The 72,089-nt window shown below is 44.2% G+C and overlaps 1 protein-coding gene and 2 long non-coding RNA genes across 3 annotated transcripts; all 3 read right to left on the minus strand.

Moving 5' to 3' along the window:
* Positions 1-21,468: 21,468 nt before the first annotated feature.
* On the minus strand, positions 21,469-23,163 carry LOC131395272 (uncharacterized). Its single transcript, XR_009216346.1, has 3 exons — positions 23,101-23,163; positions 22,046-22,167; positions 21,469-21,720 (listed from the first exon to the last, which is right to left on the minus strand). It is a non-coding gene; the product is annotated as an uncharacterized LOC131395272 (long non-coding RNA).
* Positions 23,164-29,166: 6,003 nt separating this feature from the next.
* On the minus strand, positions 29,167-32,231 carry LOC131395271 (uncharacterized). The gene is made up of 4 exons (XR_009216345.1): positions 32,025-32,231; positions 31,786-31,881; positions 30,694-31,200; positions 29,167-29,426 (listed from the first exon to the last, which is right to left on the minus strand). It is a non-coding gene; the product is annotated as an uncharacterized LOC131395271 (long non-coding RNA).
* A 38,690-nt stretch (positions 32,232-70,921) lies between these two features.
* On the minus strand, positions 70,922-71,649 carry LOC131395265 (ral guanine nucleotide dissociation stimulator-like). The gene is made up of 2 exons (XM_058527211.1): positions 71,522-71,649; positions 70,922-71,378 (listed from the first exon to the last, which is right to left on the minus strand). Exons 1-2 carry the CDS (start codon positions 71,631-71,633, stop codon positions 70,924-70,926), a joined length of 567 nt encoding a protein of 188 aa, XP_058383194.1. The 5' UTR covers positions 71,634-71,649; the 3' UTR covers positions 70,922-70,923.
* Between the last annotated feature and the right edge of the window lie 440 nt (positions 71,650-72,089).

Raw genomic sequence — 72,089 nt, forward strand, 5'->3', positions numbered from 1 at the left:
TTATTGGCTGCGTGCTGCCCCCATGGTGGTGGGAAGATGTATAAGAACTCCCCTTTGGCTGAGGCCAATTTTCTGGAGAAGGGGACAGCTGGCCCAAAAAGGGGACTAGGGAGAGCCACCAACAATATTGACTATTTTGCCCCATCCTTGTGACCACCAAATATGAAAAAGTCAGTTGTATCAATAATTCAGATACTTGCTTGAAGCTCATTGTAATGAGATTTCGAACTGCATTAAAACAACTTGTTTCAAGTGATGCTGCAAACATCTTAGGCCTTCCAGTAAAACCTTCCTCTTACTAAAGATCTTAAAGATTATTTACTGTTACCATTTGGCTTTATTGAGTCTAGAATGCAATGGTTTTTATATTTCCAAATATACCTCTAATAAAGTACTTCCATCTTTAAAAAATATGAAAAGTGTCAGAAAGTGACATTTCTAATTCTTATCTTGGGAGGGGGCATACCTTCTATTTGAAATCCTGTAATGTACAACACCCAATAGTACTTGCCATTACTCCCTGAACATTACATCGCTTTATTATCGACATTTAATCTTTAGTACGTCCCACTTCTGTGACCCTACTTCATGGGTAATTCCCAGCTTTAATAAAAGTATCCACTTTATGTGCATTTTGAAACTCTCAAGCTGCGTCTGCCAGTGCTACAGATATGGGCTGGCTCAATTTGCCTGGCTAGCTTTTGACCATGGGATCTCAGACTGTCTTCCTTCCTCTTCCCTATTTCTCATAAAAATCCCTCTTTGGGAGTTTGTGGGTTTTGCTGAAGTAGCATCTGGTCTCTGCTCCCCATCTTCCTCTTCTCTGACATCCTTGTCAAAGTCCCTCATATGCCTTCCCCAAGTTTCTGCCCAGCTCAGCACAGTGATATTTGCTTGTGACCAGGTCAAGCCCAGAGTGCCGAGAGTCATCCTGACCTGTGCTGGAAGAAGCAGGTTCTCTCCCCAGCTTGGGGCTGCCATTGTCTCCCGAGCTTGAAAGCAGCTGCCCTTGGGCATGGAATCACTTCTGACTCATAAACACCATGGCACCATCTCTCATTCTATCCCTTCACTTAAGGGGCCACCAAATAGCCACTTAGGTCTGCTGGACACATGGACATTCTCCACCCTTCTGTCTTCTCTCTCTTTTCCTTCCAGTGGAATCTTCTCAAAACCTCCATGCATATCGACTCATGCAGGTAGGTGTTTTGGAGGCGTTATAAGGGTGTATCTCAATCGTTTACCAGAAGCATCTAAATTCTACCTCTTGTCCAGCCCAAACACCCTGTGACAAACAGAGGAGAAACCCAGGAGGCTTGGAGATGTTAAGGAATCGTCCCGATGTCATTTATTCATCCTGTGAATATTTATGAAGTATCTATTGTCTAGAAACTGGGGCTGTGATACTAAACAAGACATACATCGTCTTTCCTTTCATGGAACTTACATTCTAATGGTGGGGGGAGACCCAATAAACAAGTAAATAGATATTAAAGTGAGCTGGATGTCTTCCACTGACCCCTCCAAATCCATCCAGTTGGATGCTGGAATGCTGACACCTTTGGAGTATGACAATGGACTTTCTTGACCTCTGCCTTTCAGTTGGTTTTGGCCAGTGGGAAACACCAACAGGATATCAGAAAAATGGAGGAGAGAGAGGTCAGAGTATTTATTCTCTTAGCTCCTTCCCTGTGAGTCACCATGAGCTGTCTGTCCCTTGAATGAAGACCACAGCTCCAAGATGTGGTGCACCAAATCTTATCAATTACAATTTCTTATCCTTGTCCATTCTGATATTTTCTCAATAGCATTACATGCAGTTCCTAAACATCTTCAGCCTATCCTGTGATTTTATTTCCACATAGAATAAAAAGAAAATTTAGAAAGCTTCAGTTAGGACATTTGCACAATTAACATCCATACTTTTTGTATGAATTACATCATGTCGTGCTCTCCCCACTAGCATTTTGCATGATCACCACAGAGATAAAAAAAAAAAAGCCAATGTTGTCTGGATTTTATGAAAAATAATGTTCATCAAAATCCCTGGGTAACGGATATGATTTTGCCAAAACCCAAACTGATTAACTAGGTTCCCTGTTTAAACCCGTGTGGGACCAGTAATTTATTTATTTTTTAATAAAAGTCACATAACATAAAATTCACCATTTTAGCCATTTTAAATTAATATCCAGTGGCTTTTAGAACACACAAAATGTTGTGCAACCATCACCCTGTGGGGCCATGTTTTAAAGCATCTCCGGTACCAAGCACACTTGGCATGAGAGGTTTGTTTGAAACAAAAGTGACAGTATATCCTAAGGGCAAGATTCAGTTGATTTCCAGTGAGCCGGGTGAGAAAGAACGTTTGTATGAGCCACTAACCAGGACCACTTTGGCATCAAGTCTAGGCTGCCGTTCTGATGGGGCAGAAATACTGGGCTCTACTTGATACTTGTGTCCTGTTCTTTGCAGGGCAGAACACCTTCACCTTATTTCCAGCCAATCCTCCTAACCAAATATCTCTGCTTCAAGGCGTGGGAAGTTTGCTGAGAAATAATTGTGTTCAAACGATAGGCAAAGGAGGAAGTGGCTTTTGTGTTTTGTGCTTCAAGCTCATATATTGGCAAAGGGTGACGTTTCTTTCTTTTCTTGAAATGTGGCTTCCTCTTCTGTGACAGTGAATAAGAAAGATTTGGCTTCTGGTTAGAATGTGTAGAGCCCGTATAGTGCCAGGGTGTATGTTAGTTGGCAACTTGTCGAGAAGCAGCTGCCCAGTCAAACGGATTAAATGAAGAGGGTTTAATGAAGATACTATTTATATAAGTGTGAGCAGGTAGAACAGGTTCTGAATCCAATGCCACAGCATGAGGTGGGGGGGTTTCCCCACACATTCAAGCAATTCTCTGACACCATCTGTGTGTTCTACAATGCATCTCAATTGTGACACCATCTACCCAGAGATAGCGTCAGATCCCATAGGTTAATGGCTCAGTCCCACAAGACTGCCTCCCCTCCTACTTCAGAAGCCAGTCGAAAGCCTAGATTGTCACTTGTGCTTCTGACTGACCGGCTATAGATTGGAGGTTCCCATGACCCCCTCCTCAAGTCCCATTGATTTGCTAGAGTGGCTCATGGAACTCAGAGAAACATTTTACTTACTAGAGTACTGGTTTATTATGAAAGGATGTAACTCAGGAATAGCCAGATGGAAGAGATGCATAGGGCAAGGTACGGAGACGGGGCTTGGAGCTTCCATGCCCTCTCCAGGTGTGCCACTCTTCCCAAATTTCCAGGTCTTCACCAACCTGGAAGCTCTCCGAACCCACCTTTTTGTATTTTTCTAGAGGCTTCCTTGCATAAGCATTGATTGATTGGATTGATTAAATTATTTGCCATTGGTGATTGAACTCAATCTCCATCTCCTCTCCCCTCCCTGGATATCAGGGGGTGGGACTGAAAATTCCAAATCTCTAATCTCTTGGCTGGCTCCACTGGCAACCAGCCCCCTTAGGTGCTCTCCAAAAGTCACCTCATTAGCATAAACCCACTTATGCTGGAATGGGGCTTGTTATGAATAACAGGTCACCCATTTCACCTTTATGGCTCAGGAACTGAGGAGGAGAGACCAAATACAACAAAAGATGCTCCCATGGCTCCTATTGCTCAGGAAATTCCAAGGGTCTTAGGATCTTTGTGCCAGAAACAGGATGAAGACCAAATATACATTTTTTATTATAAATCACAACATCACAGCAGGGCTAAGAGAAACCAACAGAGGATGGTGGGACACCCTGGGAGTAGCAATATGAGGGATCGCTTATCATTCCTTGGATTAAAGGAGATACCCTTTGATCCAAGGGGATGGAGCAGTTACAGGAACCTGGAAAGGGGCTTAGCCTGTGACAGAAGAATTGAACCACTGCCCAAATGTGCAGTCTCTGCAGGGAAGGGGGAGTTTCTTCATCTCTCTCTTCTCTAGCCCTCTTCTCTCCTTCCACGGCTACCATTTTCAAACTCATTTGGAAGAAAGAGCACAAGAGTGGGCTGATAATACAATCCATACAGGACAACCTACCAGTGCACAGAGCAGAGTAGAGAGGGATGGAGAGCAGATTCTTTCCCAGTTGCCCAAAGTGAATTGTTATAAACTTGTTAAAATTTGAGAGGCAGCCACACCCCATTGAATTTTTTTCCTCCTCCTTCCTCCCATTGAGATAAAATGAGTGCATGAGGAAGGGCTGTCTGCTCTGGCTGAAGCAGAGGCAACTCCTTCTGTTTATACCAGGAACACGACTGTCTCTTCCAGGCCGAATTTTTCCCACCACGAGTCCATTGTTTAAGGAAACCAACATTCCCTCTCTTTCATGGGTCTGGTTTCCCCAAGAACACAGTGAACCATCCCCTCTCCCTGTGCTGCATCACCATAAACCCACAGCCAGAACATAAGCACCAGGTTAAAATACCACCAGATCCTGAATTCAGTCACTGCTGAGACTCTCCCATCAATGTTGTCATTCAATGGTGATTCCTGAGGACACCTTTCCACTGAGACCCACTCCCAGCCTGTCCTCAGCTTCTTACAGTAACACTAAGATTTCCTCAGAGTCCTCCCAACTTGGGCAAGAAACATTCTGAAATGTTCTCTGTATTAATTTTCAGGGACTGGGGACATTGGTAGATGTAATTTGAGTGTGTATGTGCAGTAGTTTCTACGCAGGTATTCTATATTTTAGACACAGATAAAATAGTGTGGCTACTCAATGCACCAAGAAAATGGAGAACTGATCAAATTTTTTCATGATGTGAAGTCTTTAGAGAGTAAATGTCATGGTTAAGAGCACAGACTATGGAGCTAACTCCTCACGTCCAAATTCCAGCTCAATCCCTTCCTAGATATTTGTATTGACCGAGTTATTTACCTGATTGGTCCCTCAGTTTCTTCATCACTCAGTTGGCAATAATGATGAGCATACCTACTTTGTAGGTTTATGGAGAGTATTAAAGGAGTTCATGTTTGAAAAATGCTTGGAACACCCAGTGTATTGCCAGTGCTGTACCTATATATTAGAAATAAAATTTAGAAATTCTTCTGACACTGCCTGTGAGCCCCAGAGGGTGAGACTGTTGCCTGGATGTATGTAGAAAGCACTCCATGACATACGATGAATAAATGAGTGAACAACATTGGCGAATGCATTACCAATGTCACCTATGTCACCCTACAGGCATTCCCCAGCCGAACCACGCGCAGACATTCCTGCTCTGTCCTGCATCACATTCCCTGGAGGAATCACTGGGGCTTCTTGGACCCTGGTAACCATGCCCACTAAAGGTTCTTTTCTGTCAGCAACCCCAGTCTTTGTCGAAGTGCTTCAGCTCACAGGGTCTGCGCTCTGATCCTTGTCTTCACTCGAGGGAGAAGTGACATCCCCAGAGCTGGGCACACGCAGAGCCTGAGGCTTGGAGAAAATGATTCCCTGGCCCTGAGGCAGGTAGAAGAGCGCAGGGACATAGTGGGATTCGGGGAAAAACCTCCAGGTGTTGTCAGAAGGGATGGAGGCAGGGGATGTGTCAGCAACGACTGGTCAGGGTGGTGGGCCTTGGTGGTTAAATAGTAGAGGGGCTGGGAAGTTTCATAGGTTCTAGCATAATACAATCAATATGACGGTCATGAAATCAGAATCAGCCTAATTTAGGCCAAATTAACCCAATGTCAGCTGTTCCCTGTCTCTCTAATCCAGTAGTGACTTATAATAAGGGTATTCGTGTTCTATCATCTCCTTTTCATTGATTGGCTAGAGTAATTATTCTTTACATAGCCTGTCTATTTTTACATAGTAAAGAAAAAGTGAGTTTTAAAACAACCCTCCTTGGAAAAGTCTCCCTAACATATTGGATTAATAACAGAAGCCACGACAGGAAATTCACCACATATCTTGAGCTTTAATCTCTGGTTTTGGATCTTCCTAACTGGTAAATTACCTTGACTTTTGCCTTCTTTCTTGAGATTAGTCCACTTAGGACTAAGTAGGAGTGCAACCTCATGCCATGTGAGAAGTGGTGGGATGCTAGGAAGAGGTTTGTTTCATTCTGTCAGTGTGTGTGTGTGTGTGTGTGTGTGTGTGTGTGTGTGTATGACAGTTTTTATTGCATCTTGCAGTGTGGGCCAGTGTAGACTCCTTTTCTAGGGAAAAAATTTCCCTAACCACTTTCTCTGGACTTTATTTTCACTGATGGCTTCCTCAGCACTGTCCAATAGTAACATTAAGCATTCTATATTATAGAATTTAATTTTTTTCTAGTAGCCACATTTTAAAAAATGAAAGCAAACAGGTGAAACTAATTTTAATAGTATATTTAACCCACTATAACCAAGAGATCATCAATGTGGGTGCAGTCTATACAAAACTTAATAATGAGAGAGTTTACATTTTTTTCCTGTGTTTCATAAATCCAGTGTGTATTTCCCACTTACAGTACAATCTCCATTTATAAGTTGAGTTTTTTTAGACCTACATTCTCTGTACTGAGATTTAATGTTCACAGTTGTGAAATAAGAGTCACTAGGAGTGGGGTGGATGATAATTTCACTACTGATTTAAGCTCTAATGGAGCTATGAACACCAACTGGTCAATGGGTTAATCAAATGAATAATCATATAGTACAGAAGAATGGTACGATTTGGGATTTAGAAAAAGACTGGGGACCGTGTGTCCTGACAGGGAGCACCAGGGATTTTGTTGTTGAGAGTGACAAGGACAAAAAGAGAATAAAGTCATACTCATAAGTGTCTAACAACATGGGGGAGAAGAAATGACCTGCCGTAGTCCTGAGTTTTGACCTTGAGCTCTCTGTTCTTGACCCACATCTCTTTGATGATGTCACAGGACACAGGTCAGATTAATCCCCACAGGGAGGGTGGGAGGGTAGAAGCACAAGGCATCTGACATAATTGTCCTGGGAAGGCAGGCTTCATTTTATCACTCTGATTCACATTCACAATTTATTTTTATAGGGTAAGAGGAAAAGAAGTATGATGGTCAAATCATCACAGAGGAAGCAACATGATTGTGGAAACCAATACAAACCAAAGCCTGGTTTGAGCATCTCCATCCCTTTGAGGATGTCCAGTTACATATTCAAGAGGCCAGTTACTAGAATCACATCCTATCCTGGCAATGACATCAGATGCCATCAATGGAAGGAAACCTTGGAGCAGCCCCAACAACTCTGCTGGCAGAAGAGACTGCAAGGTCTCCAGGCCAGCAGAGTAAAGGAAACCTGTTAAGCCCTTTGGACCTTGCCAAAGCCCTGCTGAATCTTGCACCTAGTTGCACAGGTGCATCCCTGCCAGGTGTGGTCACAGGTGGTCTGAACTCCAGTCCCATGCCCATCCCTGCCTGGTCTTCAGATTCAGCAGAGACGATCCCAGGAGCTGGTCTGTACATCCCACAGCTCCTTTGCAAACAACTTCTGGTGACTGAGGAGGATATCAGGAAACAGGAAGGGGAAGTGAAGACGGCAAGAGAGAGACTGGCGGTAGCAGTGATGCAGACAGACTCGCTAGCGAGGCAGGGAGAGTGAGGGGCCAAGAAGGACGTCCCGACAAACACGATGAAGAAAAGACAAGACGGGGCAGATGACATGGAGCTCACACTACATTAATGCCTCTGCAGGCGTCCTGATGTCTTCTTCCTTTGAGCTCTTGAAACTTTAATATATACCAATAGTTTTCTTTTCTTTGATTCCTTTGCATGACAGAGAAGATACAGACAGTGATCCTTCTGAGGTGAGAGATTGGATTTCAGGTGAGGAGAGAAAGGAGATCTTTCCTTCTCATTTTGTTCTCTCATTTTCCTTTCCTGAGTGTTATGCATTTGTATTTTAAGATCAACAGAGCGGTATCACAGTCAGGGGATTCTTTAGAGTTCTGCCCTCACAGTCACAGAGAAAACCTACCTAGTCCAAATGGATTGTCCTTTTTGTGTAATATTCCAATAGATTCCAACATAATATTTCACTAAAGAGCTGTTACATCTGTCTTCTCAAAAAAGACACCTACTTCTGGGTCTCTATTTTTCTGGTATTTGTTGCATGTTGAATCACAGTTGCATATAATGAAATACTGGATTTTCCCTTCTTTTAGATTTGTATGCGTTGGAAATTTGATTCATGAAAATTGATGTCCCATTGCCGTATCATGCTGTCAGGAGAATGACCGTTTTCAGCATCACAAGTCTCAAAATCAGCCAGTGTGTTGGGATTTGTCTATTTGCTTGGTTGAATATGTTGCACTCTTCAAATCCTCTTTATCATTACTTACTTTTGTCCCACAGATTTATCAGTTTCTGAGAGCAATGTGTTAAACAATAATAGAGTATCTTAGTATTTATATCTTCCCTAAAAAATGAGTTATTTTTTAGCTAAATCTTCTCTCCTCTATTCTTCCATGTGGTAATCATCTGGAATTTTGGTTCGAATGTGTTTTTAATGTCTTGTTTTAAAACTAATACTAAATTAGACAGACTGTTTTTTCCTTTCCTCGTGACTCCTGTTTTGTTTTCCTGGGTTCACATTTCTTCTTCCTGATGCACATTCTTTACTGGTTCTTTCACTGCAGGCCTGTGGGAGGTCAACTTTGAGTCTGTTTGTAGGTCCGATAACGTCTTTCTTTCTTTGACACATAGTTTGAATAGGTGTTTAATTTAGCTTTGGAGTAATTTTTTTCCTTCTTTGTCAAGTTACTTAATATTTCTGAGCCTCCATATCTTTAGCTTAAAATGGGAATAAAACCCTAAAAATGGTGACTGTAACTGAGATAATACACGCAGAGCTTGCCAGTCATGTTGCTTAGCAGAAATTAAAGTCAATAATGATAACTATTATTAATCATTATCATATTATTATAATAATGTAATATATCATAATATATTAATGTATAATAATTATACATTAATTTATAATTATAATGTACAGTGTATAATGTATGATGTATGCAATGTATAATAATAATATATTAATATTATTAATCATTAGAATCTTCAGAGTGTGCATTCTCAGAGAATCACAGCTTAAGATTGAGAATGTGAAGCTCACACACAAGAAGTCTGAGAGAGTGTCATGACTGTGACTTTAATTCTCAGCCCTTGGGTGTCTTCAGCTGTGGTCGTTGCACAGTGTGTACAGATAATGTAATCTGTTCCCACAGACCCACTGCAGAACAGCACAGCCTGCCTCATGCCCGGGATGCTCTGGGCTGCTTGTTGGGGAGCCTCAGCTGTGAGGCTAGTTGGACTCTGTACAGAGAAAGATGAAAAAAGACTCTTTCTTTTCCCTCAGATTCCCCCCGCCCCGAGTTTTATTCACTTTTACATCCAGAGCAGATACTCTATTCCCAGAGCCTTGGTGTTACTCTGGGATTCAGGGTCTCCAGACACCTAGTCATTTCACCTCCCAAGGCCCAAGGTGACTGCAGAGTCATGTCTCACCCACTCCTCTCATCTTGGCCTGTTTCCCGTCATGGAGGACCCATGAATGGGGAGAGGAGACATCGAGGGAGATTGATCTGGAAGTCCTGGTGAATCTGAGCTTCAGAGAATGAAGCAGAAAAGGGGAACATGAGACTGCCAGTGCTTCAGTGGGGGAGGAATATGGAGAAACCGAGAGGGGTGTGATGGCTGCACAGAGTCAAGGGGAGGGATGTTCCAAAGTTTCCTAAGAAGGGAAACCTTGCAATGAAGTGGGGATTCGATTTTACATGATGGCAATGTCTGTGCTGGTTTCACCAATTCTGGTGTCCCTGAGGGATGAACTGGTGTGACACCACAGGACAGAAGTTACAGTCACTTTCAGGACTTAAGGAAGTTGAAACCTTTCAGCTTAGTCCCCTGTGAGCCAGTCAGGGGCCAAGTCTAGAAAGGCTTGGAGCCTGTGTTTGTCCAATGTGGTTTCGTTCTGTTCCAGCCAAGCTTCTCTGGACCCCAGCTATGAAAAAGGGACCTCAGATCTAGTCAGATCTAGTCATCGCAGCTTCCGTAGGTCGCCAGGAGGCAGGTAATAGACCAGGCACTGACACTGGACCTCATAGTTGCCCTCCTTCTTCCGTCGGCAGACAAGTGACTTGTGAGGTGAGGAGAGCGCATCAGAATGGTCCAGTCAGCTGCCCAGTATGGGAGACTCCAGGGGAAGGAGATGCCAAAGCCACAGAGACCCGATGCCTCCTGTGTCTCCCTCTTCCTTTTGTCCACTTAATTTTCACCCTGAGTCCTTCTTTTCCTTCCATTTTCCCTCTTTTGGGTCTCTCTCCCTCTCTTTCCCCTGCATGTTCTAGCTTAATTGAGGTATTAACGACATACAGTAAACTGCATACATTTAAAGTAAACAATTTGATACATTTTGATTATAACTTATTGAACCATCATCACAATCAAGAAAAGAAATGCCCATCCTCCCCAAATTTCCTCATGCTCATTTTAATTCCTCCTTCCCTGCCATTTGCAAACACATTCTCATTCCCAGGCAACCAGTGTTCCGGTGTATGTCCCTATAGATTTTCCTGTATTTTCCAAGAATTTTTATAAATGGGATCATATACTACTCATTTTTTACTGTCTTCTTTCACTCAGCATTATTATTTTGAGATTCATGCTTGTCATTGCACGTACTATGAAGTCATTCCTATCCCCAACCCTTCCCTGGCAGCACTGTGCACACACCCGAGCGCTTCCCAGGTTGGCGTGAGAGCCTATAGTACTGCTGCATCCCCAAAAGTAGGAATGTGCCTTGGTGCAACACTGGGAGGGGTTGGCAGCAGCCCTGGACCCGCACATGAATGCTTTCCTGGATGGCTGGAGAGCCCACCGTGCCACTGGAGTCCCAATGATCGGCCAATGCTCAGACCCGTGAAGAAGCCCCACCCACCAAGCACAGAGGCTGCCATGAGCATGAGAAAAGGCAGCAGCAGATATACGCGCACATGCAGATGCTGTCCCAGATGCACAAACACCCATAGTAGTGCTGCGCTCTCACAACTGGGTACTTGCCTCCGTGTGGCGGGAGCTCTGAGCCCAGTGTGAATGCTTTTCCACAGGGTTGGAACACCCACTGTACCCACACAACGTCCAGCATATGGGGTGGGATCAGAAACACAGCTCATGCTTCCCCCACAGCAGTAGCAGGTGGAATCTGCGACCTGATACTACCACAAATACGCAGGCAAAAGATTAGTTCATCAAACACCATAAGAAACTACAGTAACAATTCAGAGCAGAAGGAAATGACAAATCTCCAGAAACCAACCTTGAAGTCACAGAAATTTACAATCTAAATGACAGAGAATTCAAAATAACTGTCATGAAACTCACCAAGTTACAAGAATGTTCAGACAGTTCAATGAACTCAGGAATAAAATTAATGAGGAAAAGGAATACTTCATCAAAGAGACTGAAACTATTAAAAAAAAAACAAGCAGAAATTCTGGATATGAAGAACATAATTAATGAGATAAAAAAGAATCTAGAATCTTTAAAAAATAGGGCTGATATTATGGATGAAAGAATTAGTGATTTAGAGGATAGAAATATAGAAATGCTTCCAGTGGACGAGGAGAGAGAACTCAGATTTTTAAAAAATGAAGGAATTCTTGGAGAAATATATGACTCAATTATAAAAGCAACCTAAGAATGATAGGTGTTCCAGAGGGAGAAAAGAGGGAGAAAGGAGCAGAGAGCTTGTTCAAAGAAATAAGAGCTGAGAACTTCCCAAACCTGGGGAAGAACCGGAGTTATAAATACATGAAGCCAACAGAACGCCTAATTACATCAATGCTAAAAGACCTTCTCCAAGGCATATAATAGTAAAAATGGCAAAAGCCAATGACAAAGAAAAAATATTAAGGGCAGCAAGACAGAAGAAAATAACCCCTATCAGGCTTTCAGCATATTTCTTGGCAGAAACTTTACAGGCAAGGAAACAATGGAATGATATATTAAAAATACTGAAAGACAAAAACTTTCAGCCAAGAATACTCTATCCAGTGAAACGATCCTTATGATACAATGGAGAAATAAAAGTTTTCCCAGATAAACAAAGGCTGAGGGAGTTCATCACCACTAGATCTCCCATACAAGCAATGATCAAGAACGCCCTCATACCTGAAACAAAAAGAAGGCAAATGTCTACAAATCTTTGAGCAAAGAGATAAATAGACAGACAAAATCAAAAAGCTACAGCTCTGTTTCACAACAGGGTAGAAAATACTTAATTATAACTTCAAAGAAGAAGGGAAGGAAAGCATCAAAAGTAACTATAAACACTTCAAGTTAGTCACAAACGCACAACACAAAAATGAATAACTTGTGACAACAATAACTCAGAAGGAGAAGAGGAAAGGGATGGAACCTGCTTAGATTAATGGAGATAAGAGGCTATCAGAAGATGGACTATCTCATCTATGAGATCTTCATACAAACCTCACAGTAACCAGCAAACAAAAAATCAGAGCAGAGCCATATATCATAAAAAAAGAGAAACATCCACAGAAAAACCCCAAAATGAAATGGTAGTCAGAAACACAAAGGAAGAGGAATAATGGAAATATAGATTAGGTGGGATTAAGCACTCATGTATCAATAATCACTCTAAATGTAAATCGATTGAATTCTCCAAGGAACAGACACAGAGTGGTGGGGTGGATTAGAAAACAAGACCCAACAATATGCTGCCTCCAGGAAACACATCTCAGCTCTAAAAACAAACAGGCTCAGAATGAAGGGATGAGAGACAATACTCCAAGCAAATGGCAAATAAAAGAAAGTAGGTGTTGCCATACTTATATCAGACAAAGCAGACTTCAAGATAAAAAAGACTATGAGAGACAAAGAGTGGCAGTATATAATGATAAAGGGGACTTTCCACCAAGAGGACATAACACTTATAAAGATATATGCACCTAACACAGTAGCACAAAGGAATATAAAGCAACTATTAATAGACCTAAAGGGAAAAATTAACAGCAACACAATAATAGCAGGGGACCTGACCACCCCACTTACATCCATGGATAGATCATGCAGAGAAAGGCAACAAGTAAATAGTGGAATTAAATGAAACATATGATCAGATGAACTTAATCGATATATGTAGAGCATACCCTCCCAAAACAGCAGAATACACATTCTTCTTGAGTGCACATGGAACATTCTCAAAGATATACCATATGTTGTGAAACAAGGCAAGCCTGAATAAATTTAAGATTGAAATCATATCATGCTTCTTTTCTGACCACAATGCTATGACACTAGAAATCAACTACAAGAAAAGGGATGGGGTAGTCACAAATATGTGGAGACTAAAGAACACACGACTGAAGAACCATTGGATCAATGAACAAATCAAAGGAGAAATCAAAAAATACCTGAAGACAAATGACAATGAAAAGACAACAAAACAACTCTTATGGGATGCAGTTCTAAGAAGGAAATTCATAGCAATACAAACGCAACTCAACAAACAAGAAAAATGCCAAATAAGTAACCTTAAACTACACCTAATAGAACCAGAAAATGAAGAACAAATGAAGCCCAAAGTCAGCAGAATGAGGGAAATAATAAAAATTAGAGCAGAAATAAATGAAATAGAGACTAAAAAAACAGTAGAAAGGATCAATGAAACAAAGAGCTGGTTCTTTGAGAAGACTGAAACAAAATTGACAGACCCTTAGCCAGACTCACTAACAAAAAAAGGGGGAAGGCTAAAAGACATAAAATTAGAAATGAAAGAGGAGAAATTACAACAGATATCACAGAAATCAAAAGGACAATCAGAGAATACACTGAACAACTTACATGCCACCAAATAGGATAACCTAAAAGAAATAGATAAATTCTTAGATTCCTACAACCTCCCAAAGCTGAATCAAGAAGAAATAGAGTAAATGAACAGACCAATCACAAGTAAAGAGATCAAAATGCTCATCAAAAACCTCCCAAAAAACAAAAGTCCAGGACCAGATGGCTTCTCTGGAGAATTCTACCAAATATTCAAACAAGATTTAATACCCATGCTTCTCAAACTATTCTAAAGAGTTGAAGAAGATAGAACACTTCCTAATTCATTCTATGAGGCTAACATCACCCTGACAGCAAAAGCAGATAAGGATAGCACAAAGAAGGAATATTACAGGCCAATATCACTGATGAACACAGATGCAAAAATTCTCAACTAAATATCAGCAAATCGAACACAGCAATATATTAAAAGGATCATATACCACGATCAAGTGGAATTTATACCAGGGATGCCGGGATGGTTAAACATCCGCAAATCAATCAATGTGATGCACCACATTTACAAAATGAGGAATAAAAGTCACATGATCCTCTCCACAGATGCAGAGAAAGGATTTGACAAGATCCAACATCCATTTATGATAATAATTCTCAATACAATGGGTATAGAAGGAAAGTACCTCAACACAATAAAGGCCATATATCACAAACCCACAGCCAACATCATACTTAATGGTGAAAAACTTAAAGCCACTCCTCTGAGAACAGGAAGAAGACAAATGTGCCCATTATCGCCACTCCCATTCAACATAGTACTGGATATTTTGGCCAGAGCAATTAGGCCGGAAAAAGAAATAAAAGGAATCCAAATTGGAAAGGAAGAAATGAAACTCTTGCTGTTTGCAGATGACATGATTGTAAATATAGAAAACCCTAAAGAATCCATCAGAAAACTATTAGAAATAATCAACAACTACAGCAAAGTTGCAGCGTACAAAATCAACTTACCAAATCAGTTGCAATTCTATACTCTAATAATGAACTAACAGAAAGAGAACTCAAGAATACAATCCCATTTACAATTGCAACAAAAAGAAAAAAGTGTCTAGGGATAAATTTAACCAAAGAGGTTAAAGACCTATACAATGAAAACTAGAAGACATTATTGAAAGAAATCAATGATGACCTGAAGTAATGGGAAGATATTCCATGCACATGGATTGGAAGAATAAACACAGTTAAAATGTCCATTGAATCTGTAGATTACGTAAAGTAATCTACAGATTCAATGCAATCCCAATCAGAATCCCAAGGACCTTCTTCATAGAAATAGAACACAGAATCCTAAAATATGTATGGAATAACAAAAGACCTCGAACAGCCAAAGCAATCCTGAGAAGAAAGAACAAAGCTGGAGGCATCGCAATCCTAACTTGAAAATATATTACATAGCTATAGTAATCAAAATGGCATGGTACTGGCACACAAGCAGACTCATAGATCAATGGAGCAGAACTGAAAGCCCAGAAAGAAAACCACACATCTGTGGTCAGTTAATCTCTGACGAAGGAGCCAAGATCATACAATGAAGAAAGGAAAGTCTCTTCAATAAATGCTGTTGGGAAAACTGGACAGCCACATGCAAAAGAATGAAAGTAGATCGTTATCTTCCACCATACACAAAAATTAACTCGAAATGGATAAAAGACTTGAATCTAACACTTGAAACCATAAAACTCCTAGAAGAAAATATACGCAGTACAGTCTTTGACATCAGTCTTAGCAGCACCCTTCCCAATACCATGTCTACTCAGGCAAGGGAAAGAAAAGAAAAAATATACAAATGGGACTACATGAGACTAAAAGGCTTCTGCAAGGCAAAGGAAACGATGAACAAAACGAAAAGACAGGGCCGGCCCCATGGCTTAGTGGTTAAGTGTGTGCGCTCCGCTATTGGCGGCCCAGGTTCGGATCCTGGACACGCATAGATGCACTGCTTGTCCGGCCATGCGGAGGCTGCGTCCCACATACAGCAACTAGAAGGATCTGCAATTATGACATACACCCATCAACTAGGACTTTGGGGGAAAAAAAGGAGGGGGATTGGCAATAGATGTTAGCTCAGAGCCGGTCTTCCTCAGAAAAAAAGAGGAGGATTAGGACGGATGTTAGCTCAGGGCTGATCTTCCTCACAAAAAAAAAAAAGGGAAAAGAAAACCCACCAACTGGGAGAAAATATTTGCAAATCACATATCTGACAAGAGATTAATCTCCAAAATATATAAACAACTCATACAACACAACAACAAACAAACAATCCAATCTAAAAATGGGCAGAGGATATGAACAGACATTTTTCCAAAGAAGATATACAGAAGGCCAACAGACACATGAAAAGATGTATAACATCACTAATTATTAGGGATATTCAAATCAAAACTACAATGAGAGATCACCTTACACCTGTCAGAATGGCTATAATTCCCAAGACAAAAAATTACAAATGTTGGAGAGGATAAGGAGAAAAGGGCACCCTCACACACTGCTGGTGGGAATGCAAACTGGTGCAGCCACCAGGGAAAACAGTATGGAGATTTCTCAAAAAATTAAAAATAAAAATACCATACTTTTCAGCTATCCCACTACTGGGTATTTATCCAAAGAAATTGAAATCAACAATTCAAAGAGATTTATGCACCCCTGTGTTCACTGAGGCATTATTCACAATAGTCGACATGGAAGCAACCCAAGTGCCCTGCTACAGATGAATGGATAAAGAAGATGTGGTATGTGTTATATACAATGGAATACTACTCAGCCAGAAACAAAAGACAAGATCGTCCTGTTTGCAACAACCTGGATGGACCTGGAGGGTAAGATGTTAAATGAAATAAGCCAGACAAAGACAAATATGCATTATTTCACTCATATGTACAAGATAAACATACACAGGGATAAAGAGAACAGATTAGTGGTTACCAGAGGGGATAGGGGCTGGGGGTTCAGTGAAAGAGTTAAAGGGGCACATATGCATGGTGATGGATAAAAGTTAGACTACTGTTGGTGAGCACCACGCAGTCTATACAGAAATTCACAAATAATAATGAACACCCAAAATTACACAATGTTAAAACCCTTTATAATTTCAATAAAATAATTAAAAAAGAAAAAAATAATTCATTCTTTTTTATGGTTATATAGTATTCCACTGTGGGGAAATACCACACTTTGTGTATCCGTTCACCAGTAGATGGACATTTGGGTTGTTTTCCGTTTTTGTATACTATAAATAGGTTGTTATCAACATGTGTGTACAAGTCTGTGTATAGACATATGGGTTTATTTCCCTTGGATGGATTCCTAGGGGAGGAATTGCTGGGTAGACGTATGTAATTATTAAATACGCATTCAAGCTATTTTTCACCAGCACTCGATGAGAGTTTCAGTGACTTGACATCTTCAACAACACTTGCTATAATCAGTCTTTTTAATTTTAGCCATTCTCAAGTGTGGTGGAATCTCACGATGACTGTCACTTTCATTTACCCAATGACTCATGTTGTGAAGGAGAAGGCGAGCCACACACAGACTGGGAGAAAACATCTGCAAAACATATCCCTAGAAAAGGACGTGTATTTATAATATATAAAGAGCTCTTACAACCCAATAGTAAGAAGACAAGCAACACGTCATGGCTTACCAGGAGACAGCAGATCAGGCCTGTGATGAGCACCAGGATTCCCGGGAGGCAGATGAGGATGAGGGCCCAGAAGGGGAGGTCTGGGGAGACAAGTGCTGGGGTGAGCCACCTCCTGTCATCGCCCCAGGGCTCCTGCTGACCCCACTGTGCCTCAACCGTCCTTGACAAGGGTTGGCCAACTTTCCTTATCATCCAAGACCCTGTGTACATGGTTCTCTTCGATGAGGCACAGCATCAAGATTCTCGCCACCTTCCGTGGGCTGGGGCTTCCTGCAGGTTTACCAGGCTTCTCAGTCAAGGTGTCCTCTCTGTTGGGAGAATATTCTGGAAGTGAATCAAATGGAGAATGCATGTGAGTGTGGTTCACTCTTTTTAATAGAACTTTTAGACACAGAAAAATAAAGGGAACAGTCTCATAAATATCCATCATCTAATTTAACCATGTATATTCCATCCAATTAAAACAATATTTTATCAATGTATAAATTATTAACACTTGCCAACCTTGATTCATCCCATGTTTTCAATGAAATATTAAAGTCAAGTAGACATCATTATGTTTCACCCCATTTTAGTTTCCATCTCTAAAACGTGACCACACATTCCTACAAAATCTAAGGCCATTATCACAGAACAAAAGTTTAATAAATTAAACCAAATTCATACCTCTGGGCACAGAGGATTGAATTTGAGCTGGACTTTCTTATGACAGCTGCGGGGAAAATGGGTCATCACAGTTGGCAAGCCTATGGGATCTCTCTAAATTTGTAAATTCCCACTCAAAAGTGTTCTTCCCTGCCTAGAAACACATTCATCCCCTTCTCCTTTATCTATTTGCTTAATATTCATTTTCTAGGATTAACCTACAATGTAATATCCTGCAGGAAGTCTTCTCTGATTTCCGCCTGCAAGTATGAGCTTGTTCACATCAATTAATTGAGAAGTTTCAATTCTCTATTCTTGTTATTGCAGCTACAACATAAACTCCAGGAGGGTAGGACACACAGCACCCAGTGGGCTTGGTGGGAGGGTGCATGTCCCCCTTCTTGTACCTCTATCCAGACAACCTCTTACAGGTGTGCTGTCTGATATGGAGCAGCAACAAGTCTCTTTTTGAATTAAAATTAATTTTAGTTAAATGAAATAAAAATTCTGGTACCTCAGTAACATTAAAACTCAGTAACAATAAAGACCAGTCCCAATACCATCCTTCAAGCACTCAACAGCCACATGCGGCTATGCACTGTTCAGCACAGATATAGAACATTCCACCACTGCAGAAAGTTCTAGCGCATTGGTGCTCATCTAGAGCGGGACTTGGCAAACTATAGCCTGTGGATCAGAAACCACATGACGCCCAAACCTGTTAAGTCTGCTTCACACACAGCTGGAGGCCCTCACTGACCATCTGGCCCAGTGGGTTTCAGTGCAGAGATGAGGAAACAAAAGTCCAGAGAGGGGAGGTGACTAGTATGAGGTCACAGACTGTCTAGGAGAAGGTGAGGGCCTCCTACATTACACTGGTGTCCTTTTCTCTCTCTCAAGGGTGGGTAAAGACTGGGGGACTATGCCACCTCCTGCCAGCCTGAGAAAGTTCAATGCTCTCTCAGCCCCAGGCATCCAGAGTCCCCAGAAAGGCCTCACTTCCTTTCCCAATGACCAGGGAGCCTTACCATCCCCAAGGACACTCTTCCTGTCCAGGGTCAAGTTCTGCAGCTGGGTACCATTCTGGGTCAGCCGCAGGAATTCCTCATAGATGGCAACTCTGTCCAGTCTCTGTGCCAAAGCGGCAAGGTACACAGTGAGTCCACTCCAGTGTGGTTACTGTGGGGGACAGACCTGGAAGGGCACAAATATGAACAAGGGTGTCTAGAATTCTACCCTGATTCTAGATTCCCTGCTTCTGGGTCCTGTCCAAGAGAACTTTCTGCAATAATGTAAACATTTGCCTGCACTACCAAATACACTCATTATTAGCCCCATGTTGTTATCAAGCACTTAAAATGTGGCTAGTGTGTGTGAGTGAGAAACTGAATTTCCCATGTAATTTCATTTCAAGTAATTAATTTATAAATAAATAACCATAGGGAGAACATTTTTGAAACTTTGGAGTAAGGACTTCTGCAAATGCATAAAAACAATGAGAACACTGGTAAAAATGGTCGAAATCAACTTTTCAGAAGTCTAGAAATTAATCAAAGGCTTGTAAGAATCTGAGGAGGGTTTAGAGAAGACACACGGTGGAATCTTGATACAGGGAGCAAACTTTGTGGCACTATAACTTGCACTATTCCCATCCTGCTCTCACAATATCCTCCATAACTGTGAAAACCGTCAGTCTCAGCACCATGGTGGCTGAGACAACCCGCAGCACAGCAGCCATAATGGGTGTGGAGCTCTGAAAAGACCCCTCCCCACCCAACTGCAACTAGCTGACCTGCCTGGCAGCTCCCCGAAAACGCCCCATGTTCAGGGCTTGTCGTTACTAGACTCAGAGCTTGCCCAAGGTGGAAAGTCTGTCCCCAAGGCACTTGCTAAAAACAATCAGCGCTAATTGTTTTCTATTGTAGTTGCCGGAGGGAGTGATACCAGCTGAGGCAGGCAAGAGGTGAGCCAACAACTTAGAAGAAAAATTGGGGGAATGAGATCTCCTCAGGGGGCTTTGAAAAGCTCCAGGGTATTTGCGGGCATATAGAAGGCCACAAGGGCTCAGGGATGTGGCACGCCCAGGAAAGACTTGAGAACGTCTGAATCTCTCACCTCTAGTTGGAGTGGTGGCTTAATATCTGAAAACTTGATTATGTAATACAGCATATTAATAGAATAACGGCCAATACCACAAAATCTCGACCATATACATAGAAAAGAATTTCACAAAATACAACGCCCTTCATGTCTAAAAAAGAAAACACTCAACAAATTAGGAATAGAAAAAACTTTCCCAACCTATAAATAGCTTCAATGAAAAACCCACAGCTAACACCATATTCAATGCTGAAAGACTGAAAATTTCCCCCTAAGACCAGGGACAAGGCTATGATGTCTTCCCTCATCTGATACGTTAATCACAGGTACTAGAGTTTCTAATGAGGGCAATTAGGCAAGAAAAAGGAATAAAAGAAACCCAGATTGGAACAGAAGAGGTAAAACTATTTGTTTTGCAGAGAAGATATTGTATATAGAAAAACCTAAAAGATACAGCCTCCACACACACACAATATGTGAATCGTATCCCACCAGGTGTATAAAAAATTTAAATTGCCCCATGTGGTTAGTGGCTCCACTATTGGAGAGCACAGTTAGACTGCTGATATTTGTTGAAAGTCTCCAGAAGAGGAGGAGGAGGATGATGCTGGAGGTTGGTGGCCCCAAATGTTAATGCTTTTCTCAACCCCCGAAAAACCTATGGAAGGAGATGGTAAGATTAGCTGATAGGGATGTGGGGGAGAATGGGCACCATGTCAGTGACTTCCAGATCAAGGATGTGTCACGGGAGCTCAGAGCCATCAGTCACCAGCTCAGCCAATGCTTCCAATCTCCTCAACCTACAACAAGTCGGTGACCAGGCAGGAGTGGAATATGTCTCACAGCTGGCTGCCTCTGTAGAGCTTGGTGACCTAGAACAAACGCGAGGGAGAGTGGGAGAGATGGAGGTCTCCTGGGGATGCGGGGCCCCACTGGAGCCAGTGAAAGATCACAGACTTTGGGGCAAGGGAGACCTGACTTCAAATCCTGGCTCTGCCCCTAACTCATTGTGTGACCTTAGACACAATACTCCCCTTTCTGAGCTTCAGTTTACCCACGTGAGAAATGGGGAAGGCAGCTAGGACATCACCTCTGGAAACTGAGAGAACCCAGACACGCAGGGAATGTGAAGGATTGAAACAACCAGGTAACAGATGTAAGTCAGGCAGAGGAATGAGGGTGCCTTCAGGGCAAGGAGAGACGGGACAGGGGAGACCCCACCTGGTCCTGGGTGACCCTCAGCAGGGCGGTGTACTCCGAGGATGTGGGCTCCGGGTTGCTGAGGTTCCAGCTGATGCTGCGGAAATGCAGCTGGTGTTCTCTCTGCATGCATAAACTCCAGGGTGCAGAGCCTGGAGCCACCGAGAGGAAGAGCAGACACGTGGAGACTGTCAGCTCCCAGCACAGAGGCATGGTGGCCCACGGGGTCACGGTGGTGGGTGCAGACAGCGTCCACACAGGTGGCTCCCCCATCCTTCACAGGCCTGGGGAGAGAGGTACATGGGGAATCTAGAGAGAGGTCCTGAAACCTCTGGGGTGGGGGCCAGAACAGGAAGGAGGAAATGGGAGGTCAGAGGGGAGACTGAGAGAGGGGTGGTAACAAAAGTGGTCATTAGGGGCAAATGCTCAGGGGAGGGTCTTACCTGAGGGAGACCGGTCTGAAACGTGTAGAAGGGGCCCCGGCTGCTCTCCTTGAACAAGGATCCAGCTGGGGAGGAAGGAGGAGGAGGATGAGCAGGAGGGACAGGGATTGGGGTAGGGGCTGGGTGGGATTTAACCCAACAGGAGCTGCTGGGACCAGGGTCTCACCAGGCTCTGCAGGACCCTCTCAGTGGAGTTGAACGTGGCTGAGCCGTTGCTCCTGTCTGATGAATACTGGAGGGTGGAGATGGGGAAGGTGACTGTGAGGGTCTTCAGGTTGTGTCCCAAAGCTGCAAGATGAGAAGGAGAGCGATGGCCATCACTGAGAGCTGGCCTGAGACCAGACCAGAGTCCTGCACTTATTATCATCTGTCGTCTTCTCTCCCAGGGGCACCACCACCCACCCGTGTGGTCACCCAAGTCAGAACCAGCACATCTGCTCAGCTCCTCCTCCCTCCCAGTAACACCCATTCATCTTGAACACTGGTCCTCACATACACTCCCTCTCCATCCCTGTCCCAGCTCAGGGGACTTAACTTCCTTCACCCGGACCAACACCCCAGCAGGCTCACTGGATGCTCTGTCTAAAGGATGTTCTACATGGACCACTAGAAGAATCTTTCTGAAATGAATACCTCACTAGGGCCACCACTGCTCTAGTACCACCCATGGCTCCCTATGGCCTTCAGTGTCTAGTTCAACCTTCTTGACCTGGCACTCAAGGCTCTACTCAATCTGGCTCCTGCTGACCCTTCAGTCTCATTTTATCCATGTACCGCGGGTTAAACTTCATGCTTCACGCAACCCAAATTCGTTTCAATTCTCCCCATATAGCATATTGTTTCTGGCGCAAGCCTTTGCTCATGGAATCCTCTCTGCCAGAAAAACTCTTCATCCTCTACCTGCCTGGGTCTCTCCTGCTCATTCTTAAAGACTCTATTCAGGTGCAACTTTCTCTAGCAAGCTCTTCCTCTGCAAACTATGCCAGTGCCTCTTCCCGAAACCTCCCACACAGTGTTATATTGGTGTGTTAATTTCACAAGGCTAGGGGCTCTCTGAGGGCTGGCCTCAGACTGAATCATTGGTATAATCTTTGTGATCAGCACCATTTCCTCAAAACCAGAATCTCACACTGTGGCTGCCCAGCTCCTGGATCACAACTGGCTGGTGGAGGTGTGGGGCTGGAGAGCTTCTCTTGGGAAGGAAAAGGGGCCCCCAGACACCTGTGGTGGCTTCTGGTGGCACAGGTGATGATGAAGTATGCAGGGACGTGGTGGCCGGCTCGGGAGCTGGCCTCGAGGGCTGTCTCAGGGAGGGACAGAGTGGGAGGAGCCCCCAGGCTCACCCGGGCTCCAGCAGTGGCTGTCCCAGGACCACCATTCACAGGTGAAGCATAAATGAGAGTGAGGGGAGGGGTGACTGTGTGAGTAGAGGGATGAGCAAGCCTGTGGATGAGAGGAGCCCAAGAGAGTGAGATAGGTGAACAAGAGAGACTGAACACAGAGGAGAGACACATGGACGGGCAGAACACTGGACAGACATACGGGATACCTGGAAAAGGAGGACCAAGGGCGGGGCTTTAGGAGAATTAAAGTGAAAACCACGTGGGGTCAGAATGTGGTGGAGAACACGTCTGTCACTAAGGCTTTCTCACCCTGGGCTGGAACTCTCCACCAGAACACGGGAGAGAGAGAAGGGATGAGTTAGGGCCCTTCCAGGTCCTTCTCTCACCAAGGACAGCGGGTGCAGGAGAACCACTGCTCCCCAACCCCAAATGGGGATGGAACCCAGGAGATGAGGGCCAGGAATACTCACTGGTGGTAGTCGGGGCTGCGGCTCCATAGGTGTAATCTGTGGAGAGAAGGCGAGAGGAGCTGAGCGAGAGTTGGGGTGAACATAAAGGATTGAGGGAGAGGGAGGATGTAGGGAGCTTTGTGGGGAAGCAGAGGGGAAAGCAGAGGGGAAGAGGGGAGGGGTGTTCAGGGGGGATGAAATGAGATGGAAGGTGGCTGGCCCCAGTCATCACCCGAGAAGACTGCACCCCGACCAGAAGGAGACAGAGATGGATCAGAGCTCACTTTAGAGCAATGGAGGCAACACAGAACTATGATAGGGACAGAGAGCACGGCTGTAGCCCAGCCCCTCAACACTGACATAGAGGCTGTCCCCATCCAGGATGAAGGAGCCCAGGTGGGGGACACCCTGGCTCTCATGGCTCAGCTCCCAGTAGAGTTGCTCTCTGTCCAGCCCAGGACCTGCGGGGGTCAGAGTGGAAGGTACAGACAATGTCCACCCCACTGGCTGCCCACCCTTCTCAAGCCTGAGGGAGGAAGAACATGGGGACGTGGAATATTGAGCAGGGGTCCTTCTGAGGGTGGAAAGCGAGAGAGTGGAGGGGGAGGAGCCTGAGGGAGAGGCCGAAGGGGCTGCCCTGATGCCTGGAGGGGCTCTCCTCGGTGTCTCCCGTCTGAGACAACCCCCTCACAAGTAAGGCCTGACTTCCTTTAAGATGTGGAGGGAGGCCTGTGAGTGGCTAAGTGGGGTGAACACACAGACCTGGGTGAGGGGGCGCCTGCAGGTCTGCACGGACAGCAGCGAGGAGCACAGTCAGTGCCCTGTGCCATCTGACACATCCAGGCAAGAAAGTACCGTTACCTTCTCGCGGTTCTACACTCCAAGGTCTTCTCTTTCTACTTCTTTCCTACTCCACAGCCATCATCCAGGCCTAGGGAACAATCACCTTATTCGTAACCTTCTTCTCAACACCTCCTATCTGCCTCTTAAGTCTACATTCTTAACCAGAAGTCCATTTTAACCCACATGCTTAGACCAAACGCCAATCACATCACCCATCTGCTCGCATCTCTCCAGTGTCTTCCCACTGGTCTTAGAACAGAGTCCAAAGTCACGCCTGACCTGGTCCAGCCTGTTCCCCTCGCTGGTCTGGCTCACACCCCTCCCCCTGTGTTGACTCGGCTCAGCCATCCCTCTTCTCAGTTCATGGACACACCAGGCTCTCTGCTTCAGGGGTGTCCTCATGCGGGTCCCTCTGCCTGAAACGCTCTCTTGAACACACTCCCACACCCTCACTCCAGTCTAACCCTCCAACCACCTAAATCCAGTCCCAACTCTAGCTCTCAAGCTAAATATCAGTCCTTCTCAAGAGCGCTTCCCTGCCCCCTCCGGTTTAGTCCCCTTGTGCCAAACTCCCAAATCACTCTCATCATGAACTGTCTACAATCCAAATTCCCTAACAGAATATAAATCCCATGGAGGTGGGACAAGGTCTGTTTGGTTCTCCAGGTCCCCACGCATCTGGCCCAGAGCCTGGCTCATCAGATGAGGAACCATCCTGGTTTGAACGCTAAATGTCCTGTGTCCTGGAAAACCCCTCTGTTCTGAATAAATGAGGATGGTGGGTCACCATAAATTGTGCACTCAAAGAATATCTACTGCATGACAAGCACACATTCCCTCAAGAACGTCCCAGGAATGCTAGAATGAAAAAGGCACACAGACATACACACACAATTAGGAGAGGCCAACAATTATATATAAAATTACTTAACAAGATTGTCTTCAACATGAATCACCAGACCGTTATTTCAGAAAGGATTCAAGAAGCAAAGTTAATTCCCTTTAGAATGTGAGGTGGAGAGGACAATCTTTTTGGAGACTAGTGCCCTACCCTTCTATCTAAAAGGTGTTGCTTAATATTCCTCCAAATGATTTGAAATCTCATAAACAACAACAATATGCTGAAAATAAATCGGGCTGCTGGTCAATTTAACTTTCCATTTCTGTTACTAACATAAAGAAGTTCAAATCATATTTTTCTCCAGGTGTCTGTAAGATTTTGAATCTTTGTGGAGCATTTATAGGTCTTTAGAAGTCAAATTGAATAGGCCTGAGGAATGTTGCTGAGCATCCCTGCTAATATTTAATGAGATGTCTTGTAATACTACATATACACGTAAAACATTTATATATTTATATTTATATATGGAATCCTGACTTTTGAGAATTCGGAATGCAGGTAAGTCTATGTTACACATATTTACACTTATTTACATATATTTGTTTAATGTGTTCTTCTTTGCAAATAACTGTATTTTCTGAATTATTTACACACACAGAGCCTCACACACCTTACCATCTTTCCCTTGAATATAATCCATCAAACATCAATAATTTTTCTCATGATACCCTCACTCTCAGTGTCCATGTGGTGACAACCTGAGCCCAGGAAAGCCCACTAGCAGGTCTTCTGCACAGCGGAGGCTGCCGGAACCTGTTGGTACCAGGTCCACAGGGTACTCACCTGGTCACACAGAAATCCACGGATCAGCGAGGACAGGTGGACCCCGAGCCTGGTTTCAACTCAAACTTGAGCCCCACAGACACTTTTCTAACAGAAAAAAAAAGCAAAGATTGCTTTTGAGGCCTTTTACAAGGAGTAATACAGGTGATGGAAGGAAAGCCCACCCCACTTACTTTTCTTTTTCGTATTTACTGATTTAACTGTAACTGTTGGCTGAGACTGGATTTTCCCGATTCCTGTCCAGCCACCTGCTCCCCAAGATGGGAGAAGCAGCTCCGCGCTGTGTGCACTTGACTCGCTCAACTCACTTGGCTGGACAGAGACTTTTTGGTGACTCCGGACCCTTTAAACAAGCTTGTCATTTATGGCCCCTGTAAGTGGCTCGCTGACTTGTAAATATTTCCCACACTTCATTCAGGGCTTGGGAGATTTTCAGGCCCTGGAGCAGGTCTCCCAACCTCCGCACCATTGACATCTGGGGCCGGATGATTCTCTGTCGGGCCGTCCTGGGCCCTGGAGGACGCTGAGCAGCATCCCTGCCTCCCCCTCTAGATGTCAGGAGCGCCCCCATTAGTAACAACCCAAACACCGCCTCCAGACGCGGATAAGCGCCCTGGGGACAAAATCACACGGTGACGGTGACGGGGACTCTGAGGAGGGGACGGCGGCGCCCGGAGCCGGGAGGAACAGCAGCCTCGGGCGCCCTGAGCGAACAGCCCGGGGAAACGGGGCTCCGGGGGGACGCGGGGACGCCGGGCCGGGACGGGGCTGCCCGCGGCCCAGGCCCCTCCCTGGACCGCGACCGGAGCCGGGACCGCCCGCTGCTCACCGAGCTCCGCCCCTGAGGCCGAACGTCCACGGGAATGCGGTCCGCGCCGAGAAGACTGGACACACCGGGCAGACGCCCCGCTCCATCCACGGCGCCGCCCGCGCTTCCGCTTCCGGTCTCGGGCGGGCGTTCGGGGAGGACGGACGTTTGGGGGCTCCGGGTTGAGGCGGCGGGCGGGGCGGGGCCGCGCACCCCAGCCTCGGGGGAGGTCTCCAGTGTCTAGAGTGAGTGCGAAGCTGGGACGCGGGCTGGGTCAGCACCAGGGACAGGGACGATATTTAGGGGCGGGAACCAGTTCTAGGGGCGGGCTGTGGGCGGGCACAAGGGTGTGAGTGACACCAGGCCCGGGGGCGGGGGGGACAAGGGTGCGGGCGGGGCAATGAGCCGGGACCAGGCTGCGGGCGGAACCAGGCCAGGAGGTTGTCCGCGGAGACCAGTTCCAGGGGCGGGAAGAGGCGGGGGTGGGGCTGGAATAAGTCTGGCCGACTTCACAGTGGGAGGAAATCAGCTCCAGGGGCGGGGCTGGAGGCGATGCTTTCCGTGCACCCCTAGACTGTACAGGTAGCTGGATGTTGAATAGCTTTTCTTCATTCCTTTCCCTAAACCTGGAGTCATTCTATCTCTGGCCTTTTTTTTAATTCTTTCACTATTTTTTTGTAAAAAGTGATATCTATGACAACATTCATCAAGTAAATAACAAATGGAATGAAACCTATTTCCTTCTCCATCTTTATAATGCAACAATTGTGCTTTTATTTTTTCTGGCACAAAGAATCATCGTAGTAAATTACTCTGGTCTTTTTTATGGGATATAATAAATATTTTTTAAAAGACACTTTTAGATTTTTTTCTTTTTAATTTATAGCCAGATGCATTCTAACAACAAACATAATTTGTAAACATGCTCTCTCCTCCAGCCCATTATTATTTCTGTAATATGTTATTTCATGAATTATCTTACTGGACAGAACATTTAGCAATGTAGAGATAACTTTGGTAATAAGTATATAGGAATTGTTTGCTGTTTTATTTGGTAAGACTGGAATATTGTACTTTAAATATGATGGGATTTTTTTTCATTATTTACCTATTCCAACATCATCCATGATCAGTCTTTTATCATCTCATTCCAGTCATATTAGTCATATTCTGAATGTCTGAATATGCCACATGAAAACATTTTTAAAAAACTTTATTGAGGTATGACTGACATACAGAAAGCTGTACATATTTAATGTATACAACTTAATGTGTTCGGAGATAATATACACCCGTGAAACCATCACTACTCAAGTCCTTAACCTATTCATCACCCCCAAATGTTTCCTCCTGTCCTCTTTATTTTTTTTATTTAACTTCCTTTTTTAAAATACTTTTTTTCTTTTGAGGTAGGAATACTTAACATAAATCTACCCTCCTAGTAAGTTTTTAAGTCTACAGTACAGTATTGTGAACTATCGGCCCATGTTGGACGGTAGGTCTCCAGAACTTATTCATCTTGCATAACTTTTGTTGCTCAAACATCTATTGCCAAGAGGCCCTCTTCATCTTTAACTGAAAAATCCCCCCATATTTTTAAAAGCTCAACTCAAACATAAGCTTTCCATGAAGAATTATCTGATTTATCCAAGTAACACTATCTACTCTTGTTGACTCTGCTAACCTCTAACTACCTTTATTTTGGCACTTTTCAAATTGCCCTGCTATTCTTTTTCACATGTACCTCACTATGATTTCTTGGAAAGCAGAGCCTTTATCTTATCAAGTTTGCATGCTCAGTTCATTGTTTATGTCTTCCACTAGAGTAATAATAATATAATATGTCCATTCATTTATTGAATCTTTAGTTCTGGTTTTTGCACACCTACTATGTGTAAGGCATAGTGCTCGCCACCTTGGGTGTAAAGATATGAATAGGAGGCATGTGCTAAAGACACCCACACTTACTTCCATCATAATTCCATGTGTGTTATTCTGTGATCAAGATGAGTATATGGTGCTACGGAATCTCTAAGTGTTTGCCTAACATATCATGTGGTTTAAGGGTTGTATTCCCTTGAGAAGAGCTGCTTCAGCAGAACCTAACAATGTGAGTATAAGGAAGCCAGATCAAGGTAACTCCCAACATGGAAACGATGTATTGATTTCCTAAATGAATGTATTGAATGAGTGAATGAAATAATAGAAAATAATGAAGAAATGTGATGCTATTGGTTACTCTCAGATCCTTTACATTTTATTTGGAGACAAAGAAAAGGTGAGAGAAAGTGATTGTGTAATTTTGTCAGTTCATACCTGTCTGATTACATATTTCTCTCTCTGGGCACAATACACAGACAAAGCAGCAGGTAGCTCTCTCTTCCTGAGGGATGTTCCTGAATCCTGGCTGACAGAACGTCCTACACCCAGAGTGGGGAGTTTGAAAGAAGAGAATTATTGATGATACTGAACAATACTATATAATTGGATAATATTTTTTTATTTAATAATATTGAATAATTGATAATATTGTTTAAATTATCTCAAAACTTATCTTAGAGATCACCTATAAGGTTTGACATGATTGATGCACCCAGGGAAAGCAAAATAAAATCAAGGTCAATCTGCAGAAAAGAGTTCCCAACACGAAAATACGTACTGATTTAAAAATTTTTCCATCTCAATGACTAGGACACTTGTTTGTTTTATGGAATGGGGCATCTGGCAATAACAAATGTGATTCTGAATATGGTATTCCAGGATTACTTTTTTGAACTATAAGCAGATTTTACCTTAATAAAAAATAATATTTTAATTCATACAATGCATTTATATGAGAATTGTTTGATTAGTACAAATTGTAATTATTGAATTTATTTAGTAATGTATTTAATGTCAGGTAGATTATACACCAAAGACACAGGGACAGGCTTGAATGATATAATATAGCATCTTGAGGGATGGCTTACAAGACTGAGTTCTAAAGGGAAATCTGAAGAAGAGGAAGAATGCAGTTCCTTGGGAGCCAAAAGAATCTTTTTTTCTGATGGTGAATTTTTCTACAAGAATGTATAAAGTTGGGATGAAGAGATGGAAATATAAGGAAAATTAATAAAATATTGAAATATTAAAAAAAAAAACCTCAATGTCAATTCTTTTGATTTTCGTTAAAGAGAATAAAATTTGTTTTCTGGAAGAAAAGCGTATGGCAAAAGACAATTTGAATTGTATCTTTAAATCATCAAAAGTCTAGGTCATCAGCATCTGTTATATCTTCAGGGCACAATGCATGCAGAGCAATAAATTTGCAAGCACGTGAGATTGACACTTTTTCAGCTTAAATGGGAATTCAATCAATTTTTTATCAGCTCATCCTATTAAATTGGTAGCCTCACTGTCCTGCTGTAATGTATAAAGCATTTCAAAATTCAGGAATATCTCTTTAATTGCAAGTGTCCTTTCAATATCTCTTGGACAATAAGAAAAATTATATCAACAAATGAGAATTCTGTTATGAGTTAAATGATTTCACCATTATTTTCATATATGCTCTCTATCTTGTGATGTAGATGATTAATCCAAGATTGACTTGTCTGCAACCTTTTTGAATCCCATGGCCCAGTCTATCAGCTCCTCATGTATGATGAAACCTTGACCACGTGGTTCCTGGGGAACAAACTCCCTTACTTTCACCTGAAGTCCAAGACCTTTAGGAAAATCATATAGTTCAGAATTACATGCTGTGACACAGAGTTTCTTTTCTCATCCAGTGACACGTGAGCTCCAGTGCTTTTTTTAAATTGGGTGTTTCTTAGGAATGGGTGGAGCTAAAAGGGAGACATAATTGGGAAATGAAATGAGCATGGAAATTGAAGGCAGAAAACCCAGATTCGAACTGGTGGGGATACTGAGTTGCCCAGCAATTAGATTTTTTCCCCTCTATATTATTCATCATCTGAATAAGTTCAATTTGGGGAGTGTTTACTATTCTGCACGCTTAAGGAAGCAGGCATTCTTGTCTGCCCTCAGAGAGCACATGGTGATGTTTAAACCATTCCTGAAGATTCCATGTCCAGGGAGTGCTGTGGGGCTAAACCTGAGCTGCACCTTGAGCAAGGAGGTTTGCTTTAAGGGTGCTAGGGAGTTTCCTCGAGCTCAAGAAGAGACAAAGAAAGACAGCCTGCTTCTTCCTACCTTTGAACAAAATATTTTATTAAATGAGAGAGAAGAGATGAAAGCTCCTAGTACAGAATCTTCACGCATTAATTGATATAATTTCTATATAAATGTACAACTGATATTTGTATAATACATAACTATATATATGGTTGTATAGATACATGAACCAATATATATTCGCAATAAATGTGTGTATTTAGATCTGACATGACATTCACTTCCTCGTACCTGAAAGCAAGAGTTTCAAGACATATTATTCATAGGTTTTGGATTTATAAAAGTCTAGGTTCATGTACAAATTCATCTAAGTAGAATTGATAAGGACTTGGGGAATTAAAATATATTTCATAGTATTGGGGTTCTGATCTGTAAAAAGGGGATCAAACTCCTTGCTTCCAAAAGTCATTTTAAATTTCAATGGGGAAATATTTATTTAGCTATCAGTAGCCTTTCTAGAAAAATGCAGGAAGTTCAAATAAATTGTCCTTTCCCCAGAAGCATTTAAGATATCAAGGGATAGGGCCAGAACTAGATTTTGGAAATCCCTGAATTTTTTAATTCCCTGGGATGAATTGTCATTGTTTTCTCTTGAGCACTTACCTCTCACAGTGAAAGTTTTTAATCAATTATTTCCAGTTAAAAGAGTTGACACTGTTGCTAATTAGACCCTACAATCATTAGAGGTTTACTTGCAACCTGTAAGAAAGAACAGTAATTCATTATGCACAAGTCACTGCTGATCTGTGACAATGTGACAATCACAATTCGATACCCAAATAAAATAACTCTCAGATCCTAAAAGAACAATAATGAGAATCCTATTTAAGGGAGAATTTTACCTGCTAAGGGAGAAACATGAGCTGGCCTGCATCCATTATGGACCCCTGTTCTGCTTTTATAAGAAGTATTTCATGGAGGGCTCAGGCCACCACATCCACAGCATCATAGATGTAGTAGCCGGATCCAGACATAGTCGTGTCTAATTTTTCCTTTGGCAGAGACTCCAGGGAGGCATTGAATGGACACTCCAAAATTTTCCACATTCAGTTCCTGCAAATGAGCAGTTGAAAAGTTCAAGCCATCATTTGGTAAAGAAAAAGTCTTCTTGGTATTTAGAGGGGCTAACTGTCCATAGAGAGTGTTTAAATCCAGATATCTCAAAGTTCTGGTGTGCAAAGGAAAGACTCCCATGGTAGGTATGGAAAAAGGGGTGAAGTGGAATAAAAGAAGCATCCCACTGTGGTGTAGTGATCCCCACCTTCTGAGTGGTTAAACAATGGTTTCCTGCAATGCTCACATTTATTAATCTACTTGTGTCACCATAAATGATAAACACATTGGCTTATGAGTCTGTGCTTCTGGCTATGCATGTCCAATCTTTTGAAGTGTACGTCCTCTTGCTCACAGGTATCTTAGTCACAGGCAGGCACCGTTCCTAGTCATCTCTCTTCTAAGTTCCCAGAGGAATTGCTCACCTTTTGTATCAACTGATACTAAGATTCCTACCTAGGTCCAGCCAAAACGTGTCAACAATGAGACCATTCTGAAGACTAGAGATGTGTCCTTGTGAGCTATCTGATAGAGAGAGGAAAACTAGTCCTTACCTTTCAGTACAGGATCAAAATCTCCATAGGTTGTCTGAATCAAAAGAGAAAAAGTGTTCCATATTGAGTTCTCTGGAAGAAAAATAAACAGAATTTCAACAAAATTCATATGATCAGCTAGCTAAACTTACATCCTTGGTGCTAACACTGTGAGTATGAAGCAATATTATCTGATGGTAGAAGTGATTGAGGGGAAGCTTGGCTTTGAAGCCAGACTGCCTGGGTTCAAATCCTGACTCTAATGTGATTAGCTTAACGCACTTGAGAAGGTTAAATAACCTCTATCCATCTTAGTTTCTATATCTCTAAAAAGTCCCATAATAACGTTACCTATTCATTGTCTTATATTAGGATTAAATTTGTGACTATTTGTAAAGCATTTGAAGAGTGTAAAGTGGTTTTAAGTACATGTTTACATATAAAATTTTATTAACTATTCGATAAATAACTAGGGTATGATTATTTCAGAATATCTAGCTTCCACTCCTTTGAGAGAATTTGGGCAACCACTCTTCCAGAAGCTCCTGTGGTCTGCTTTAGACAGTGACGCTAGCCTCTGGCTACTTCATCCCTCTCTCAGATTCACACACCAAAATAATGAATCCACCATTTCAAGAACTATCTGTGGTAGGTTTTTTCCTATTAGAGAGACATGCAAAACCACTTTCTTCTTTTCCACATGAGTGGCCACAGAATTTCACCAAGGAGGAAAACTTCAGTCCCTCCAGATCCATCCCTCCACCATGCTCATACCTGTGGTATTTTGTAGAGCTCCAACAGTGTCCCAATATGGGCAGAGAATGCTGGTGTGGTTCCTGCAGTGACAGCCACATTCTTGTTCTGTGCCTGGCAGGTGTAATTAGGGATCATCTGACCCCATCCCAATAACCACCTCAGGGTGCTCACCAAGGTGCTGACATCACTGTGGAAGGAATTGTAGACATGGAAACCCAGAGACAGGGTGGCAGCTGGGGGCTCCTGTTGATCTCCTCGATGGCAAAAACAAAGTCCAGGACATAACGATAGTTTTTGAAGTTCAACCTGTACCAAGGCCATAGTATTAAAAATAGAGATCAAGTCATGCACTTCAGGCATAACTCATGTGGGGAAAAAAAAGAGTAAAGGGTGGCATTTTGACTTAAGCAACTTGTTCATTCCAGAGCAATGGCTGTCTCTTCATGACTTTGGAATCTGGAGCACACGCACAAGATGTTCCCAAAGCCTTGGAAGATCAAGCCCTACAACTCTGGACTCAAAAGAGATGCATCAATATCCTAAAATGAATTAGTGGAAAGAAGAGGCACAAAGGATGCTTAAGGGGAAAGAACCCATTTGCATGTTTGTTTAAAAGTCAAACACTATTTCATACAGTGGCACCAACATGAGGTTGCTCATGGGCATGTGCAGGTATAGTGAGATGAAGCAAAAGTTTATAATCCATTAAAGAAACTAGGTAGGACAGGGAAGTGCATAAGAAAAACTTGAAGGAAGGGCAAGTCGAGGACAGAATGGTATCATCAAAACTTTTGCAATATACCTTTCTAAAACTGCCTGCCTCACAGACTTAGGAAACACATATTACCAGAAGCAGGGAAATTGCACCATAATAAATAAGGAGATAGTCTTAGGGAGAAAATAAAGAGGAAGAAGCAATTTATGACTCTATGTTTTTCTAAAAGAGTAAAAACAATTCAGAGTCCGAGGAGCAGTGTAAACTTGCAGCTTTTCATCTATTTCTTTACAGATTAGAAAACCATCATAAGCAGTGAGCTTTACAGCTTATCTTTGGGTTGATTCCTCTCTTACACATCTAAGTTCAGTCCAACGTTAATTTTCAAACAATTTAATTGACGAGGTACAATATGCAATTCCAGAAGATTGCACAGCAGAACATAGGCTTTTGGTGCTCTAACATTAAAATATTATTTTCATTGGTGAATACAGCTTTAAAAACCAAAATGTTGGGATGCTGTAATTCTGAGTCACACAGAAACACTCAGATTGGATTACAAATAAGACTTGTATTCATTTCCTATTGCTACTCTGAGAAACTACCACAGATTTAGAGGCCTAAAATAACACAAAATTTATTATCTTATACTTTGGGAGGAGAGAAATCTAAAATGAGTCTCACTGGCTCAAAGAAAGGTGTCAGCAGGAATGCATTCCTTCTGGAGGCTCTAGAGAAGAGTCCATTTCCTTGCATTTTCTAGCTTCTAGAGGCTGCTCACATTCCTAGGTAACAGCCTCATATCACTTCAATCTCTGTTTCCATTGTCATAACTCCTTCTCTGACTCTGACTCTTGACTTATTCTTTCACTTGTAAGGACCCTTGTGATTATATTGGACACATCCAGATAATTCAGGATTATCTCCTCATCTCAAGATCCTTGACTTCTTCACACTTGCAAAGTCTCCTTTCTATGTGAGGTAACATATTCACAGATCCGAAGGATTAGGAATTGGTCACCTTTGGGGGCACATTCCACCTACCACAGGACCCAACTACATGCTTTCCAATACTTGAAGCAAAACACAGAAGAGGTTAAAATAGGTAGAAATGATATTCCATTTAAATATGAACCAAAAGAAAGCATGGGTATCCTTGTTAATATCTGATAAAATCCGAGTTCAAAGCAAAAAGCATGTGAAATATCAAAAGAGGTGACCATATGTCATATGTGACATATGTGGTGACCATATGTGGTGAAAGGAAGAGAAGATCGAGTACCAACAGTCATTATATCTATCCCCCAAAGTGAAAAAAAGCTATTATTTATAGACCCATGTGCATAAGTACATATATGAACAACCAGATTTGGAGATTTAACATATCCTCTTAGAAATGGTCAAATTAAAGACAAAAAAAATATGCAAAGTTATGGAAGACTTAAGCTTAACAGATATTTACATATAAATGTAAATAAGGCTGGTATATTATGAACCCCAAAGAATATACATACATTTGATCATACACTGGGCCATCAAGTAAGCCTTTGAACATTGAAATTATACACAATGCATTCTCTGACCACAGTATCATTAGGCTAGCAATTAATAAAAAGATCTAGAAAATTCCATTTTATATACATATATGTATATATATGTTAAACACTTGATCTTTGATCCAGTACTAGGGATCAAATGTACAACACGACTATAGTTAACACCGCTGTATGATACATATGAATGTTAAGATACTAAATCCTGAGTTCTCATCAAGAGGAAAAAAATATTCTTTTCTTTTTTCGCTTTTTCTGTTTTATTATATTTATATGAGATGATAGATGCTAACTAAATTTATTGTGGTAATCATTTTACCAAATATATAAGTCAAACCATTATGCAGTACACCTTAAATTTATATAGTGATGAGCATCAATAATATCTCAATAAAACTGGAAAAAAAACACATCTTTTTCAGAGAATACACCAAATTATTTTAGACCATAAAGGATACTGAGTAAATGCATTTTGAAGAAAAATAAATATCATCTCAATAAGTAGGTCATTTTTGAATAATCTATACATTATGATGAGACTTTCTCTTAGTACTAACTTCTAGCCAAGGTATGGTTTGCCCAAAGATTCCCTCCCCTCCCACAATATGGGTCAGGAGCAGGGTGGCTTGTGGATCACTGCAGTAGGATCTTGGTGTTTTTTCCCTACAATTTGCATCCTTTAGGCTTTCAGAAAATAATCACTAATGGAGATTATTCCAAGGCAGGGGAAAATAAAAGATGCTTATTTCTGTCTTCTGTTTGGAAGGAAAATATTCCAGAAGGGAAAAAGAAAGGAAGCCACAAATAATTATTGAAGGAAAAGAAAGGAGCTGATGATTCATAGTTTACGGGAGAATCTCAACACAGCTTTTATATTCAACTTTCATAACTGTCAGAGGGATTCACACACACACAGGAACTTACACGCAAAATGTGACATCTTTGCTTGGACAAGTCACAAAGAAATTTCCATTGCATTTCTGAATCCTGGGTCAATGTATAGAAGGGGGAAAACCCACTGACCACCAAGTTCCCTTCCTTGTAGACACTGGGCCTTATGTAATCAAAGCCGCTCGAATAACTCATCAGGCACATGGAATGTGGAAATTTCCCAAAGAGGGGCAGAAGAAGCAGAAAGAACATCTCAGCTGACTTAACAGTTTGAGGCAAGGCCTCTAGTCAGTGGTGACTGAGGGAGCAGAGATGGAAACAGATCTGCAGTGTAGCCTTCTGCAGGGAAATTTTACTCCTGTGCATGGTACACGTGTCTAAAAGTGCTCTGCCATTCAAGACCATGGAAAGAAGATTTGTTATTAATCAGAACTAGGGCATTTTCAAGAGCAATATATACTGGCTCAGATCTTCCCTCAATGTCACTGTGGGTCAGAGTTGCTTCCGGTGTCCTCTTTCTGTCACTCCCCCAGTCCAGGCCTAACTGCTCACTGCTCTCAGTAAGGAGCTCTGGGGTCCTCCCTGCCCTGGGGCTCAGCACCTGGCACGCTGTGCCCTGGTAAAGACAAAGGTGAAAAATACGTTTGGGCAACATCTTCCACTGAAGGTGCCAGAGATTTCATCAGGGATGGGGGTCAGCAAGGCTCTGGGAACTACCCCATTCTGAGATTGGATTTTTTCTTTCCCAGGCAAACATTCTGTTTCTTGCAATTGACTGAGTGGTGTTGCAACCATCAAAACACAACATCAGAAAGGGCTGGTATTGCAATCGGCAAAAATAGCCCAGCATGATTCCTGTGATACCCAAGGATGAGGTCATTGACCGTGCCTTGGGTAAGCCTCAATGGTAATTTACAGCCTATATCACCAACCTCACCCTTAGGTCTATCTGACCAATGTCTGAAGAACTGGTCTCATGCACAGTTCAGGAAATGGATATCCATTATCCAGTTCATATCAGTTTCCCATGAAATGAAGTCTAAATTCACATATATTTACACCTAACCTCTTCCTTAGACCTATGTCCTGTGCTAGGACTCCAGTACTTAGTTACTACATGTTCCAGTACATTCCATTTAAAGTCTGTCTCTCCTAAACCCAAAGTCTCTCTCAACAACTCTTTTGCCATTTCTCTGCTAATCTTCAAGGCAAACATTTGCAACGGTTGTTAGTATTCAAATATTCCTCTTCCTCAATTCCCATTCTTTTCAACCCACTTCAAGCAGGTCTGTCCAAGTATGTCACTCAATCTGTTCTCGTCAAGAACATCAGCAGCTTCTACGAGGCCCAATCCAGTGGTCATTCTTTACTCTTTTTTTTACTTCAGCACGCAGCATCATTTGACCCGGCTGACTGCTCTATCCTTAGGACACTACTTTCTCATAAACTCAAGCTAATTTTGTTTTTGAATATAGTATTACATTCAGATTATTTTCTCAAACTTATCTAGTGATAGAGGTGTACTGAAGTCTTCTACTACGGTTATAGAGAAACAGATTCTTATTTGTTATTCTGTCATTTTTTCGTTATATATTTGGGTGTAATGTAAATAAGTACATACAGGATTAGGTCTTTTCTTGTGAATTGTTCCTTTTCATGAAGGGGTCTTATTTTTTCATAGCGAAGTATTTCACTACATTAATAAATGATCAAACATTTTTTCTGATAGACCAGGCACTCTTCTAAATGCCTTATGAATATTAACTTACAGAGTACTAAATATAAACTTAAGAAGTGTGCAGTACTATCATTCCCACTTCAGATGTGAGAAAACTGGCATGTTACTTGCCTGAGCTCTTTGGCTAGAAAATGGTAGAGCCTGAATTTGAGCCCAGACAGTAGACACTCTTAACAACCAGCATATTCCTTGAGTACATTCTATACGTCTAGCACTTTTGGAGACACTGGTGTCTGTAGCAATGAATGAAATTCCACTTTTGCTATTGGAGCGCTTAGGTTCTAATTAGGGAAAGACAGACTATAGAGAAATCAAGAAAACATGTTATTATAAGTGTCATGTAGAAAATGTAGAAAGCATTTTAAGATAGTTAAGAGGGATTGAGATCTTGCTTATTTGCATAGAATAGGAAGAGATAAACTCTTAGTTAAGGAGCACTTGAACAGATAGCATAACAAGTTGGGACAGTGAGTCATACGAATTTGTGTGACTAAAGCAATATATTCATGCAAAGGTCTGGAAGACAGAGGCCAGTGTGACTGGAGTAGATCAAGTTGGGGACAGTGAGGGAGTGGTAGAAAGTGATGTGGTCAGAGACTTGGTCGGTCCTGATGTTGTTGGGTTTTATGGTTCACTATTAGGTATTTGCCTTCTGCTATCAATGAGTTGACATATCAGTTGGAATCTCAGCAGGAAACAAAGGACACACTGAGACTAGGATGATTCAAGTAGAGTTTTCATAAAGGGGCTTCTCGGAGTTGCGGACAGGATGTAAGAAGACCACAAAAGGTGGTTGGTACCCAGTGAGATGGTAAGTGTAGGGCTCTACTAACACCCCTAAGCCTGAAGGCGTAAGGATAGTGAAAAATTATCAAATTCTAGAAACAAGAGATGAGGTAATGCATTCCAGAAGCTGAAAGGAGGTCAGGGGTAGCATCCAGCCCCAGGTTCTCCTGCAAGAAATAGCCAGGAACAGATGTCACTCTCTTTCATCCTTCTGATTTCATATCTAGGCTCCCCATTGACCAAACCCAGCCAAAAGCCATAAAGCAAGAAAGCCTGCTGACGTAGTTCATCTTCACTAACCTTCCTGGGTGAAGCAAGATAGAGAAGGTGGATCTACTGGGGCAAATGGAAGATATTCTGAACTGTGCAGCCCTTTTTTGCCTGAGAATGTACTCTTGTCAATCACCTGGGTGGGAAGTTCATACCCCTGCCCAGGAATCCCATCAGCTACTGTACTGTCTTAGGTGCAATCCAAGCATTGATACTCCCATGTGTAGTCTAAAATAGTTGCCATTGCAGGTGTTCTTCATGTAAGATGGGTTATGAGGTTCTTGGGAAGAATTGCAAACCATAATTAACCAACAGGTCCTGGTTCACAGAGGTGGACACTTCTACCAGGAGACAAAGTCAGAGTCCCATTGAACTTTACTACTGCTTATGACGCCAACAGAATGAAAGAAGTCACTATGGCCTCTGGCACAAGTAATTCATCCAGAGGACAAGGGGCTTCTGTTATACAGTGAGGGCAAAGAAGACATTTGGCCTTCAAGTAATCCATTGGGATGTCTTTTGATATTCTTTCCCCAATAATTAAGTATAGGAGCTCTATCCTGTGAAGGATGTGGTTATCAGGTGTTCAGATGACTCAGGGATGAGGATCTGGATCCTCTCTCCAGGTAAGCCACCCAGACCAGCAGAGGTGCATGTCAAGGGTGAGGGGAATCTAAATGGGACAGTAGGAGAAGTGGGATTGTAAGTATCAATTGTAGCATGAATAAAAGGTGCAGTCAAGAGCTGTCTGTAATTTGTCCCACTGATCTTCCTGTTCTAAGTTTCCCCAGTCAAGAAGACCAACCAGAATCCTAGTGCACTGACTGTAAGAAGCAAGTGCATCTGAGTGGCATAAGTGGTGGACCATAATGGAGACAGTGGTATATGTTCTAGATTGTTATTTCAGGACTAAGTCACTCGCTCTTGTAGCTGCAGAAATTCTTCTAAGGGCTCATACTGCCAACCTCTCTGGGAATTTCCTTGGGCCAAAGGAAAGTGCCACACCTAAGATTGTGACCACTCCGAATAGCAGCCCGCTTCCAATCACTGGTTCATGGGGGGAGAGGGGTGGATACAAAGGCCCAATTCCTTTGCCTCAATTTGAGAGACTCCAGAAGGGCCACCTCAGCTCCAGTGCTCCCATTGGGATCAACTGTGGTCTCCATTTTTAACTTATCACAGTTCAATTTCTTCTGCCTAATCTCAGTTCTCTTCTTTAGAGATGGTTACCTCAAGCAAGTAACAAACTTTTTATGCCAAAGTTTCTTCATCTGTATAATGAGAACAATGAGATTGACTACTTCACAGACTTGTATTAAGGATTCAATCAGCTAATATATGTAAAACATTTATGAGACTCCCAGTATATAGGAAACATTATATATTTCATCTTTTATTGTGAATTAATTAAAATCCATTGCAGGATTATACTGAGCAAAATGAGCCACACACAAAAAAGAGTAAATATTGTATGATTCTATTTGTATGAATTCCAAGAACAGTCAAAAAATAATCTGTGGTAGGAAAAATAATCAGAACAGTGGTTGCATCTAACCTCAGATTGTGGAGAAGGGGTGAGGCAGGAGCAAGGATTGACTGAGAAAGGACATGGAGGAACTTTATGGGTTGAGGAGAATGTTCTATATCTTGAAAGGAGTATAGGTTATATAGGTGTATGCATTTGTCAAAATGCATTCAGTTCTACACCTAAGATCTATGCTTTGTGCTATGTGTAACATATGCCTCCATTAAAATCAGATTCATTTTCCTAAGTGAAAGAAGCCAGAGATGAAAAGCCATTTATTGTAGATTCCATTGTACGCCATTTGGGGAAAGGCAAAACTGTAGGGAAGGACAAGAAATCAATGGTTTGTGGGGCAAAGAGTAAGAGAGATGTAAGATGTAAGATGACTGTAAGATGACTACAAAGGGACAGCACAAAGGAATTTGGGAGTGATGGAACTGTCCTATCAAGACTGTTCATGTGTGTATCATGTTAGATCATGACTGTGTTGACGGATACACAACTCTATGCATTTGCCAAGACCCATAGAACAGTACATCCTAGAGTGGATATTACTGTAGGTTAAAAAAATTAATGCACCAGCTAGTGAAGGGAACATAAAATGGAAAACAAGCTATAACAAATGAATCTAAATGTATTGCAAATGAATAACATAGCCACAATGAAGGCTATGAAAAGGAAACCAAAATTACTTTGGAAACTTATGTTTTACCAGATGCTGTAAGCCTGGATCAAAAGAACTGACCAGAAATCCTGCAGTCTAGTTCATAAAAAATGTTTCTCAGAAGGATATCAGTTAGCAATTCTGAAACTAATTTATGCATACACTAGACATGAACAACTAAGTAAATATATTGTAGATGATGAGAGCCAGTGTATCACAGTCAAAGAAAGATGTTATAAACAAGGAAAGAGAGAAGGCTGGCTCTTATTCCAATCCAACTTAGGCGTTGGATTGGAATAAGAGCTACCATTATCAGTTCATGCTTTTCACGGATGGATGGGTAGATAGATAGATAGATAGATACATAGATAGATAATAGATAGATAGATAGATAGAGAGATAGATAGTTAATGTGTGTATGTAGAGGACAGTATAGATTCATATTTTTCCAAGGCCTGACAGCTCAGAAGGCCTAGAAGAACGATACACCAGTAATAATGAGAATACCTATCAACCACCCAGAAATTGGTTACTAAGATACTATTCTAAAGAAAAAGGAAGGAACCAGGGCTCTCTTGAGGAATACTGGATTCCAGGGCTATGGTAGAGGAAACACAACCTGACCCTGAAATATCTCTGAAGGATATTCTAGTGTAAAATAAAGATTCACAAAAGGAAACCCCCAAAATCTGACTAAAAATCCCCCTTCAGGTCCTTGAATAACACCTAACTTGTGCATGTGCAGGGAACGAATCTAGGAGACTTAGAAGAGAAAAGCCACTGAAAACGGAATATTGTGCAGAAATTTCGGAGATCACACATGTCAGGAGTGGGAGGTTGGCTTTTGGATTCATCTGGAGTGGAATGACCTTGATAAAAGAAAAAAAAGCCCTAGCTTTCAATTATGACCCTAGAAATGTCACAGCCTGAGAGTCAGTGCCACACACTAAGAGTAAGGACTACATCTTGGGAGTCAGTGCAAAACTGAAATATATATGTCCTTTTAGGGTCTAAAACATAGCCTTCAGAGGCTCAGGGTGATCCATTCGTACTAGAAACCTAATCATTAGAGGAAGGCAACATGATTAAGACCTTCTACGAGGTATTGTTCACAAGATCCAGCACACAATAAAAGCTTAATAGACATGCAGAGCAGCAGGAAAATGCTCTCAATTATGAATATATAAATCAGTAGAAGCAGACCCAGAGACAATCCAGATACCTGAGTTAGCAGACAAGGACTTCAAAATAACTATGAATAAAAGGAAAGAAACATGAACAATTGTAGAAAATGAAAGACAAACTAGAAATCTTTACAGCAACCAAAGAAAAAGGACATGTTTCTTTCAAAAGAGCAATAGTAAGTCTGGAAACTTTTCAAAAGAAACTTTGGAAGCAGAAGACATGAATGACATCTGACAGCTAAAGGGTTGAATGGGAGGGGGGAAAAAGCTGCCAATTTAAAATTCTCTGACTTAAGTAAAATATTCTTCAAAAATGCAGACAAATTAAAGATATTTTTCAAATGGGGTTTAAAAAAAACAAGCTAGAACAATTAAACAGCAGCAGAACTGAAATTCAAGAAACTCTAAAGAGAATTTTCAGGCTGAAGGAAAAGAATTCCACACAAAGACACATAATGTTAGGAATGATCATCAGCAGGAAGGAAATGTATGTAAATATAATGAATATTGACTGAATAAAATAACCCTGTATACTTTTACAACTTTTATGTAAGTTTAAACATTTTCAAAATATAATGCTTTTAAAAACATGTTGAACTGATACCCGAAAAATAGCGATGATGGAAGCACCTCCAAGAAAATCTTCACTCCACCCCGCAAGACTAGAGATTATGAAGCCCCAGCAAATGGTGCTCACAATCTGCATCCAACAGCAGATGTGACAGAAGCCCTAGAGAGACATCACCAGTTCCTTCCAAAATTAGAGGCAACCAGACCTCAGATCACAACTGTCATCCACAAACACAAATGCTGGGGTCTGAGCATCAAGACCTCCATTCCCCCAAAAGTAGAAATTTTGGGACTCCAGCAAGCACCCCCTAGTCACTTCCAATTCTAGAAATGACAGCAGTCCCATAAGTAACACCCTTAGCTGCTCCTCAACACTAGACAATGGGAAGGCCCAGCCCAGTGACCCACCCAGTCTATGCCAACAGTACAGACAAGGGCATACCCGGAAAGCGAGACTTCCGATCTCCCCCAACACTAGAAAAAAGTTCTATAAAGACCCCTCCAGAGCCCCCTGACTAAAGATACATGGAATCTCATGCAATTAACCCAATCCTCTCCCTGAATTAGAGACAATGGCCCTCCATGAAGTGACCCCTCCCTGTCACCCCAACACTTGAAAGGTGGGATCCCCGTACAAGCAGTGGTCCTCCAGTCTCCAAGCACCAGATACAACAGGAACCTCAGTCTCATGCCTCCCAGTTATCCCCAAAATAACGAGGGCTCCATCAAATGATGGAAGCTTCAGCAAGTGCTCCCTCATATTCCTGCAAGATTAGAGATGTTGGAAACCCCAAAAACCAACTTACAACCCCCTATACACCAAGAAGAAAGGAGCCCCAACTAATACCACACCATTTTCACCCAACACAAAGCCCAGCTCGCCTCTTGACTACTAAGACTAGATATGAGTATACCCAGCAAGGAGTAACCCAGTCTCCCCCCAGAAAAGCAATGACCAGAGTCTCACTAGGCAACACACCAGGTTCTCCAGTGTAAGTATCAAACAGATCCTCAGAAAACTCCCTCTCTTCCCATTATCAAAAGGTAAGGGTCTATAGAAGCATCAGCAAGCAGTACTCAACACAAATGAGAGGAGACCACAATGCAAGTCCCTCAAGTCCCTCCCAACAGGAGATGACTGCCCCTGTGGGGAATCCTCCCTAATCCCAAACACAAGGAACATTCTGAGCCCCAGCTGGCAACTCGTCAGCTTCCTCTTGCTGTGTAGATGTCTCTGTCCCCAACTGTAGTGGATAGATAGAACCCCATTCAACCTAAAATCCCCTGCCCTGGGGAATGTTGAGGACCCAGTCTCAGAATAAGAAACACAGCAGTTGTCCTGACACGCCACCAACAACCCCCAAGCTCCCCTTCTACAGAAGGTGACAGGAGCCCAGGAAGCAAACTTTCCCCCAACATTTCCTGCTCCACCAAACCCCTCTTATCTGTTGCACATCCTGCTGACCTTCAGAATAACTTCTACTGCTAAAAGAGTCACTAGGAGCCAAGAAAGGCTGGAGCTGGGGGAGAGGCTGAGAAGGATAGAGAGGGGAGAGGAGTAAGAGTAAAGGGAAAGATGAGACCTTCCATGTTGTCCCAAACACAGCCATGAATTCCAGAGGCCCCAAACAGCTCCAATCAAACCAGGTTCTCAGGGGTGAGCAGGAGCAGAAGAAAAGGAATTCTGGGCTTATGAGGAGAGGCGGCCTGGAGGAAAGGGGTGTGTGTAGGCTAGCAGCCAAGATAGCCACCAATGGTAACTTCCACCTGTGTTTATGCCCTGTGCAGCCCCCTCCTACATTCGATTAGCCGTGAATTGTCATGAACCCAAGTGGTCAATACAGTGCTGCAGAAATGACAGTGTCTGACATCTGAGGCTACATCATAAACCACACTGAAGCTGCCTCCTTGGTCTCTTAGATTGCTCCCTCTCTAGGGGAAGCCATCCACCATGCCATGAGGATGCTCCAGTAGCCCTGTGGAGAGGTCCACGTGGAGAGGAACCAAATTGCCAGCCCCAAGTGCTCACCATTCAGTGAGCCACCTGGGAAGATCTTCCAGCCTCAGCCAAATTTTGAACTTTAATGACTATGTATGCTAACATGTTTAGGAGTGAAGTCTACTGTTGTTTGCAACGTACTTCAAAATGCATTAAACAGAGATGGATTCTTGGGTGATAAATGGATGGAGGTGGCAAAGTAAACATAGTAAATTGTAACTGATGGAATCTAGGTGGTGGACTGTCTTCATTAGGGCTGCTGTACTAAAGTACCACAGACAGGGTGGCTTAAACAGCAGAAATTTATTTTCTCATAATTCTGGAGGCTGGAAGTCCAAGATCAAGGTGCCTGCAGGATTGGTTTCCCCTGAGTCCTCTCTCCTTGGCTTCCAGATTACCATCGTCTAGCTGTCTCTTCACGTTGTCATCCCTCTGTGCATGCGTGCCCCTGGCGTCTCTTGGTCTGTGTGTCCTAATCTCATCTTATAAGGACACTGATCAAATTGGATTAGGGTCCACCCTAATGGCCCTATTTTATCTCAGTTACTTTCTTTTAAGTCACAAACTCCAAATAAAGTTACAATAAGAGGTACTAGGGATTTGGGCTTCAACACATGACTGTTGAGGGGACAGAATTCTGTCCATAACGTGACTGTTCACTGCAAAACTCTTTCAAATTATCTCCCTGCCTGAACATTTTTCCTAATAAAGTGGGTGCAGGTGGTGTGCTAAGGCAGGAAAGAAAAAACGAATTGTTAACAAAAAAATCATGTTGGAACCCCCAGTTGTTCTGTGGAATAGGGATTATCATAGATTTAAAGGTACAGATTAAAGCTGTGACAGTCCTATAAAAAACCAAAGGATAAGTATTTTATATATAATCTCAGAGAAGAGATGGTCTTTTAAAACTATAACAAAACAAGAACCGAAATTAACACGTTTGATTTCCTTTCAAAAAATCTGCATGGCAGCAACAACTAGAGGCAAAGACAAAAAAAGGAAAAGAGGAGGATGTTGGCAACTCATCACAAAAAGCTAATTTTTTAATATTAAGGAACTCTTACCAACCAAAAAAGACCAAGAATCCGTTGGAGAAATGGACAAATGGCGAAGAACAGTTCACAGAAAATAGAGAATGCTCTCAGTATAAGAGATGATTCTCAACTTCGCCCACCAAAGGAAAGATAAGTAAAACACCAAAATTCTTGTTTTTATTTATCAGATTAGGAACACTTACTGTTTGTTTAATATGTTGATCTATTAGGATGTAGAGAAAGTGACACTCCGACAGCACAGTGAAGAAGGGGTGAACTTGAACAACCAGCGAAGCCCGGGACTTGGCGGGGAGAGACGGAAAGAGCCGAACTGTGGCAGTGAAATCGGAGAAAGCCGAAACCAGCCGGAGAGAGACGAACCCGAACCACTGAGCAGAGGAGCGGCGGGGACAGGCGGAGGGAGCCGAAACCAGGCGGAGAGAGACGAAGATAAACGGAAAGAGCCGATGATGTGAAGACACAGCGGAGGCCAGGCGGAAGGGCCCGACGCCTGGTTAGAGGAGCCGAGCCCAGCCGAAAAGCGGCGAGAGGCGGCGGAGAGAGCCGAGCCCCGGGGCCGCTGGGAAGAGCTGACAGATCGTGGGCGGCGGAGAGAGAACAGGCGGTTGGCGCCTCAGAAGGAAGCGGAGGCGAGGCCGGCGACGATGAAGGGGACCGCGCTGCATGGGGCCCTGGATGTAAAGTCCGGAGCCTTCCACGCGCCCGAGCCGCCCCGAGCGCCCCTCCGGAGGGTCGTGGACCCGGTGCCCGCTGCCCTCCTCCCCGCTCCCCCGGCCCCGCCGCTGCCCACGGCGCAGGGCGCTCTGGCCGGACAGCGGCGTGTCCTCCGCCCACGACGAGGACGCGCGTGTCCCCGCGGCTGCATCCTCCGGACGTGATGGCCGCGTGGAGTCTGGCGCCGGTGTCCGCGCAGGGACTGACCCCGGGGGTGCAGCCTCTGAGCCGCGCTGAGCCCGCGGACCCAGCCCGTGGGGAAGCCGCTGGGGGGCAGTGACCACGCCGGCTGACCGGGGGTCTGGGAAGAGGCCCCCATCCTAGACGGAGGCTGGAATGCGAACTGTGGGCCCCTCCTGACCGTCTCCCCACTTCCAACACAAATGCCAAGCTCTCATTCAGGGCTCTTGATTGTGTGAAACAGGATTGTTAGTGATCGCTCACAGAGCCTCTGGGAGGGCCTGGACGGGCTGGAGCCCTGCTGAGGCCGCTTCTATTACCTGTTGTCCAAATCCATCGTCATCAGAGCGTAGGTCCCTCTCCTGGGTCAGAGTCTGCGTGGGTGCGTCTGATCCACAGAACTGTGCCCTGGCTACAGTGGGGAGGCTACAATTGGACGTGTCTGGCATTTTCTGCTGTTAAATCTGGAAGCTGGTGTTATCTCCCCCCAGGATCATAAAGTGAGGGAAGCCCTCAAACATAGGATAGGGGTTCAGTGGCTGAGAAACCAAGAAGGATGACAAATTCTACTAGGAGGCCCTACTTTAAGTTTTTTAAGAGGAACCACTGGAGACCACTTATGTCAGCAACCTTGGGAATTTCCGCTCTAATTATTTATGTTAAAGTTGCAGCAGCCAAAAAGCATGTGTTGGACTTGGCAGTCTTCAACGAGGTGGCCACTACCTGTCCCAACCTCTGCCTTTTAGGGCCCTTGTTATGGGCTCCACCAGTGTTTACATTGACAAGACCTGGTGCCTAAGCAGAGCTGAGCTGACTGGATGGCAGTGAATACGAAGGGTGATGGGAGACATTGATGTTGGGCCACTGAAGGTGAGAGTGGGACCAGCAAAAGCTGGACCAGAGCAACCCAAATATCCATCATCTGATGAATGTATAAACACAATGTGATCCGTGTTTCTGTACATTATATGTTCTTCAGCCATAAAGATATGAAGGACACGTGCTAGACCATGGATGCACCTTGAAGACCTTCTGCGAAGTGAAAGCATCTAGTCAAAGAAGACCACTTATTATATGATTCGATTTACATGGAATGTCAAATACAGGCAAGTAAACTCGTGGTTGTTTAAGGTTGGAGGTGGGAGAAGTGCAGAGGTAATACTCAATTATTTCTATTTGGTTCTTTTTAGTATTTCTATCTCTTTATTGATATTCTGTCTGAATTGAGACATCATTCTCTTTATTTTCCTTGGTCCTTTATCCCTACTTTCCATTAGCCCTTTGAGCATATATAAGAGAGTTGTTTTAAAGTCCTTGTCTCATGAGTGTGATGCCTGGGCTTCCTCAGGAAAAACTTCTGTCAATTTCCTTCTATTCCATATGAACCGGCTATACTTTCCTGTAGCTTCATATCATTTGTAATTTTGTAGTGGTAACTGGACTTTTTCCGTATTACAATGTTGTTGTGAGAATCAGATTCTCCTCGCTCTCCAGGTTTTGCTGTTGTGGCTTTTTATTTTATTTTATTTTTTTTTTTTTAAGATTTTATTTTATTTATTTTTCCCCCCAAAGCCCCAGTAGATAGTTGTATGTCATAGCTGCACATCCTTCCAGTTGCTGTATGTGGGATGCGGCCCCAGCATGGCCGGAGAAGCGGTGCGCGCCCGGGATCCAAACCCGGGCTGCCAGCAGCGGAGCGCGTGCACTTAACCGCTAAGCCACGGGGCCGGCCCTGTTGTGGCTTTTTATGAGCTGCAATCATCCTTTTGTTTAGTGACTTTTCAAACTATTTTTACAAAGACTATGTTTTTTGATGTGTGTGGTCACTGAAATCTCTTTTCAGTTATCTTAACAATCAGCAAGTGAACTGACAGAGATGTCTTTAAATGCAAGTATCCAAAAGAACACATTTTAAAAAAAGAAAAAATTAAAATTTCTCCAGTGTTTGCAGCTGGTCCCCTGTAGCTCTACCTTAGACTTCACCCCCTACCTGCATGGAGCCCACAAATCTGCCAGAGGTGCAACCCCAGGTCTTCTCAGGTCTTATCTGAGCACCCATCCAATCCTGGGCGTGCACATTGCACTCCAGCTTCCCTGGTAGATGCAGTGGCCCTTCTAACCTTTCATTCCCCAAAAAGACTTCCTCCTCAGATGCCTCCTTTCCAGATTTTTATGTCTGTCTCCTCCCCCAGCCATTGACCCAGGCATCTACCAGTAGCATAGATCTTTAAGTCTTTCATCAGACAATGACACCACTTGGAAAGTCCCTCCACCCTGAGGGGGAGAAATACCTGTCAACTTCTGTGCTGGTCCCTCAGGGACCCAAAAGTCAGATCACTACCACCCAGTCACAGAATCACCCTATTTTAAGAAGCAGGTTAGTATTTGTCTCCTGGCATGAGGGAGCCATGCAAGGATTCTGGCTCCCATCTTCACATCCTCCGCGGTACCAGAGAATGTCAGCGGGTAGGCATTAACCAAAAATACCACAGTGCTTTCTTACCCAACTTCAGCCCCCTTTTCCTTCATTAATCACTCCTCTGGATGCTGTAAGTTTTTCATTATATTTCCGATTTCTGAAACACTTCATTCTGTCAAGTTTCGTTCAACGGAATGGTTGCTTCAGTGGAGAGACTGGTTCTGTGAGTACGTTAATTTGCCGATTTTCTTAAGGGAACTAGGGAAATGTTTTGATATGTCACTTTGTCCTTTTTCTCAATCTTGTTTATTTTGTTTGGTGGTTGGTTCTCAATAATTCTTCTTTCATTTTGTAAACTTTCTTTTCCATATGATTTAAGAATCACCATCACGATTTCAAATAATTATGATTTTTAAGTTTATTACATTGAATCAAGTACTTTTGAGGAAAACAACTCCAATATGTTGGTGAACACAACTCCTCTAATATTGTTAATATTCAGATCTGCCTGAGCCAGCTCCCAACCTCAACTTGAGGGTAGATGAGGTAGTCAGTTGAATAATGTCTCCCAAAGATTTAAGTTCACCCAGAACCTTAGAATGTGACCTTATTTGGAAACAGGGCCTTTGCAGATGTGATTAAATATCCGCAGATGAACTCATCCTGGATTTAGGGTGGGCCCTCAATTCAATGACTGGTGTCTTTATAAGAAGAAGAGAGGACACAGAGACATGGAGGGAAGAAGGTTACGTGAAAGACGTAGGCAGAGATTGGAGATCTGCTGCCACCAGACAGGGAAGCAGGAACCCCCAGGAGCTGGAAGAGGTGAGGGAGGATTCTCTGCTGCTGATAAACTCTGAAGCAATTGTAGGGCTCCCCTTTGTTCTCATTCAAACCATCAAAACCTAATGGTACCTTGTCTTAAAAATTCTGATTGTCACGTGGCTCATATGGATGTCCTGAAGATTATGGACCATGCCCGATGCCGTCATTTAAATTTCTCAGGTCTGCAATTATCACATGTGAACACCTTCATTTTTCAATGTAACTCACTGAAATCATGGTCTACATCTACGAATTCGTCAGGAATAATTTAAAGGTATGGGAGCAAAAACCCAACTGACGTTAACCTAAAACAATTTAACAGGATGTACAATGGAAGAAAAGATGCAATGAGGGAAGAAATCAGCTCATGTTAATGAGACTTGAGGAGTAGATTGTGACCAAGCACACAGATGCAGCATACAAATGAGGGGGCAGGTCTTGTCCTGACCATCCCCCTCAGCCACTCTTACTCTGTTCTCCTCCCAGGTGGACTCAGACCCTGTCAGCGGCTCCTACGCTGTGACCTCACTCAGCTCCACTCCCCATAACTCCAGGTCTGGCAGGTAAGAACCCCGTGTACACCCGGATCCTCTTCCTGTCCCATAAAGGGTCCTGTGCCTGGATCCTGTAGGATCAGAGAGGGCCATTTGACACCCCCTCTCCCAGGACATCGGGGGGTTTGGAATATGCAGAGTAGCTCACACTGAGGAATTAGAACTCCCTAGTCCTAGGGAGGAGTCAGCCCCACACCAAGCTGTGGGCTCTGGGACGGAGCCATCACTGTGTTAAATCCAGAGTCCGTTGTCAGGAGGCACAAGGCACAGCTGTGCGCCTCCACTCCCTCTCTGCCCTTCTGTTTCTCAGTCACTCTTTGACCCTCTGAAATAGGCTTCCTTGCCCATGACTGCTAAGACTGCTCTATCAAAGTTCTTCAAGAAAGTCCAGAAAATCCCAGATCCTTCCAAAACCACATCAGTCCTTTTCCCTCCTGACCCAGTAAGAGTCCTACCATCTCACTTCTGTAACTTGACCCTTTTTTCCACCAAATATTGTTCATCACATATTTGTTGAATAATTACGATGTGCCCGACTCTGTGGGCAGGTGGACAAGTTTCGTTGACTCAGGACCTAGTGTCAAGGCGAAGGCAGCAAGCCTGCTGCCAAGAATCTCTCAGTGCTAAATGCTCCCAGACAGCATTTTCCTTGTTAGGAATCTAAGGTGAACTCTATTTTAAAAAATCACCGAGGTAATTTTAGGTAACAGATAAGGCTGTAACAGGTAGTCTAAGGACTACTTAAATTATATAAAAATGTCTTATATTTGGGTTAGCATTTGGGAAAAAAAAGGATAGAACTTATGTTAGAATGAGATATAAAATCAAGCTTAGTAAAGTAAGACTTTTATGGAATCAAATTAATTTAACGTTAAAAAATAAGCTCTTTACAATAGGTATCATCTTTTCCTGAGTACAAGTATTCTAAAAAAATATAACTAAAAACACTAAATGATCCCTTAGGCCAAATTACCTTTAATATAGAAGTGAATAAAAATCATGGTAAGCAGAAATTGCAGTAAACCAGGACAAGTAAAGATCTTCTTTCCTGTCACATGAAACACGATCTCTCACCCACACAACAGTCTACTCTTCACATTTATGTCTCTCAAAAGAGTTTAATAAAGTACAATTATAAAATGACAAAGCATCACAGTCCAGAGCAAGAAGAGAGAGTGACATTAAACGAGGTGAGTGAAACTGGGGGCTGTTCATGGGGAACCACTTCCCCAGGGCCACACTTCTTGGCTTCTTCAGCATGACCTTCTCCTATTTTCCATCAGGTCTCAGAACATCATTCTTGGCTCCTTGCTCTCTCTGCCTCCCTGGCAAAACTGTCTGCCCTCAGGGCCTCAGCCAGTCTCTCCCTTGCTTTTTTCACTTTCTGACTCTGTCTGCGGATGTCTCCATAAGTTACGAGCTGTCTGTAGAGTGGGTGGGGGAGACCGAGACCCACTCCTGGGATCATCTCTGCCCAGTCTGAAGACTGTGTGGCAGTGGGCTTGAGGCTGAGGTCTAGATACCCAGCACCAACACAGCCCAGGGATTCACCTGGACCACCTGGTGCAATTATATTTAAGGTATTTGTGATATCAAAAGTACTTAAAAGTTCTCCTTCACTGCTGCGGGCCTGGAGACCCTGCAGTCTCCTGTATGCACAGATTTGCTGGGGCTTCTGCAAGGTCTGCTCCCGTTGACTGTACCTGACCTCATTGCCAGGGTGGGAAGTCATCCTTGTAACTGGCCTCTTGAAAATGCAGCTGGTGAGTCTTATAGGAAGTGCAGACCTTTCCCAATGTCTCCGCTTGGTCTTGGCTAAATGGACCTGTCTTTTCTTCTCTGCTGTCTGGGGAATCATATTTCTTTTGAGCTTTCCCTTTGAAAACAAAATGAAATGTGAAATTTGAATAAAATGTGGGATGCAGACTGCCAGTCATGAATTTTCTCACCTCATTTGGGTCTTCCACCCTCCTGTATCCTGGAGAAATCTCTCTCAAACTGCCCTGTGCATCACAATCATCTGGAGGGTTGTTAAAACACAGATTGCTGGACCTCAACCCAAGTAGGCCTGCGGAGGGCCAAGAATTTGCACTTCTAAGTGTTCCAGCATGATGCTGATGCTGCCGGCACAGGCACCACACACTGAGATGTAGATTCTGGGACGCCAAACTGATATGAGTCACGGACAGAAAGGACTATTTTTAGATGATTGTGTGCCCAGAGCATAGTAATTTAGTTCCTCATCTCTAATGAAATCGTGTTCCTCTCAACAATTTGATGCTCACTTCACTTGCACACCCATGTCCCATCTTCACTCAAATATTCTCCTGTACATACGTAAATAACTCACACACGCCATATTCCCATCACATAGTTCTATCCATTGTAAATAACCATTTTTCCTCCCCTGACTCTTCCTCTCTCCTCCTACTTCTCCCTGTTAATCTGGTCTCCACCATTGGACTTAACACAATTGATGCTTCTTAGAAGTCAATCCTGCTCTCACATTTGTTACACATCCACACCCTCTTCTAGGCCAGCCCATCAATTTCCCTGGCTTCACATACCATTAATGAACTCGAAATGCCCATAGAATCAGACAAATCTGGCTTCAACCCTGAGACCCAAATACCCATCTGCCCACTCACCACATCAGTGATAACTCGATGACCAGCTTGCAATGAGCAGGTACCAAGTTGATCCAACCAGTTCTCCAAATAATCACCCATATCTCAGGGTCCCCTAATCTCACTTGTTGGTGTTAATATCCTGTCTACACCTGAGTGTCATTCTGGACACCCTGCCACCCAACACTCGTACATCAATGAACCATCCATCCACCCTCCTAAATCCAGCTAAATATTCTCCGCTTTGGAATAATTCCTGAGCACCTTTCAGATTCCTACAAAATACATTTCCACAGAGTGACCTTTCCTGATCCAGCCATCAAAATTAATGTCACATTTTCTCTGTGTTAATTTTTTAAATTTTTAATTGTATGTGTATTATCATCTATTTCTCTCATAGTGTTTTTCTCACTAAATTGGATACTCCATGAACTGAAGACTAATGTGGACTGTAATGTGTTACACTGCCGTATTCACTCATTGCTTTGCCTTTGAAAGGTGCTCAATATATTTATCGAAAGAAATTATTCAAACTCCAAAAGATACTTTCTAAAGTTTTCAAATAAATTCCCTCAACTACAATTATACAAGCATATAATCTCTTTTGTGATATACTGCAATAAATTATCACTACGATTGCAAATCCTTTCTCTCTGTAATCCATTATAAAACTCTAGTCACAATAATCTATTTGAAATGTAAACCTAATCAGTACATCTTTCCTTTACAATCACTCATTTCTGTCTTCAGATACTTTTTAAAAGTGAAGTCATAAATCTCACTTCATTCCTATTGTCCTGCCATAATTATTAATACCATCCCTTTCACTATCCAACATGTCCCAGTTTGGAGGAAAAATTATTTGATCCTCCCATTTATAGAGCACCTATTATAAGCCAAGTTATGTACTAAAACCCATGATCCAGAATTTAACTTAAAAACATGACTGCCTCTGTTTATTTTAATCTTGGTGAGAGGAATGAGTTAATAAAGAGACTAATGAATGTCTAATACAGTGTTAGGTATAATTAGATCCTGTGATAAACAGTAAGGGCTACGCAGAGATAGAGAGACAGGGAGAGATGGAGGAAGAACAGTAAGGAGGGATAAAGGGGAAGGAAATTATCTACAATTATTGTATTTATTTTTTTGTGAGGAAGATCAGCCCTGAGCTAAGATCCATGCCAATCCTTCTCTCTCTCCCTCTTTTTTTTTTTTTTTTTTTTTGCTGAGGAGGACTAGCCCTGTGCCATCATCTGTGCCCATCTTCCTCAACTTTATATGGGACGCCACCACAGCATGGCCTGGCAAGTGGGGCCTTGGTGCGCGCCCGGGATCCAAACCCAGGCCACCAGCAGCAGAGTGCTCGAACTTAACCCCTACACCACGGGCTCGGCCCACCTACAATTATTGATGATGAAGAGGTTAGGGAAGGACTAACTGATGAGGTGATATTTGAGCACAGAACTGAATATTTTTTAAAAAAGACCAATCACATTGTGGGTAAAAATTTTTCCAGAGAAGGGAACAATGTAAACAGTGCAGAGCCGAATACTACTTCCACTTCCCAGTGATGTTGTTGGGTAAAAACAAAACAAAAAAAGGTCTGGCCTATTATCCCAAGAAAGCTCTCTATACAAATAAGTGCAATACCTTGAACATTACTTAACAAACATTGACACCTGGGAAACAACTTTCAATAAGGTATCTTCTTGTTTTAACAGCTACTGCCTGCTCACTTAAAGAGGTTTCACAGAAGGACCAAGTGTACAAATGGACACTCTTGCCGTCCATATGGATTCCACACTCACCAGAATAGGCTGGCTTGGAAAATTGGCCGATGCAGGTTCCTCCATGGCTGCAGAGTTGTCCTGCTGACCCCACTCCTGATGTGCAGACAGCCCGTGGATTGCTGGAAAGTGCAGTGACTTCTGCCTCTGATTCCCCTTTTATGGAGGGAGGGAGTGGATAATCCAATCAGTGGATAATCCAGAGGAGACTTCCTGTCTCTTATCAATGGGATTTGAGCGATTCCTAAAGCTTTATATATAAACAGAGAAATGTGGGGTTATTGACACTGTCAGATACTGTTGGTAGATGAAAAAATTTAATACAGTTGTGTGGGGAGGTGGTATTTGCAGTTTCTATCAACATTTTAATATTTCCTTTGTCTTCCACTATTGATATTTTCTGTAAAAATAGGAATGGAAGTTTATATGTACAAAAATGTCCATACAACATATGTTTTAATAGGAAAAAATAGAGAATGTGCAAACATTTATCAATAAAAGAATGTCCAAAATATTTATTAATAAGTCTCTAGAATAGATCACACAGCCATTAAAAATAAATAAGTACTTTGTGCATTTACACCTCAGGTAATTACCAGTAAACTTGTAATTATTTCAACCGTCTTACTCTTTCCCTTCCCTTTGACCTGAATAATTAACGTTCCTTTACTCTCTTTACTTCACTGATGTTGACTTAACTCTTTTATTATTCCGTTATTTTGTCTATAAACTTATTAGTTGAAATCATATAGAAATCTTTGTTTAATTGCACTAATGGCTAAATCCTGAATCCTTAATACAGTCTAATGAGAATAATTACTTTTACCACCTCCCCCAAATGCTAATAACTTAAACACTTTCAATTCTATTTTTAACCTTCCTGACATTTGTATTACTGTTTTCATGCATTTTATTCTACATATATTTTAATCTCCATGAGAGATTTCTAGAATTACTTCACGAAATAAAATTCATTTATATTTATCTATAAATTATCCTTTCCTTTCCTCTTCAGTCCTTCCTCTGTTCCTGGTTTTCTACCTGAGATTATATTCCTTTGGATGTGATAACTCACTCCAGTATTTTGTCTAATTCAAGGCTGCTGACAATCAAAAGTTTCACTTTAAGTTTTTCTAGGACATCTTTGTTTGGGGCACTGTTGCTGCTGGATGTAGAATTCTGGTTTGACATGAGATTTCTTTTAGCATTTAAAAAATACTGCTCTGTTGATGTCTATCTTATTTTATTTATGGTTAGAAATCACCAGTTGGCCTTTTTCTTGCTTATTTGGCATCTATAGTCCCTAAAATCCTTTACGTTAACTTTGGTTTTTAAACCATAGTTCAGTTCATTAATATTTCCTGTGTAGTCACTCTGCTTAGGGAATGTTGAATTAATTGAATCTGTAGATTGATGTCTTTCATCAACTTGGAACATGCTTGTGTATTTTCACTTCTGATATCAGTTCCTCTCCACATTCTCACTACTCCCCTTTTAATCACATCCCATGTGTATTCTAATTCTACCCTGAATTTTCCAATGTCATTGACCCTGTGGTTTTCTTGGAAGATTTGCTCTTGAACAGTCTTCCGTTTAGTAAACCAGCCTTTTGCTGGAATCAAATCCTTCTTAATTACTTAATTTTTTAATTTCATTTCTAACATAAACACAATATATAGCTTTAATTTTTTAAAAAGGAGATAGCAGAGCAGTTTGACAATAAGGAGAAAATGATTTCCTTTTGATGCAATAAAGCTAAAATAGGTAGGAGAAAATTATAAATTGGATCATATTAAGTTGTCTGAGGAGCCAGTATTCATTGAAATTCAACAGTAAGACAGAGGGAGCATAAAACCTGAGTATCTTGTTCTTTGTACTGATGTGGACTAGCTTTTGAAATGATAATATTTAGATTTCTTGCGTTAAATAAAAATGTTATAAAATCCAGTTTCATCTGTTTGTATTTACTTTGTTTAACATGTGTTCTGGAAAATTGAAATGACATAAGTCACATTGTAATATCTCTGTTGGTCTTGGTTGGATAAAGCCATGATGTGATGGTTAATTTTAGGTGTCAACTTGACTGGCTGCAGGGGTGCCCAGCTGGACTGTGAAGCATTATTTCTGGGTGTGTCTGTGAGGAAGTTTCTGGAAGAGATTAGCATTTGATTCCATGGTCTACATAAACAAACCCACCCTCACTAGTGTGGGTGGGCATTGTCTAATCTGTTGAGGGCTCAATAGAACAAAAAGCAAAGAAAGGCTGAGTCCACTGTCTCTTCCTGACCTGGGATATCCATCTTTTCCTGTACTTGGACATCAAAGGTCTTGGCTGTCAGGCCTTCAGACTTTGACTGAATTACATCACTGGTTTTTCTTGTTCTCCAGCTTGCAGATGGCATATTGTGGGACTTCTCAACTCCATAACCTTGTGAACCAATTCCTACAATAAATCTCCACTTCTATATGCTTATATATATTCTATGGTTCTATTTCTCTAGAGAATCCTGACTAATACACATGGATAACAAAGTGCATATTAAGTGCACATGGAGGACATTTCCCAAGGCATAGGAGGCTCCTCCAACCCCGCAGGAGGAAGCAACTCTTCCCATCCAGGCAACACACATGAGCGCTCACACACACACACACACACACACAAGTAATTAGAAAATGTGCTCAAGCTCAAACTTTCACTCTCTGCCTTATTGTTCATCACAGCAGTGATTTCTACATGGCATGTTATACATCCTTTGCCATTTATTATCTCTTTCCTCCCACTAAGACTAAATCAAACAGGGGCAGTCTGTCTGTTTAGTTGTTTTGTAGATCACAGGTTTTATACGAGAGCTTTGCATGTAGTAAGTGCTCTAAAAATAGAATGACCAAATAGTTTTCCCTCCAGACTGAAACATATCAGGGAATGAAAAGGGTAGTATTAATAATTATGATAAGACAACAGGAGAAATATGTGCTGAAGACAGAAACGGGGGATTTAAAAGTTAAGATGGACTGATCACTTTTGCATTTTAAACAGATCACCGTGACTAGAATCTCATGATTTTATTACGAGGAGAAAGGATTTGGAATCTTAAACTATTCTTGCTAATTTACTGCAGTGTACCACTCTAAAGGTGGTGTCTTTGCATAAGAGTAGTTAAGTGGATGGATTTAAAATATTTCAGGAAGTGAATTTTTAATGTTTCAATTTTATATGTATATAAATATAAAATATATATTGTACACATAATATATGTGAGCCCTTTATGTGTGCAAAGCCATATGTGAACACTATTGTGGGAAAATTTGGAAAATCCATATTGGTCTTGTCTTCATGGAGTATCCAGTTTAGTGAGAAAGAACTAAGTCTTGAAAGAAATAGATAATAATGCACATATAACTAAACTAGAAAAAAAAATCAACAAAGAGGAAAAATGGAGTTTTATAAATTGGCTTACTAGAGTAGGAGAGTTCACTGTGTGGAAATGATATTTTGTATGAGATCTGAAAGATGATTAGAAATAATTCAAAAGTGGATAACCTGTAGGTAGATTCAGGAGGGTGGATGGGTGGTTTATTGATATCTGAGTGTGGGGCGCCAGGGTGTCCAGAGTGACACCCAGGGCTAGACGCATTATTAGCACAAACAAGTGAGTTTGGGAACACTGAGAGAGAAGCAAATTATTTTGGGGAAGTGGTTTGCTCAACTTGGGACCTGGTCATTGTGAGTTGAGTCATCACTGATGCCGTGAGTGTGCAGGTAGATAAATGGGTCTGGGGGTCAGAGTTAGGTCTCTGCTGATTCTTTGGACATATTTGGCTCATTAGTGGTATTTGAAGCAAGGGAAATGTATGGTGTTGCCCCAGGAGGGTGCAGATGGGCAAAAGGTGTCTGAGCAGGGCTGACTTCCGGGAAGGATTAGTCATTGTGGGGTGGTCATAAAGAGAAGCCAAAAATTGCCTCAGGAAGTTCAGACAGGCAAGAGCAGGACAGTGTAGGGTGGTGGATCCTAAGGACAAATAGACTTTTAAAATGACGTTGAAGTCCACAAGGTCACATGCTACTGCAGAGCATATCAGACAAATCATGAAAAGTCCCCAGTGGATTGGTAAGAGACATGGCTTGTGAGGTTAGCAAGAGAAAAAGCCACAGAATGGGGATGGGCTTGAGTGTGCACTGTGCAAACAGAGGCATTTGGATATATGTGAACTTTTCACAACGGATCCCTGGCAGGAGGACAAGAGGAGGGGCATGGAGGGTGAGGACTGTTAGGAATGATGGATGAGGGATTGGTTTGTAGATGGTAGAGATTTGTGCATATTTGAAACCTGAGGGATGATTGCAGTAGGGAAGTGATGGAAAGTGCAACAAATGTGGAGGACATAATGTCATTGAAATTGAAGAATGAGATAAAAATCAGAGTGGTTTCCGCAAGAAAGAAATTTCTTTGGATACAGCAACAGAAAAGGTGTGATAAATCAATTCCTTATGAGGAATATTTGTAGATTTGATGACTAGAGAGTGAAATAGTTCTTGTTTGATGGTTAACAAGTTATGTGTGAAATATAGAGTAGGTCAGGAGAAAATAGAGATTTATGGAACTTGAGAAATGGAAAGAAATTGACAGAGCATTCAGGAAGCATCAGAGAAATGCATATAGGTCCATTGGTTGCTGTGATTCTCTGTTGGGATCCACAGGCTCCTGGTGCATTCTCTCTTCAGTGCAAGTGTCAACATGGCATGGCAGGTATTGGAAATCATCTGAAGTGGGGGGCTTGCAATGTAGATATGATGGCAATAAGGAATCTGCGAGTATGGTCAGTGGGTGATTGAAATGGTGGACTGTGGAATGCAGGATTAATAGAGAGGAGTAGGAGAAGAGAAGCAAGAGGGTTGTGAAGATATGCTTACTGGAGTAATATACTTTCTCGAAGAATGGTTACTTAGAGGGGAGTTCTTTGTGTCAAAAGTGGAAATGTGGAAATTTGTGGTGGGAATATGGTGTTTCTGAGTTACTGATTTGGGAGCAGGAGAATTTTGGGTGAAGATAGGATCAGGGTGTGGAAGTGAATGACTAAGGATGGAATAGTGAATAATTTCATTAGAGATGAGGCCGTAAAGGAGCTGTGGAGTCCTTGGAACTCTGTGTCCCAATAACAGTGGGCTGTTGGGCACCGGCATGTGTGTATTTGACCATGACAGAGAGAGGAGGAGAGGAACGTGCTGAAGCAAGATGGCGGAGGGAAGTTGGTCTGGATTTGACACTGGGTAGTGACCTTGAGCTTTCTGTCCTTGTCTCACATCAGCTTGATGGTGTCACTGAAGCCTGTTCTCCACGTGTGGTCCCTGTACCAGCAGCATCAACATCACCTCTTAGAAATAAAAATTCTCCATTTCTTCCCCAGACCTACTTGGGTTGAGGTCCAGCACTCTGAGTTTTAAAAACCGTCCAATGATTGTGATGCACAGTGCGATTTGAGACACATGTGTCCAGGGAGAGAAGGAGGGTGGAATATCCACGTGAGCTGAGAACGTTCTCCGTGGATGGTAGTCTTCATCCTCCATTTTGTTCAAATTTCACATTTTATTTTGTTCTGAAAGAGAAAGCTCAAAAAATATGCCCAGACTTCATAGTGGAAACAGTAAGACCAAGAAACTAAACCCAATCAGAAAACTGAAGTTCTACGCACCCTGAATCCTAAGTAGCTGCATATTCCAGAGGCCAGTTACTGGACTAACTTCCCGTCCTGGCGGTGAGTCAGATGCAGTCAGTGGGAGGGGACCTTGGAGAAGCCCCAGCAAGTCTGTGGATACAGTAGACTGCAGGGACTCCAGGCCTGCAGCAGTGAAGGAGAACTCTTAAGTTCTTTGGAGTCGCAAATACCTTTGAAACAGTCGCACAGGCTGGTCCATGTGAATCTCTGGACCATGCTGGGGCCGAGGGATCTGCACACCAGCCCTGAGCCCACCCGGGCCACTGTCCATATTGGGCAGAGATGAGTCCAGGAATGGGTCTGGGCCACTCACAGCCCCTCTGCAGGCAACGGGCATCTTCTAGAGATATCAGGAGACAGACACAGAAAGTGAAGAAAAGCATGGGAGAGACTGACTGTGGCCTCGAGGACAGACGAGATTGCCGGGGAGCCAGAGAGAGCAAGGAGCCAAGAAAGGCATCCTGCAAACACAGTGAGGAAGGCAACATCGGTGCTGAAGAAAAGGAGAGTGGTGCCGTTGAGAAATTCCCCATGAGACAGGCTTGACTCTCACAGCATCTCTTTGTAACATCCATCGTGATCTTGACGTTTCATGTTAAACCTCAATTTTTATTTACCATGAGTTTTCTCCTTTTTATATTAAAATTGATAGGATAATTGTAGCTGAGGAATTAGTGTTTTGAACTTAGATTTGTTTTTTCTTGAACTGACACTCAATGAAGAGATGATACCTGCTTGAATGAGATTTGTCTTTTCATGTATATTAAACCTGATGCCATAAATGTTTATTATGACTTTGCATCTAATTTGGGTTTTTTTTTGTTTTTTTTTTTTGCTCAGAAAGATTCACCGTGAGCTAACATCTGTTGCCAGTCTTCCTCTACTTTGTGTGTGGGTCACCGTCACGGCATGGCTGCTAATGAGTACTGTAGGTCCGTGCCTGGTAACTGAACCTGGGCCACCAAAGCAGAACATGCCAAACTAACCACTCGGCCAGGGGCCAGCACTATGAATTTGCATCTAATTATAACATAAAATGCATCAATCTTTCTCTTCACTGTCACATGGTAATTCAGACATAGGTGATTTCTATATCATGAATAAGTATCTCTTATCTGTTACCTGGCAAACTTGTGTAGCTTTGATTTTGGAATCTCCAGAATGAGCATACCCCCTGGGGGCATTATTTTCCACTTAGAGAACCTTGGCAGCAGGCTCATTGCCTTCCTTCCCACACGAGATCCAGAGTCGTGGAAATGGGTTCGCCTTGCACACAGCACAGAGCACATAGGAATTACTCCACAAACATGTGATAAGTGAATAATTGGTGGCATCATCAGGTCATTCACAGAAGCCAGACTGAGAGAGAGCTTCCTTATGTCAGGAAGGAGAAGCATTCCTTTATATTTGTGAGGTTTTAATTTGTAACATTGTAATGTGAACAGCAAGTATACTATTTTTATCAAAATTGTGTTCTGAAGGTTTTCAAAAATCTCTAAATCTCAGAGTAGAGAAAAATCAATCTCTGTGAGTCTGTTACTTGCTTCAAAGTTTGTCAACTCGTATACCATCTGGCTTTGTTTATCCTCACACCAAGACCCCAAGAATTAACCAGCTGAGATGGCTGAGAGCACATCATTTCAGCTGTAAATATTTCCGTTTCTGGTACAGATGAGGGAATTTTGGAACACAAACAAAATAACATGATCACACACAAAAATAAAAATGTCATTCGGATAATCAACTATCTAGTCAGTATCCAAAGTCTCCCAGTTTTATCAAGGTTATTTCCTGGTTTTACATTTTCTTTGAGTCAGGATCTTAATGAAACCCTTCTTTTGCAATTGGTTGATCTGTTTCTGAAGTCACTTTTAATCTCTTGTTGGTTCATGCATCTTGGGATTTGGGTGGAATATGAGTGTGTGTGTTTGTGTGTCTACACCGATGTGTGAATTCTTTCTTTCCTGGATGGGAGTGTCCTGAAAGGAAGGACCTGGGCTGTGGGAACCAGGATTTCTACTCTGCTTCTGGCTGAACTGAAAAGGCCTCCCTGGGTGACACTTGCAGCCTTCAGAAAGGAGGGGGAAGAAGTACCAAGGAATTCAAGACAATGGCCCTTGTCTGACAGGGTGTTTCCAGGGCATGATGTTCAAAATGCCGGGTGCTAACCCTTTAGGTCCAGGTCGTCGGGTGGGTTCTCGGCATGAGCTCTGAGCAGTGTCTGTTCACCACCCACGTGGGGAGCATTTCAGTATTTTCATTGGTAAGGTTGTGTCTGTTGTGTCTGTGGTGTCTAAGATTGGTGGCATTCCCCTGCTGGACCCACTTCTATACCTGCCCCTCTCCTGCCTCATCTTTCAAAACTCCCAACAGGAAAGTTTCACATCCCTATAACACAAATCCATATAACCACAGCACAGACTGGGGAAAAGAACACAGCCATCCCAGGGGCTACGTGCTCTATGCGCTCAGGCCAAGCTGCCCCTTTGGGACAAGTCAGTAACAACACGACTGAGTGTGTAAACTAGTGATTGTCTGAGACCATGGACCTGAGAACCTCATGGGCCCAGATGTCACCCAGGGCAGCAAGGGCTGGTGTGGGTCATTCCGTGGACAAGATTAAGGTCTATTGTCCTGGCAAACCAGAGCTCACCCCTGATCCATCAGGCCCAACTGGGGAGGAATGGCCACGATGTACCTGACAGAGAGGCTGGGGGCCTTCTAGGGAATATCTACCCTAAAAGAATCCTACAGTGAAGTGCAGGGATGCTGGAACTCCTAATTCACAGGGAGCAGTGACATTTATAGAACAAAGTCCTGTTGTAGGTTTAAAAGCTGCATCATGAGTCTTTCCCTCTAGACATGAAACAAGCAGGAAAAGGACTTCCATGGCATGGGCCAGGATCCCAGGAGGATTCCAGTCTAGGCAAAGGGTGAACAGGGAGCCCTAGAGGCGGCCTGATGGGGATGTCCTGTTGGCCCTTAGTCCATCTGCACATGGTCTTCCTCTGTCCTTGTCCGTTCCACATGCAAACTTTTATCTTTTTACATTTTTTCCTCATTTAGTGTTGATGCGAATCCAGACACTGATTAGAAAACGGCAAGTTCCAATATCTGATCAAAGAAACCTCAACAAGAGAAGCAAAAAACATTCCTTCTTCCTGGAAAGCTGTAGAAAGACAGCCGCTGTCCTGGGGAAGGACGTGGTCCTGGTAAGTGCTATTTGAAAAACACCCACATTTCAGTGGTTATTGCTCTGCCTGGGAAACTCCCTCCAACCTCTGCATCCAGGGAGATGTGAGGGGCTGTCTCTGCTCCTGGCTCAGGTGAACCACACTGAAATGCACCTGTCCTCTGAGGAAGGGGGACTTGAGGGTTTCATTCAGTAGCCAGGGAGGAGGCTGGCCCTCCTCCCTTCTCCCACATACAATAAGCTGTGACCATACACAAGTTAATTCAAGGAGGAAAGTGAGATTCTGTGTCTCATTTACATGAGCATAAGAAGTGAAAGAACCACACCACAACACCCAGGCTGTGACAGAAACAGGATATAACGTAAGAGTCAAATCTACCATTTACTATTAAAGAAATAATATCACTCCTCCCCAATGGGTTAACAGTGGCTGGCATGGAGATATCAGGGAGTTGGAGGGGGTGGTGCCCTCCCTCTGGGGCTTTAGGGGAAACCAGGGAAAGTCTTAGGATGTCCTCGTTCACTCAGGGTGGCAAGAGCTGGCCCGGTGCACTCCGAGGGTTCCAGTGTCCCTGCTGGTCAGGAGGAGCTGCACTTGTGGTCTCCAGAGTGTGACGGCTCATCACCAAGGGCATGGTGGCTGAAGAGAAGAAACAGACTATTTTGAGGAACCTTCCTGAGATTCATGGCACAACTCCCTGCCCCACTGCACTCTGATTCAAACCCTGTACCGAGTGCTCAGTCCATCAACAGCACCCCGTTTGTCCCTGATGCAGGAGGCATCATTTAGCATCACCCATTTCAGAGGATGCAACCGAGTCCCAGAGAGGAGAGGGGAGCAGCCTGTCCCAGGCCTGCTCAGCAGTGGAGCTGGGATCCAGTCCCATGCTTAGCCCGAAGCTGTACTGAGCCCCTGGAGTCAGTCGCTCCTGGTCCCAACACTCACTCGGCCCTGAACTGGAGGATGTCCGGTTCCTCTTTCTCATGAAGAGCCGCATTTTGCTCGCCTTCTGGTGTGCGGGCTCCAGCTGGCAGGAGACCCAGTAGCTACAGGACAGAGTGGACCTGTGAGCTACCAGGAGCCACACCTCAGGTGCCCCTCCCAGAGCCTGCCAGCAGCTGAGTCCTGGTGCCCCATGGGTCACCACGCTACGAGTTCTGAGGCTGATCAGCGAGCCAGGCCACAGGCTCTGGAGCTGGCCATCAGAGACAGTCTGTCCTGCCCTCACCCAACTCCTGTCCCCCTCACCTCTCATGGACACTGATGGGCTCCATGGCCTGGAACCAGGCCCCAAATCGCTCGTCGGGCTCCAGGACATATGCATTTGCAGCCTGCTGGAGCAGCTGGATCCTCCGGATGAGTTTGAATTTCTGGGAGGAAGGACAGGATGCAGACAGGGCTTGGGTGGGGAACGCTGCCAGGGACTTGTGCGGAGTGAGGATCTGGTCTGGGGTCTGTGCTCACTCGGGAACCCTCCTTCCTTCCCACTCCATTCAGGACTTGCCTGTCCTCACAGTTGGCTTGGCTTGAATTACTTCCTCATCCAGGAAGGTGTCCTTGATGCCAGCCCCTCCCGCACCCGCCAACGTGATGGGATCCCCAGCTTTGTGGATCTGACTCTCCCAATAAATGTTAGACCCAAGGGATGAGGCCAGAGAAAGTCTTGCCAGGGGAGGTCTCTGATTTCCACATCCCCACCCTCCCCGTAGCTGCTCACGTCACACCATTTCTGAAAGTTGACCCGATTTCCCTTGAAGGGAGACAGCCAATGTCCATCAGAAACAGCCCCCTTAGCCCAGAACCAACCCCCATCCCACCCCTTCTCAGGCTGCAGGAATGTCAGGGCCCAGCAGAGGGCGGACCTTCCACAAAGAGAACTTGACACTGGGCCAGGCTCTGGGCTCCAGAGCAGGAGGGACAGGGGAGCTGAGGCCAGAGACCTTATGTAGCACACCCTCTCTGATGACAGACGGGGAGACTGAGGCCTCAGGGAGGAAGGGACAGCTGGAACACAGAAGTGCTTCCTCACTTGCAGGGGCTGATGGCACTCCCCCAGGGGCAGGGCCTGAGGGGGAGGCTGAATCCATCTCAGACACAGCCTCCTGCAGCTCTGCAGGCAGGCAGCTATGAGCTTCCCCAGCCCAGGTAGACTGGTGGGGGGCTTATGCGGAGCGTCTATTGACACATTGCTAAGATGGGCCTTACTGCCCAACTCCCAGGGGTGGCCATGGGGCTCTCATGAGAGGAGGTTTGCCAGGTACTGAGAGCTCAGGTCCCAGTGCAGGGCTCTCGCCTCCCAAACCTCAGGATCCTGCTCCCTGGCCCCACCTCCAGGCTCACTCACTTCCAGATCATCCTCCATCCCAATGTCGAGCAGCTTCAGGTGATAGAGGAACATGACCAGGAAGGGGACGACACCCTGTGAAATCAGGGTGGGAGTGGTGAGATGAGTCCCTCCTCTCAGGTGCCCCCATGGACCCTCCCCCAAATCCCTTCACCCCAGCCTCCTGCCCACCACAGACTCCCACAGAGAATAGCCTAGGACCCTCAGCGGCCTCCCCCCAGTTGCCCCCTCCAGGGCCACCCAACTTCCCCAGTCACCTCCCAGGGGCGGCTTTTGGCAAATCCCAGGGTATATGGTCCCTGCCCCTCCCCTCCCTAACCCATCCTGGGCCCAGCCCTTCCAGGCCTCCTCCTGGTCACTTCCAGGGCAGGCCTTTCAGGCTCTTGGGCTCCTGGAGCTGGGCTGGAGGAGGAGGGACCCCTCTCTTAGGGAGGCCTCCAGCCGTGAGGTGAGTGACCTCTCCTCTGACACCTAAACCCTCCCCCTCAGGCCACCTCACCTGCTGCTGCTGTCTCTCCTGGGCTCCCTGGGGGTCCATCTGCAGGGTGGACCTCACAGATATCACCTCCTGCAGGGTCAAGGACAGGCTCAGGGAGGCCATGTTCCCTTCCCCATGTCTCCCAGGCCCCTGATCTTGGACCCTGGACATCTGGTGTCTATGGCTGCTCCCATTCCAGGGTGCCCTGATTCTAGATCACTCCCAGCTCCAACACTCCCTTCGTTGTGCCTCGGGCCTGCCCAGGCCCCTAAGCCTCTCTCCTCATCAGGAAAGTGTGAGGAGGACTCCCCATGCCTCCCAGGGTCCCCTGAGGACTCAGTATCATCTGACTGTCACCAGTGCTGTCCCCTCCCCCATCGAGGAGGAGGAGCACAAAGCTCCTGCACGTTCCTCTCCCCCTTGTACCTCATCACCCCTGTGAGGCCTGCACCACAGATCATCTCCCTCCATTTCCCAGATGAGGAGACCGAGGCCCACAGAGGGGCAGTGACTTGCTCAGGGGCCCACAGAAGAGACCGCTCCCCCTCCCAACCAGAGGCCCTGGCCCCCGGCCTTCACTCTTCCTCCAGACACACCTCGGACCAAGGTCCTGTCCTCTGGACTCTCGGGGTGTGTTGAGGCCCTCAGTCAACCTGAGCCATGGATGGAGAGGCACAAGGTGTCTCGGGGTCCCATGCAAGTGGCTTCTGTGTTTTCCAGCCCCCTGGGATTCTCTGACACCAGGCTGGCCCTGAGGCCATGCCAAAGTCCTTAGCTCCCTAGGATCCCCTCAGGATTGTCCCTGCACAGAACTCCTCCTTCACTCACTCAGGAAGGGGACCCCTGTGTGCCACATCTGAGTGACAGTGTAGGAGTTGACCACGGCACTGGGTAATAGTGACATTTGCATCCTTTTTCACTTGGAAACTTCTAATGTCCCTTCTCCTTTCTCAGCTCTCATGTTTGAAGTCTGTGGTCTGAGCCTTTGTACAGTCCTTAGGCCCCTCCTGCCAGGGCCTCGATGGAGGCCATTAAGAATCTGTCAGGAAGGTCCATTAAGAATCTGTAGGTTCCCTGATAATTCTCATTGCCATCTGGGGCGTATCCTTGTCGACAAGGCACCGGGGGAGACTCACTGGTTTGTCAGCAGTGACCACTATCGGACTAGAGTGCACAGTCCCAGAGAGCACACAGTTCTGTCCCAGATCCACCATTTGGCCCAAGGCTGTGCAGCCCCTGTGTCGACAAGGCCTGAGTGCCCTCCCCTGCGAGCTGCAGTGAAGACAGAAGGAGCAGCAGGGGCCTGGCTTCCTGAGGACAGACTGGGCTGCTTTAGGAAGAAAGGAACCCCCACCCACTCCATCCACCCACCAGCCTGAAGGATGGTGATGGCCAGCTGATGGGTCTGCATGCAAGCCAGACACCTGCTCATTCTGCCACCTCCTCACCTCTTGGAACAGTCCAGGCGACACCACTGTATCCCGTGACCAAGGCCTCCTGCCCCAGACAGTCCCTACCTGTCCCTGCAGCTCACACCCTCGCTTCCTGTCCAGCTGGACAAGACAGACCATTATTTCTCGAGGAACCTTAAGTGAAAAACTTACCAAAGCACATCCTGCCTGGTCCCTCCCCACCTCACCTCCCATCCTTCCAGATCTCCAGACTCCACTCACCTCCTTGAGAAGCTTCCTGCTCTCCCGGTGGCATGTTTGGAAGATCTTTTTAACTATTTGACAGTTCTTCCTGAGGAGGGAAAAAAGGAAAGAAACACTGTGGAGTGGTTTGAGGGTAAATCCCTTTTGTTTGAAAACCCAGAAAATCCAGACAGCCTGGATGAGCATTTTCACCGTGTCCTCTGAGCCCTGAGGTGTCTGGGACTGGGGAGGGGGCTCTCCTATTGTCACCTGGGGCCTCCATTCTCTTATTTTCTCAGCAGATGTGTTTTAAACAGTCTTAATTTCATGTGGATAGAGAGTTCTGTTGCTGCAAACGCTTGAAAATCTTCAATTTGGTTCAAGCCATGATCTGTCACTTAGGGAAACTGATTCCTGAGGCAGAACCACTGGCCTAAGTTTTCAGAAAGACTTGAAGCCTGCCAACCAGGTCAGACCCTATCCCCAGGGTTTGCTGTCTGCCAGGAGGTCCCAACTGACTGAAGGGCAATGCCAGCCCTGTGGGGGGTGTCTGGTCCACCCAGGTGGTGCTCGCATGGAGAGAGGCCTACCCACCTGGACACCTGTCTCCACGTCTCTTTTAAACGTTGAATGGAGGGGCCCTCCAGAGCCCACAAGATCGCATGGAGAGAGGAAAGGTTCCTCAGGCCGTGGCATTCCTGGGGAAGGGAAGAGAATGAGCTATGAGGGGGAGCTGAGCCCTGCTTCCTCTGGCTTCTGTCGCCTCATTGACGTCTCCTGTCCTGGATGAGATAGCGGCTCAGGGAACCCGGGAAAGGCACAGCTGGAACCTGATGAGGAATACTTCCAGGGAGGAGGATTTCAGCTCAAGCCAAGAAAGGACCCCAGGAAGGGGTGAGCTTCCCACCACTGGGACCAGGAGTCAGGTCATCGAGGCCTGGCAGGAGGGGCCTAAGGATTGTGCAAAGGCTCAGACCATGGACTTCAAACATGAGAGCTGATAAAGGAGAAGGGGCAGTTCCCCCGACTCCAGAGAGGGGCTCCCAGGGCCTCTCACATCTTACCTTGGCCACCTGGATCCAGAGCTCCACCACCCTGGCCCTGTCCTGGGCCGTCATGCTCGGGTCCCCAATGCAGGTGGTGACGATACATTCAACCACTCTGTTAAAGTGGGTCATGGTGGCATGGATGGTCGGTGCCAGGTGCTCATTGCCCCTGTTGTCACACTGGGACCAGATGGAGTCCAGGAAGTCGTGGGGCCTCACTGTCTTGAAGAGCTCCTGGGGAGGACAGGGAGTGTCACCCAGCCCTGCCACAGCCCAGCTCAGCTTCCGCAGCCCCCAGTCCCAGGCCGGGTCAGTGGTGAGACCTGGAGCTCAGGAAGCTGAGAATGCGGCCTGAGGCTTGTGGGAGTCCCTGGGTCTTGCCTGTGTCCCCTGAGGGCACCCAGCACAGGATGACCCAGGAACCGATACTGTGGCGCAGGGAAGTGGCATTTGCTCGCCACCCAGTCTCACTTCCTCTAAGCACCAGAACTCGGCTCCTGCTTCACCATCTCTAGGGGCATCTTCCACCCATTCTGACCATCCTGGGGTCTGACTCCTCTTTCAGATGCACATTCCCCCAAGGCAGGAACAACCACGGGCTTTGTTTGTCTGCCTTGTAGTCATGTACACATTAAGTGCCTAATTAGTGTTGAGGCTGTTGAGGCCTCCTGGGCAAATGAGTAAACTACCCAAGGACTAGACAGCACTTCAGTGTGCTCCCCTCCCCCACCAAAGCGCAGACTCTGCCCAACTTCCTCTCTGCTCCACCTCATCCACCTGCACAGCCACTCTGCATGGCAGCTGCTCTCAAAGTCCATCCCTACTGTCCACATGAGGACAGCAAAGGCTTGGGAGTAAAGAAGGCTGCTCAGGTCACATGAGGGTAAGTGGGGAAGCAAGAGGTTGGACCAAGATCATGGGATTCTGGATCAGGAAATGGCAGGTCTGGGGCAGCTGATGGCACAGGGAAGGCCTGCCCCACCTGCCCTGAGAGCCCCGCTGCTCACCACATCCATCAGTGTCAACTGCTCTGCCACCAGCCGGGGAGGGAACTCCAAGAAGTCAGGCTTCTCCTCCCTCAGCAGGTTCTTGTTGGTCACGTCCCAGGGGCAGGCGGGCTCTGGGGCTGGATCTGGCTCTGCTGTTATCTCTCCAGGTGGAGGGAGGATTCTCCCTGGAGCCAATGGTCCAGCTGGCTCCAGCTCAGGAGCTGGCACTGGGGCTGGAGCTGAGGTTGGTGGTGGCTCTGGCCCTAGAGGGACTGATGGAGGTGACACTGGCTCCAGCTCTAGCACAGGTGGTGGAACTAGAGCTGGAGCTGGATCTAGCCGTGGAGCTGGCCCTTGCTCTGGCGCTGGAGCTGGAGGGAGCTCTGGAGATGGTACTGCAGCAGGAGAAAGAAACAGTGTCATTCAAGTAGCTAACTTCGCCTGTGCCTGTCAAAGCCAGGAAAGACCGCACTGCCTTGAAGTGAACCAAGCCTCTGAACACTCTGCAAATTGTCATCCCAGACTGCAGTCGCCTCACCTTCCAGCTCTGCCTCAATGGGCCATGGATGCTCCAGCTGGACCTGGAGAAGGTAGGCGTGGCCCTGAAGCCCCGAGCCAGGCAAGCTGAGATGCAGAGAGGCCAGCTTCATGCTGAAGCAGGGATAGTGCAGGAGCTCCCAGAAATCCTGCCCTGGGTCCAGGCAGGTTCCCACCAAAGAAGAGATGGCACTGAGGGAGGCAATTGGGCAAGAGAGTCAGAGGCCTGGCCTTTCCCTCCACACTTCTCACCCAAGGCACCCTGGCTTGGGGCTGGGCCCTATGCCTGCCCCTGTCCATCCAGGTGAGAGCCACATGGCAGCCCTGACCCCTGTGAGGCTGTCCTGGCAGTGGCAGGCCTGCATATCAAGCAGGTTGACACAGAGTCTGTTGTGACTCTCTTCCCACTGACACTCTTCTCCTGAAGGTCTGGGACACAGCCCACCCCAGCCCTCCATGCACTTGTGCAACTGGATTGAGCACTGAGACAGATTTGTGACGAGGTTGCTCACACACCTCCTGTTCTGGGCCTGGAGGCGGTGGTCAGAAGAGGTAGATGTGGAGAAGGG

The sequence above is a fragment of the Diceros bicornis genome, chromosome 31 (assembly GCF_020826845.1).
Source record: "Diceros bicornis minor isolate mBicDic1 chromosome 31, mDicBic1.mat.cur, whole genome shotgun sequence".
In the NCBI taxonomy this organism is placed as follows: Eukaryota; Metazoa; Chordata; class Mammalia; order Perissodactyla; family Rhinocerotidae; genus Diceros; species Diceros bicornis.

Coding starts and splice junctions, on each gene's coding strand:
- LOC131395265 (XM_058527211.1), bottom strand. CDS start 71,633: ATGAAGCTGGCCTCTCTGCATCTCAGCTTGCCTGGCTCGGGGCTTCAG. Junction 71,379..71,521: donor CATTGAGGCAGAGCTGGAAG/GTGAGGCGACTG, acceptor CTCCTGCTGCAG/TACCATCTCCAGAGCTCCCT.